Raw genomic sequence first — 72,089 nt, 5'->3', positions numbered from 1 at the left:
GGGGTTAGACTTATAGAAGCTCTTACAATAAGAATAAATAATTCCCCGGAGACTTTGGGTGATGTATGGGGACCCTGGGTCTGCCTAGGTATTTCTTTATGAATTACATACTGAGACCTGGACTTAGTAGTGAGTCACAGCTGGTAGTCACAGCTACTCTCATTAAATTTGGTTCATTTCTTTTTTGTTTTTCTTGTTTTATGTTTTCTAGTTTGTGATTGATGGCAATCTTTTAAGGATGACTTGAAGAGTATATTGTTAAAGAGTTAAACGTGATATTTGAATGAACATTTTCGAAAACAAGTGTCAGTCTAGTAACTTATTTAGGATAAGATTGGAATGCTGTGTTTTTAATGTTGTTTGATGTTAAATTGTATTTTGTCATGATTGTTCAAAATACTGGAACATTTTCAGTACATGCTGTATTACATGCCGTTCATACTTATTCAGTCACTATGGGATTTTTCTTCTGTGTTCTGCAAAAGACTTGGTTGGCCTGCTGTTAACTGTTCCTCGCTGCTTTTCTGTGTCCCCAATGAATCCTGAGATTGTATAGACTAGACGTTGCCACATCTACTGAGCATGCTCCAGTTTCATTTCCCTTCTAGGCTGTTCATTTCCTCCTTTTTCTTATCTGTGCAGCCCATGTGACTATAGAATCCCACATGTGGATGTATACACTTTGGATAAATGACAGCCCACGCCCTCTCTCCTCCTCCATGTCCACTAACCAGCTAAGCACTATGGGGGAGGGAAATACATGTTGATTGATGGATTCTTAACTGTCATGTAATTCTAAGCTCATACAAAAAAATAGACTCAGGCTGGAGGAGATTGAAACAGGCTGGGATTGGCAGAACCTTCCCTAGATAGGAAGATTAGAAATAATAAAGCTTAGAGTTAAAATACATCTTTATATGTTTTAAAACAATTATTTGATATTAATTATGTATTTTCCTTTGTAGTTTGAAGCAGAGGACTAAAAGCTACTTCTGCTGATGTTTCCCTGCAGATGGGCTGAGAAAGAGCTGGGTCATGTGACGGCTGTATATCAAGTATGAAAAAAGGTACTTCAATTTTTTAAATTAAAATAAATACAGTAAATACAGTGCCATTATCCATAAACTTAAAGAGAAGGAATAATGGAAACCAAATATTGTGTGTTTAGTATCACTTTAAAGGTAAACATGCTACAAGTACAAAACAATACATGGTGATCTGTCAGAAATCCAGTGAGCTCCTAACTTTTTGTTTAGGCAACAATGAGACTTTTTCTGCACCAACATCCTAACCAGTGTTGTCAGCTCTGCCTGTGTTCTCTTCCGCCACAGTCAGGCCCGGGGGCAGCAGAAACAGGCCACCTACCTAATGTGTACCCCCGATTGCCCACCTAAAATGTAAAATACAACCAGAAGATGCTGTTCATATGTCTTGTGCTTTGCACTGAGGCCACAGAAAATGTAATGTGGCATGCTAAGTCATTGAAGTCAATGTGGCTGCCCTGCAACTGCGAACAAAACTCTTGGCTTGTGATTGTGGTGCATTCGCTCCATTATAAGGAAGGGAGAGTGAATTATTAATTAGGATCCTAGCTGTGGGTTTGGCATATAGGAGACTCACCCATTTGACAAAAACTGAACTCAGGCCAAATCTGTGGAAGGCAGCCTACAGATATTCCCATTCCACACGATCAAATGCCTTGGCTATTTCAAGTGCTAGCAGGTCTGTGTCCAGGGTTGTCAATTGCGATTTGTATGTTCAGAAAAACTCTTTGGATGTTAAGTGTTGTTGATTTGTTTGCCATAAATCCTGTCTGATAGGGATCTGTAATGAGTGTGGATCAGTTTAGACCGCCTCGATGCCAGTGCTTAGCTAGAATTGTGACATCAGTTGTCAGGAGGGAGATAGGACAGTATGAATCTGGCAGGAGAGGGTTTTTGCATTTCTTTAGATCACTACCCCTGTGGCCTCATAGGAATGCTGTCTGTCCCACGGAATTTGCAATTTGGGAAGCTCATGATGATTGAGTCCAACTCTTCCAAAGTCAAAGCAGTCTAAAAACGATTGGTCTTTCTCTAAAATCTTCATGAGCTGAATATTATGGAGGAATGTTTCTATATTATTGGATCAATGATAAGACTATGAAGTACATGAATGTTGATAGAAGCTTGCAAAGTTATTGAGGATATCACTAGAGTTAATATTATTATTATATTATTATTATTCAGTATTTATATGGCGCCAACAGTTTGCTCAGCGCTGTACATTATAATGGGAGACAGTACAGTAACAATACAATACACGAGTATAAAGCTTTCCAGAGGCATCTGTAATTGCACTTATTATACATATGGTTTAGGCTGTTGAGAACTTGCGATATGAACTAGTAGTTTCCTTAGAAACTACTTAGTTTGTTTCCTTAGTAGATAGGAGAGTATGATTCTGGCAGGAGAGGGTTTTTGCATTTCTTTAGAGCACTACCCCTTTGGCTTCATAGGAATGCTGTCTGTCCCAGGGGATTTGCAATTTGGGAAGCTCATGATGGTTGAGTCCAACTCCTCCAAAGTCAAAGCAGTCTAAGAACGATTGGTCTTTCTCCGAAGTACATGAATGTTGATAGAAGCTTGCAAAGTTATTGAGGCTATCACTAGAGTTAATATAAAGCTTTCCAGAGGCATCTGTAATTGCACTTATTGTACATATGGTTTAGGCTGTTGAGAACTTGCGATATGAACTAGTAGTTTTACTACTTTCTCCACTTCTGGCCAAAAAGCCTGTTTTTGAAAGAAACACTTATTTTGAGCTTTGTGACAAGTGAATTTGTTGAGTGTTTGCTGAGCAGATCTCCACTCTAACTGGTTTTGAGTTAATAGTTATTAACATAGGACGCTTCAGATCAAGATACCTCTCAGTATTTCCTCCTCTGTCAATCTAGTCTTAGATTTAATTTTGCTGTTTTATAAAGAGGCCTCTTAAATAGGTTTCAAGGACATCAGGTGGTAGAAGGGTCAACTAACATGGGTTGAGCTACCAAATTATTTAATGGTTCTGTCCCCTATCTGGAGGGTTACGGTTATAGGGGAGTGGTCAGGTAGCTCTCTGGGACAAATGTCAGTGGAATGGATAAATGGTAGGAAGGTAGACGTGCCCAGTGCTAAGTGTATTCTAGATAAAGAGTTATTGTATGTGATTTAGAAAAACAGATATAATGATGGTCTTATGGGTGTGAACTCTGCTACAGATCAGATAGACCAAGCACAGCCTAGGAAACTGGGGAGTATTAGGAAGACCTTGAACAGATGTTGAAATGGATCCATTACGGGTTTTATACAATTGTTGAAATCTTCCAGAAGCAGAACAGGAATAGGCAATTGGGGGGGATTTAAAATTTTAAACTGGAGAGAGCAAAACCTGGTGCTGCTCTGCATAGAAACCAATCAGCTTCCAAGTTTCTTTGTCAAAGCTTAATTGAACAAGTTGATTGGCTACCATGCATCTAAGTGCTCCAATTTTAGTGAATCTTCCCAAATGTCTGAGACGAATTGCGCTTAAATTTTAAATGCTTCATTGGAATAGGGAGATGGGATGTAGACAGTTGCCATTACACATTTCAGTCCTGACAAAATACAATGTAAGAATACAAATCTGTCCGCATTGTCAGATTGTACCTGTTTGCTGGAAAGTGGTACATCTCTATGAACTTTTTTTTAGATTTATAGGACCTTTATTTTCCATTAAAATACTACTTTTTCCTTTGTAAAAAAAATGGGCATTTGTTTCAGGTGGGTGGTACTTTGGATTTTTCAATTCCTTTAGGGGGGTGTAATAGCTTTTATTTATGATGATAGTGCTGTTTTTTTAAGTCTGGGGTATTCAGAGCTCAGCGTTCACTTTTTACTGATCATCTTATCTGTCTTTTGCTTTCATCATGCCGCTGCTTGGTTTGAAAGAAAACAGAAAATGAAGTGCAAACAGCAGTGTGTACTTAGGGCTGGTTCACCCCACATGCAGTCAAGTGCATTTTTAATCTGGAACAAAAACAAATGCATATTGTTTTCCATGTATTCCAGTGGCCCTAGTTCACACCAGTGCACTGCGGTCCAGTTCAGTCAACAAAAGTAGAACAGGCTGCATTTTTTCTGTATGGAATGCATTTAGATCGCAGCAAAACGCATTAAAACACACAGGAACGCACCTGTTCTGAATTAGGTCCACTATAACCACTTGCCCTCCAGAAGATTTACCCCCCCCCCCATGCAGGCCATTTTTTGATATTCAGCACTGCTCTAATTTAACTGACAGTTGTGCTGTCATGTAACACTGTACACAAATGAAATGTATGGAATTTTTTTTCACACAAACAGAACTTTCTTTTATTGGTATTTGATGATCACTGGGTTTTTTTTATTTTTTTGCACTATAAATGAAAAATACTTAAAATGAAAACCAATATTTTGTACTTTTTGCTATAAAACATATGCAATAAAAAAAAAAATTTTTTTTTATAAGTTTAGGTCAGAATATATTGTGCTACGTGTCTTTGGTAACAAAAAAAAGTCCCAATAAGTGTATATTAATTGGTTTGCGTGAAAGTTACAGCGTCTACAAAAAATGGTATATATACTGGGATTTTTATTTATTTATTTGTTTGTTTGTTTATTTTTTATACTAGTAATGGTGGTGGTCAGTGACTTATTGCGGGACTGTGTTAGTATGGCGGGCTTTCTGACACTAGCTGACACTGACTAACTTCTACTGACATCCCCTGTGGCACTTATACAGTGTCAGTGCTAGTGAAAAGCATTGACACTGTACTAATGACATTGGGCAGGAAGGGGTTAATATCTAGGGCGATCAAAGAGTTAGGTGTGTGTTAAGGAGGCTTATTAGTGTGTACTTTTTTTATGGTGTTTTACTAGAGGATGTGCTGGTTTTTATCTCCTTGCTTTGCAGAGAGATAAAAACCAGTACATCCCCGCTGGCAGGAGAGAGAGATCTGTGTTGTTTACACTCACAGATCTCTCTTCTGTCAGTTGCTCCATCGATCGCCGATTCCTGGCCATGAACCTCTGGCTGGGACCCAGTAATTGACATCTACAGGGGCCTATGACAGCGCGGGTAGGACGGCATGGGCACGCACGCGCGCCCCCTACCCAGAAATGCGGAATCATGTATATATAGGTGATTCTGCACAGAGTGCTGCCCTGTAGCTGTAAAACTGCTATAGAGCAGTCGGCAAGTAGTTAAGCTAATGAATCAGGTTGAGGTGTTTGTGTTGTATGTAATCCAATCTAATTGTAAAAGAAAATATAAATTTTACAGCCTGATTTGCAGTGCCAGTGTACGCTGTCACTGTGGCCATCTGTGCTGTTCCTTAATTAAAGAGCTTTTTAATCTGTGGGCCCAAATAAAAGAAAATGCATTCTGCACTGGGACCCAAGAAGAGAATTACTGCCAATATCAGCAAAGACAAATAACAATGCTCAGACGCTCTTCATTGTTTTTATAACCTTTAATGAAACTAAGGAACTGCATTTTTATTATATTGACTTTTTTTTACATGTTTAACTAATTCCATTAATTATTAATAAAAACTGAATAACTATTGTAATTTCGGTTGTGCATTCAAATGCTATTAAACCCAAAACAAAGCATGTAATATATTGCAACTTACCAATCCTCAGATGTGGTGGCTGCATTAGTTTTCTTTTTTTTTTTAGGCTTTTTTCCCCTCTGTTTTGGCCTGGTGATCTGGCCAGTAACACACTTCCTGTACTAGAGCGCCCCCACTCTGGATAAAGGAGCAACAGAGATACCTTTGGACAACAGCATTGTTGGCCTAGGAGGAGGGGAGTGTTAGATGGACTAGCAGATTTAGATGCACTAACAAATTGAAGCCAAACTCCAGCTCACACTTTAAAATCAGTTGCAGCAACAGTTTTTTTTACATAAACAAATAAAAGTTGATCATTGTAAGCATGCCTGTCAGTGGTAAATATTTTGTCTCAACCCTGTAGGACAGCTTGTTCTGTTGAAAAATAACAGACTTATTGGTCAGATCACCAGGTGAAAATAGAAGACAGAAAGCCTTAAAAAAAACCAATGCAACCACCACATCTAAGAATTGGGAAGCAGCAATATAATACTTTTCCTTTTGGGTTTAATGCCTCTTTAACTGCAGATGCATTCCTTCAAAGACCCTAATATGCTGTAATAGGAAAAAGATACTGTCTGCCTGTGTTCATGTTTAAATATATATAAAGGGAAAAAAGAGGCAGTAAAAAATCTGATTTAACTCCTCTACACACTTCTAAACACCCTTAGACATTTCTAGCAAGCTTTGCATAAAAATGAGTAATTTTAGTTCACATACATTGCAATACATGTTTAAGCTGGCCAACTGCGTCAAAGTAATCCCTTTCTGGCTAGTCCCTACTCTACTCTGAAAAATACAAATGATTTTGCTTACTTTAATGGATATAGTACTAATATGGGGCAAATAAGACACAGTTGCAGGAGAGCTACAGGTTCAGGTCTGGACACTGACCTGCACTGCATTAAAGAGAACATGTGTCTGTGTTCAAATACCAAAAGCTGAACACATTTCTATCAAACTTTATATAAATCAGGGATTTTTGGTTTGAATGCATTGCAATACATATTATATATATAAATATATCCCCTCTGAGGGATGCCGATTACTGGCTCTCCTCTCAAGCTGTCAGCGTGACAGCTTGTGAGGAGAGAAATGCCGATAACCGGCATTTCCGTATTTACATGCGTTCAGCTGTGATTGGACACAGCTCATCACATGACCGAGCCAACATCTTCAGCTCTTTACGTAGATCGGTGATCCGCTGTGTCACATCCGAAGGACAGAGCGCACCGCCGATCGATGCTCTGCGCGCTCCCTGAGCCGCGCATGCGCGGTTAGAGTGGGAGGATGTCATATGACGTCCTCCCAGAACGAGAGAACCGCCTTGTGCCCGTCATTACCTGATATGGCGAGCGGGAGGAGGTTAATTAAGCCACCAGATGCTTAATTAGGTTGAATTGGTGCCACGGGAAACAGATCATATTGTCTCACAGGAAATGATGCATCAAACTGGCAACATAGTGTGTCATATACTGAATACTATGGGCAAATACCCTAAAAACAATGGAGAAATAATACCTCATCGCCATTACCTGCATATTGATCACATGGACATACTCAGATGGTTATTACAAACCATCGTCATGACCATACAATCTAATCTGGAAATCACAACAAATCAATAAACCAATATTGACATAATAATGCAGTTCAGTTGAATTCCTCCTCCTCCTCTGAATTGCATTATTATGTCAATATTGGTTTATTGAATTGACATATAATTTATGTCATTTAATATTTGTGTAAATAAGTTTGCACATAGAGACCATCAAAAGGAATTAGTGTGACACATATATATAATGCGCTGCCAATTATCACTAATATTAGGAGTGGTATTTTTTGGAATAAGTTTTACATCGTAATTTAACCTCTTGCCATCCGGAGGATTTACCCCCCTTCCTTACCAGGCCTTTTTTTTTGCTGTTTGGCACTGCAATACTTCAACTGATAACTGCACAGTCACGCAATGCTGTACCCAAACAAAATTTACGTCCTTTTTTTCACACAAATAGAGCTTTCTTTTGGTGGTATTTAATCACCTGTGCGCTTTTTATTTTTTGCGCTATAAACAAAAAAAGACTGAAAATTTTGAAAATAAACCCAATATTTTCTACTTTCGGCTATGAAAAATATATCGTAAACTCAGAGTTAGTTATAAATTTAGGCCTAAATGTATTCTGCTACATGTTTTTGGTAAAAAAATCCCAATAAGTTATATTGATTGCTTTGTGTGAAAGTTATATCATCTACAAACTATGGTATAGATATTGTAATTTATGCCATTTTTTACTATATAGTGCTGCACTAGTTTAACTGACAATTACGCAGTCATGCAATGCTGTACATAAATGAAATTTATGTCCTTTCTTTCACACAAATAGAGCTTTCTTTTGGTGGAATTTTATCACCTGTGCGCTTTTTATTTTTTGCGCTATAAACAAAAAAAAAAAAAATTTTGATAAAAAACAATATTTTCTCATTTCTGTCATAAAAAATATCTGAAAAACTCAAATTTTGTCATAAATTTAGGCCAAAATGTATTCTGCTACATGTTTTTGGTAAAAATAAATCCCAATAAGTGTATATTGATTGCTTTGTGTGAAAGTTATAGCATCTACAAACTATAGTATAGATCATTTGAAATTTACACAGCTTTTACTTTCTGACTGCCTATCACATTTCTTGAGGGGCTAAAATACCAGGATAATACAAACACTCCCAAATGACCCCTTTTCGGAAAGTAGACACCCTAAGCTATCTGCTGAGAGGCATATTGAGTCCATGGAAGGTTTATTTTTTTCCACACCTTTTTGGAAAATGACAAAAACTTTTTTTTTTACACAAGGTTGTCACTTAAATGATATATTGCTCACAAAAACCATGGGTATATGTGGAATTACACCCCAAAAGACATTCTGCTACTTCTACCGAGTATGGGGATACCACATGTGTGAAACTTTTTGGGAGCCTAGCCACACACAGGAGCCTGAAATCCAATGACCACTTTGAAAGCCTGAAGGTGCGTAACCTTCATTTCACTTCCTATTACAGTTTTAGAGTCCCTGAAATGCCCGGATAGCGCCAAACCCCCCCCCCCCCCAAATGACCCATTTTTGGAAAGTAGACACTCCAAGGATTTTAAAAAAGAGGCATGGTAAGTATTTTGCAGATCTTATTTTTTCTCACAAGGTTTTGAAGTAGAAAAAAAGAAAAGAAAAAATATGTTTTGTTTTCTTTCTTCATTTTCCAAAAACTTGTGGCAACAAACGAGATCTGCAAAATACTAACCATGCTTCTTATCAAATTCCTTGGGGTGTCTACTTTCCAAAAATGGGTCATTTTGGGGGGGGGGGGGGTTTGGTGCTATTCTGGCATTCCAGGGCTTCCGAAACTGTGATAGGTAGTCAGGAAGTGTAATGAGGAAATAAAGCCCTTTAAGAGCCTGACGGTGCTTATTGGATTTTGGGGTCCTATACTTGGCTAGACTGCCAAAATGTCTCTCACATGTGGTACCCCCATATTTGGGAGAAGTAGCAGAATGTATTTTGGGGAGTAATTCCACATATACCCATGGCTTGAGTGATCAATAAATTATTTAAATGACAATTTTGTGTAATTTTTTTTTTCTTTTTTGCCATTTGCCAAAAACTTGCGGTAAAAAAATTCATTTTTCTATTGATTCAACATGCCTTTCAGCAAATAGTTTGGGGTGTCTACTTTCCAAAAAGGGGTCATTTTGGGGGGTGGGGGCATTTTATGCCCAGCATTAGAAGTTTATGCCACACATCACTCACTCTTCTAACCACCTGAAGACCAAGCCTTTTCTGACACTTTTTAAATATCCCCTATAACTTCACTGAGCATTGTCATATATTCTTCTTTTGAGAAATCTGGGGTCTATCATACTCTAGATATCTCCTCTGCCCTTACATTATCTAATCTCACCAAGATCGGTGTGATCAGATGCTTTCCCAATTTACAAATGGCGCTGTTTATATCCTGCGCAACTGAAGTGATGAAATGCTCGTAGCTTCTGATTTCTATAGAGATGATTGGCACCATTCCGGTCTCCAATCAGCTCTATGATCAGCTAGCAGAAACACCAGCTGCATTGTCAGGTTTCCCCGATGGCACGGGACTGCCCGAGAAGGCCGTGGAAGGCAGCGGGGGAGGGGGGGCATTATCTCCTGCTGCTTGTAAAAGCAATTTTGCAGCTAATTAGCCACTAGGATTGCTTTTACATGAAAGCTGATCGCCGGCTGAAAACAACGATACCAGGATGATGCCTGCAGCTGCAGGCATCACTCTGGTATAACCAGTCCAGTGATGTACCAGTACGTCGCTGGTCCTTGTTGGGTGTATATGCTATGTTCTTTTTTTCTTTATGCAGCCTGTGGGCTGAATGGAAAAAAAAGAGAAGAAATCTCTGCCAGAAAAAGTGTGTGGTATGCCCACCATTACTGTAGAATACCTTCATGCTTCCACTCACTTCTAATGGTGGGCACACATGAAATTTGCCAACAGATATAAAATATATATGCCAAAGCATAGGGGCCATCCACCCACTGGCCACCCCAGGCCCCCATGCTTCGGCATATATGCTCTTTTTTAACTGTGGATGAAACATCTCACCCGACAGCACTGCACACACCTACTTATGTATATTCTGAAAGCAAGACCCTATTGCTGTCAGAATAAACAAGTCAGTGCTGCAGTTTGACATTCCTGCAAAGAAATCAACAATGGTTAACAATAAAACAGTAATAAATCTCTTCCTCTCTCTCCTCCCTCCTCATTCCTCTCCTCTCTCCTCCCTCTTCCTCTCTCTCCTCCCCTCTTTCCTCCCTCCTCTCTCCTCCTCTCTCCTCCTCTCTCTCCTCTCTCCTCCTTTCTCTCCTCCCTTCTCTTCTCCCTCCCCTCTCCTCATTTGTCAAAAACTTGTGGTAATAAAATACATTTTTCTATTGATTCAACATGCCTCTCAGCAAATAGTTTTGGTTGTCTACTTTCCAAAAAGGGGTCATTTTGGGGGGTGGGGGCATTTTATGCCCAGCATTAGAAGTTTATGCCACACATCACTCACTCTTCTAACCACCTGAAGACCAAGCCTTTTCTGACACTTTTTAAATATCCCCTATAACTTCACTGAGCATTGTCATATATTCTTCTTTTGAGAAATCTGGGGTCTATCATACTCTAGATATCTCCTCTGCCCTTACATTATCTAATCTCACCAAGATCGGTGTGATCAGATGCTTTCCCAATTTACAAATGGCGCTGTTTATATCCTGCGCAACTGAAGTGATGAAATGCTCGTAGCTTCTGATTTCTATAGAGATGATTGGCACCATTCCGGTCTCCAATCAGCTCTATGATCAGCTAGCAGAAACACCAGCTGCATTCTCAGGTTTCCCCGATGGCACGGGACTGCCCGAGAAGGCCGTGGAAGGCAGCGGGGGAGGGGGGGCATTATCTCCTGCTGCTTGTAAAAGCAATTTTGCAGCTAATTAGCCACTAGGATTGCTTTTACATGAAAGCTGATCGCCGGCTGAAAACGATACCAGGATGATGCCTGCAGCTGCAGGCATCACTCTGGTATAACCAGTCCAGTGATGTACCAGTACGTCGCTGGTCCTTGTTGGGTGTATATGCTATGTTCTTTTTTTCTTTATGCAGCCTGTGGGCTGAATGGAAAAAAAAGAGAAGAAATCTCTGCCAGAAAAAGTGTGTGGTATGCCCACCATTACTGTAGAATACCTTCATGCTTCCACTCACTTCTAATGGTGGGCACACATGAAATTTGCCAACAGATATAAAATATATATGCCAAAGCATAGGGGCCATCCACCCACTGGCCACCCCAGGCCCCCATGCTTCGGCATATATGCTCTTTTTTAACTGTGGATGAAACATCTCACCCGACAGCACTGCACACACCTACTTATGTATATTCTGAAAGCAAGACCCTATTGCTGTCAGAATAAACAAGTCAGTGCTGCAGTTTGACATTCCTGCAAAGAAATCAACAATGGTTAACAATAAAACAGTAATAAATCTCTTCCTCTCACTCCTCCCTCCTCATTCCTCTCCTCTCTCCTCCCTCTTCCTCTCTCTCCTCCCCTCTTTCCTCCCTCCTCTCTCCTCCTCTCTCTCCTCTCTCCTCCTTTCTCTCCTCCCTTCTCTTCTCCCTCCCCTCTCCTCATTTGTCAAAAACTTGTGGTAATAAAATACATTTTTCTATTGATTCAACATGCCTCTCAGCAAATAGTTTTGGTTGTCTACTTTCCAAAAAGGGGTCATTTTGGGGGGTGGGGGCATTTTATGCCCAGCATTAGAAGTTTATGCCACACATCACTCACTCTCCTCATTTGCCAAAAACTTGTGGTAAAAAAATAAATTTTTCTATTGATTCAACATGCCTCTCAGCAAATAGTTTGGGGTGTCTACTTTCCAAAAAGGGGTCATTTTGGGGGGTGGGGGCATTTTATGCCCAGCATTAGAAGTTTATGCCACACATCACTCACTCTTCTAACCACCTGAAGACCAAGCCTTTTCTGACACTTTTTGTTCACATTAAAAAAATCTGTATTTTTGCTAGAAAATTAATTTGAACCCCCAAACATTATATATTTTTTTTAGAGCAGACACCCTAGTGAGTAAAATGGTGGGTGCTGCAATTTTTTATCTCACATAGTACTCACACAGCGATTTTTAGAACGTAATTTTTTTTAAAAATATACACTTTTTTAATTTTAATTCACAAAAATACAATATATTGGCCAATTATTTGTTAAGATATAAAAGATGATGCTATGCTGAGTAAATAGATACCAAACATGACATGCTTTAAAATTGCGCATGCCCCGTGCAATGGCGACAAACGGCATACATTTTTAATATCTATAGGCAACGCTTTAAAAGCCTCAACAAGCTACCATTTTAGATTTACAGAGGAGGTCTGGAGCTATAATTACTGCTATTGATCTGATTTCGTGGCGATAAATCACATGCATGGTGCAACCGCTGTTTCCATACTGGCACAGGGTCAACCCTCACGACCGCAGGTGCACGGGGGGCGAAAGTACTTTTTTTTTTTTTTTTTTTAATTCTGATTTATTTAATTATTTTTACACTTTTAATGCTATCACAGGGAATTCAAATATCCCCTATAACTTCAATGGGCATTGTCATATATTCTTTTTTGAGAAATCGGGGGTCTATCATACTCTAGATATCTCCTCTGCAGCTAATTAGCCACTAAGATTACTTTTACATGAAAGCCAATCGCCGGCTGAAAAGAACGATACCAGGATGATGCCTGCAGCTGCAGGTATCACCCTGGTATAACCATTCAAAGTCCAGTGATGTACCAGTACGTCTCTGGTCCTTTTTGGGTGTATATGCTATGTTCTTTTTTTCTTTATGCAGCCTGTGGGCTGAATGGGAAAAAAAGAGAAGAAATCTCTGCCAGAAAAAGTGTGTGGTATGCCCACCATTACTGTAGAATACCTCCATGCATCCACCCACTTCTAATGGTGGGCACACATGAAATGTGCCAACAAATATAAAATATATATGCCAAAGCATAGGGGCCATCCACCCACTGGCCACCCCAGGCCCCCATGCTTCAGCATATATGCTTTTTTTTAACTGTGGATGAAATATCTCATCCGACAGCACTGCACACACCTACTTATGTATATTCTGAAAGCAAGACCCTATTGCTGTCAGAATAAACAAGTCAGTGCTGCAGTTTGACATTCCTGCAAAGAAATCAACAATGGTTAACAATAAAACAGTAATAAAACTCTTCCTCTCTCTCCTTCCTCCTCATTCCTTTCCTCTCCTCCCTCCCCCTCTCTCTCCTCCCTCCCCCTCTCTCTCCTCCCCTCTTTCCTCCCTCCTCTCTCCTCCTCTCTCTCCTCCCTTCTCCCCTCTCTTCTCCCTCCCCTCTCCTCATTTGCCAAAAACTTGTGTTAAAAAAATAAATTTTTCTATTGATTCAACATGCCTCTCAGCAAATAGTTTGGATTGTCTACTTTCCAAAAAGGGGTCATTTTGGGGGGTGGGGGCATTTTATGCCCAGCATTAGAAGTTTATGCCACACATCACTCACTCTCCTCATTTGCCAAAAACTTGTGGTAAAAAAATAAATTTTTCTATTGATTCAACATGCCTCTCAGCAAATAGTTTGGGGTGTCTACTTTCCAAAAAGGGGTCATTTTGGGGGGTGGGGGCATTTTATGCCCAGCATTAGAAGTTTATGCCACACATCACTCACTCTCCTCTTTTGCCAAAAACTTGTGGTAAAAAAATAAATTTTTCTATTGATTCATTATGCCTCTCAGCAAATAGTTTGGGGTGTCTACTTTCCAAAAAAGGGGTCATTTTGGGGGGTGGGGGCATTTTATGCCCAGATTTGAAGTTTATGCCACACATCACTCACTCTCCTCATTTGCCAAAAACTTGTGGTAAAAAAAATAAATTTTTCTATTGATTCAACATGCCTCTCAGCAAATAGTTTGGGGTGTCTACTTTCCAAAAAGGGGTCATTTTAGGGGGTGGGGGCATTTTATGCCCAGCATTAGAAGTTTATGCCACACATCACTCACTCTCCTCATTTGCCAAAAACTTGTGGTAAAAAAATAAATTTTTCTATTGATTCAACATGCCTCTCAGCAAATAGTTTGGGGTGTCTACTTTCCAAAAAGGGGTTATTTTGGGGGGTGGGGGCATTTTATGCCCAGCATTAGAAGTTTATGCCACACATCACTCACTCTCTTCATTTGCCAAAAACTTGTGGTAAAAAAATAAATTTTTCTATTGATTCAACATGCCTCTCAGCAAATAGTTTGGGGTGTCTACTTTCGAAAAAAGGGTCATTTTGGGGGGTGGGGGCATTTTATGCCCAGATTTGAAGTTTATGCCACACATCACTCACTCTCCTGATTTGCAAAAAACTTGTGGTAAAAAAATACATTTTTCTATTGATTCAACATGCCTCTCAGCAAATAGTTTGGGGTGTCTACTTTCCAAAAAGGGGTTATTTTGGGGGGTGGGGGCATTTTATGCCCAGCATTAGAAGTTTATGCCACACATCACTCACTCTCTTCATTTGCCAAAAACTTGTGGTAAAAAAATAAATTTTTCTATTGATTCAACATGCCTCTCAGCAAATAGTTTGGGGTGTCTACTTTCGAAAAAGGGGTCATTTTGGGGGGTGGGGGCATTTTATGCCCAGATTTGAAGTTTATGCCACACATCACTCACTCTCCTGATTTGCAAAAAACTTGTGGTAAAAAAATACATTTTTCTATTGATTCAACACGCCTCTCAGCAAATAGTTTGGGGTGTCTACTTTCCAAAAAGGGGTCATTTTGGGGGGTGGGGGCATTTTATGCCCAGCATTAGAAGTTTATGCCACACATCACTCACTCTCCTCTTTTGTCAAAAACTTGTGGCAAAAAAATAAATTTTTCTATTGATTCAACATGCCTCTCAGCAAATAGTTTGGATTGTCTACTTTCCAAAAAGGGGTCATTTTGGGGGGTGGGGGCATTTTATGCCCAGCATTAGAAGTTTATGCCACACATCACTCACTCTCCTCATTTGCCAAAAACTTGTGGTAAAAAAATAAAATTTTCTATTGATTCAACATGCCTCTCAGCAAATAGTTTGGGGTGTCTACTTTCCAAAAAGGGGTCATTTTGGGGGGTGGGGGCATTTTATGCCCAGCATTAGAAGTTTATGCCACACATCACTCACTCTCCTCTTTTGCCAAAAACTTGTGGTAAAAAAATAAATTTTTCTATTGATTCATTATGCCTCTCAGCAAATAGTTTGGGGTGTCTACTTTCCAAAAAAGGGGTCATTTTGGGGGGTGGGGGCATTTTATGCCCAGATTTGAAGTTTATGCCACACATCACTCACTCTCCTCATTTGCCAAAAACTTGTGGTAAAAAAATAAATTTTTCTATTGATTCAACATGCCTCTCAGCAAATAGTTTGGGGTGTCTACTTTCCAAAAATGGGTTATTTTGGGGGGTGGGGGCATTTTATGCCCAGCATTAGAAGTTTATGCCACACATCACTCACTCTCTTCATTTGCCAAAAACTTGTGGTAAAAAAATAAATTTTTCTATTGATTCAACATGCCTCTCAGCAAATAGTTTGGGGTGTCTACTTTCGAAAAAAGGGTCATTTTGGGGGGTGGGGGCATTTTATGCCCAGATTTGAAGTTTATGCCACACATCACTCACTCTCCTGATTTGCAAAAAACTTGTGGTAAAAAAATACATTTTTCTATTGATTCAACATGCCTCTCAGCAAATAGTTTGGGGTGTCTACTTTCCAAAAAGGGGTTATTTTGGGGGGTGGGGGCATTTTATGCCCAGCATTAGAAGTTTATGCCACACATCACTCACTCTCTTCATTTGCCAAAAACTTGTGGTAAAAAAATAAATTTTTCTATTGATTCAACATGCCTCTCAGCAAATAGTTTGGGGTGTCTACTTTCGAAAAAGGGGTCATTTTGGGGGGTGGGGGCATTTTATGCCCAGATTTGAAGTTTATGCCACACATCACTCACTCTCCTGATTTGCAAAAAACTTGTGGTAAAAAAATACATTTTTCTATTGATTCAACACGCCTCTCAGCAAATAGTTTGGGGTGTCTACTTTCCAAAAAGGGGTCATTTTGGGGGGTGGGGGCATTTTATGCCCAGCATTAGAAGTTTATGCCACACATCACTCACTCTCTTTTGTCAAAAACTTGTGGTAAAAAAATAAATTTTTCTATTGATTCAACATGCCTCTCAGCAAATAGTTTGGATTGTCTACTTTCCAAAAAGGGGTCATTTTGGGGGGTGGGGGCATTTTATGCCCAGCATTAGAAGTTTATGCCACACATCACTCACTCTCCTCATTTGCCAAAAACTTGTGGTAAAAAAATTAATTTTTCTATTGATTCAACATGCCTCTCAGCAAATAGTTTGGGGTGTCTACTTTCCAAAAAGGGGTCATTTTGGGGGGTGGGGGCATTTTATGCCCAGCATTAGAAGTTTATGCCACACATCACTCACTCTCCTCTTTTGCCAAAAACTTGTGGTAAAAAAATACATTTTTCTATTGATTCATTATGCCTCTCAGCAAATAGTTTGGGGTGTCTACTTTCCAAAAAAGGGGTCATTTTGGGGGGTGGGGGCATTTTATGCCCATATTTGAAGTTTATGCCACACATCACTCACTCTCCTCATTTGCCAAAAACTTGTGGTAAAAAAAATAAATTTTTCTATTGATTCAACATGCCTCTCAGCAAATAGTTTGGGGTGTCTACTTTCCAAAAAGGGGTCATTTTAGGGGGTGGGGGCATTTTATGCCCAGCATTAGAAGTTTATGCCACACATCACTCACTCTCCTCATTTGCCAAAAACTTGTGGTAAAAAAATAAATTTTTCTATTGATTCAACATGCCTCTCAGCAAATAGTTTGGGGTGTCTACTTTCCAAAAAGGGGTTATTTTGGGGGGTGGGGGCATTTTATGCCCAGCATTAGAAGTTTATGCCACACATCACTCACTCTCTTCATTTGCCAAAAACTTGTGGTAAAAAAATTAATTTTTCTATTGATTCAACATGCCTCTCAGCAAATAGTTTGGGGTGTCTACTTTCGAAAAAAGGGTCATTTTGGGGGGTGGGGGCATTTTATGCCCAGATTTGAAGTTTATGCCACACATCACTCACTCTCCTGATTTGCAAAAAACTTGTGGTAAAAAAATACATTTTTCTATTGATTCAACATGCCTCTCAGCAAATAGTTTGGGGTGTCTACTTTCCAAAAAGGGGTTATTTTGGGGGGTGGGGGCATTTTATGCCCAGCATTAGAAGTTTATGCCACACATCACTCACTCTCTTCATTTGCCAAAAACTTGTGGTAAAAAAATAAATTTTTCTATTGATTCAACATGCCTCTCAGCAAATAGTTTGGGGTGTCTACTTTCGAAAAAGGGGTCATTTTGGGGGGTGGGGGCATTTTATGCCCAGATTTGAAGTTTATGCCACACATCACTCACTCTCCTGATTTGCAAAAAACTTGTGGTAAAAAAATACATTTTTCTATTGATTCAACACGCCTCTCAGCAAATAGTTTGGGGTGTCTACTTTCCAAAAAGGGGTCATTTTGGGGGGTGGGGGCATTTTATGCCCAGCATTAGAAGTTTATGCCACACATCACTCACTCTCCTCTTTTGCCAAAAACTTGTGGTAAAAAAATAAATTTTTCTATTGATTCATTATGCCTCTCAGCAAATAGTTTGGGGTGTCTACTTTCCAAAAAAGGGGTCATTTTGGGGGGTGGGGGCATTTTATGCCCAGATTTGAAGTTTATGCCACACATCACTCACTCTCCTCATTTGCCAAAAACTTGTGGTAAAAAAATAAATTTTTCTATTGATTCAACATGCCTCTCAGCAAATAGTTTGGGGTGTCTACTTTCCAAAAAGGGGTTATTTTGGGGGGTGGGGGCATTTTATGCCCAGCATTAGAAGTTTATGCCACACATCACTCACTCTCTTCATTTGCCAAAAACTTGTGGTAAAAAAATAAATTTTTCTATTGATTCAACATGCCTCTCAGCAAATAGTTTGGGGTGTCTACTTTCGAAAAAAGGGTCATTTTGGGGGGTGGGGGCATTTTATGCCCAGATTTGAAGTTTATGCCACACATCACTCACTCTCCTGATTTGCAAAAAACTTGTGGTAAAAAAATACATTTTTCTATTGATTCAACATGCCTCTCAGCAAATAGTTTGGGGTGTCTACTTTCCAAAAAGGGGTTATTTTGGGGGGTGGGGGCATTTTATGCCCAGCATTAGAAGTTTATGCCACACATCACTCACTCTCTTCATTTGCCAAAAACTTGTGGTAAAAAAATAAATTTTTCTATTGATTCAACATGCCTCTCAGCAAATAGTTTGGGGTGTCTACTTTCGAAAAAGGGGTCATTTTGGGGGGTGGGGGCATTTTATGCCCAGATTTGAAGTTTATGCCACACATCACTCACTCTCCTGATTTGCAAAAAACTTGTGGTAAAAAAATACATTTTTCTATTGATTCAACACGCCTCTCAGCAAATAGTTTGGGGTGTCTACTTTCCAAAAAGGGGTCATTTTGGGGGGTGGGGGCATTTTATGCCCAGCATTAGAAGTTTATGCCACACATCACTCACTCTCCTCTTTTGTCAAAAACTTGTGGTAAAAAAATAAATTTTTCTATTGATTCAACATGCCTCTCAGCAAATAGTTTGGATTGTCTACTTTCCAAAAAGGGGTCATTTTGGGGGGTGGGGGCATTTTATGCCCAGCATTAGAAGTTTATGCCACACATCACTCACTCTCCTCATTTGCCAAAAACTTGTGGTAAAAAAATTAATTTTTCTATTGATTCAACATGCCTCTCAGCAAATAGTTTGGGGTGTCTACTTTCCAAAAAGGGGTTATTTTGGGGGGTGGGGGCATTTTATGCCCAGCATTAGAAGTTTATGCCACACATCACTCACTCTCTTCATTTGCCAAAAACTTGTGGTAAAAAAATAAATTTTTCTATTGATTCAACATGCCTCTCAGCAAATAGTTTGGGGTGTCTACTTTCGAAAAAAGGGTCATTTTGGGGGGTGGGGGCATTTTATGCCCAGATTTGAAGTTTATGCCACACATCACTCACTCTCCTGATTTGCAAAAAACTTGTGGTAAAAAAATACATTTTTCTATTGATTCAACATGCCTCTCAGCAAATAGTTTGGGGTGTCTACTTTCCAAAAAGGGGTTATTTTGGGGGGTGGGGGCATTTTATGCCCAGCATTAGAAGTTTATGCCACACATCACTCACTCTCTTCATTTGCCAAAAACTTGTGGTAAAAAAATAAATTTTTCTATTGATTCAACATGCCTCTCAGCAAATAGTTTGGGGTGTCTACTTTCGAAAAAGGGGTCATTTTGGGGGGTGGGGGCATTTTATGCCCAGATTTGAAGTTTATGCCACACATCACTCACTCTCCTGATTTGCAAAAAACTTGTGGTAAAAAAATACATTTTTCTATTGATTCAACACGCCTCTCAGCAAATAGTTTGGGGTGTCTACTTTCCAAAAAGGGGTCATTTTGGGGGGTGGGGGCATTTTATGCCCAGCATTAGAAGTTTATGCCACACATCACTCACTCTCCTCTTTTGTCAAAAACTTGTGGTAAAAAAATAAATTTTTCTATTGATTCAACATGCCTCTCAGCAAATAGTTTGGATTGTCTACTTTCCAAAAAGGGGTCATTTTGGGGGGTGGGGGCATTTTATGCCCAGCATTAGAAGTTTATGCCACACATCACTCACTCTCCTCATTTGCCAAAAACTTGTGGTAAAAAAATTAATTTTTCTATTGATTCAACATGCCTCTCAGCAAATAGTTTGGGGTGTCTACTTTCCAAAAAGGGGTCATTTTGGGGGGTGGGGGCATTTTATGCCCAGCATTAGAAGTTTATGCCACACATCACTCACTCTCCTCTTTTGCCAAAAACTTGTGGTAAAAAAATAAATTTTTCTATTGATTCATTATGCCTCTCAGCAAATAGTTTGGGGTGTCTACTTTCCAAAAAAGGGGTCATTTTGGGGGGTGGGGGCATTTTATGCCCAGATTTGAAGTTTATGCCACACATCACTCACTCTCCTCATTTGCCAAAAACTTGTGGTAAAAAAAATAAATTTTTCTATTGATTCAACATGCCTCTCAGCAAATAGTTTGGGGTGTCTACTTTCCAAAAAGGGGTCATTTTGGGGGTGGGGGCATTTTATGCCCAGCATTAGAAGTTTATGCCACACATCACTCACTCTCCTCATTTGCCAAAAACTTGTGGTAAAAAAATAAATTTTTCTATTGATTCAACATGCCTCTCAGCAAATAGTTTGGGGTGTCTACTTTCCAAAAAGGGGTTATTTTGGGGGGTGGGGGCATTTTATGCCCAGCATTAGAAGTTTATGCCACACATCACTCACTCTCTTCATTTGCCAAAAACTTGTGGTAAAAAAATAAATTTTTCTATTGATTCAACATGCCTCTCAGCAAATAGTTTGGGGTGTCTACTTTCGAAAAAAGGGTCATTTTGGGGGGTGGGGGCATTTTATGCCCAGATTTGAAGTTTATGCCACACATCACTCACTCTCCTGATTTGCAAAAAACTTGTGGTAAAAAAATACATTTTTCTATTGATTCAACATGCCTCTCAGCAAATAGTTTGGGGTGTCTACTTTCCAAAAAGGGGTTATTTTGGGGGGTGGGGGCATTTTATGCCCAGCATTAGAAGTTTATGCCACACATCACTCACTCTCTTCATTTGCCAAAAACTTGTGGTAAAAAAATAAATTTTTCTATTGATTCAACATGCCTCTCAGCAAATAGTTTGGGGTGTCTACTTTCGAAAAAGGGGTCATTTTGGGGGGTGGGGGCATTTTATGCCCAGATTTGAAGTTTATGCCACACATCACTCACTCTCCTGATTTGCAAAAAACTTGTGGTAAAAAAATACATTTTTCTATTGATTCAACATGCCTCTCAGCAAATAGTTTGGGGTGTCTACTTTCCAAAAAGGGGTCATTTTGGGGGGTGGGGGCATTTTATGCCCAGCATTAGAAGTTTATGCCACACATCACTCACTCTCCTCTTTTGTCAAAATCTTGTGGTAAAAAAATAAATTTTTCTATTGATTCAACATGCCTCTCCGCAAATCGTTTAGGGTGTCTACTTTACAAAAAGGGGTCATTTTGGGGGATGGGGGCATTTTATGCCCAGCATTAGAAGTTTATGCCACACATCACTCACTCTCCTCTTTTGCCAAAAACTTGTGGTTAAAAAAATACATTTTTCTATTGATTCAACATGCCTCTAAGCAAATAGTTTGGGGTGTCTACTTTCCAAAAAGGGGTCATTTTGGGGGGTGGGGGCATTTTATGCCCAGCATTAGAAGTTTATTCCACACATCACTCACTCTCCTCTTTTGCCAAAAACTTGTGGTAAAAAAATAAATTTTTCTATTGATTCAACATGTCTCTCAGCAAATAGTTTGGGGTGTCTACTTTTTAAAAAGGGGTCATTTTGGGGGGTGGGGGCATTTTATGCCCAGCATTAGAAGTTTATGCCATACATCACTCACTCTCCTCATTTGCCAAAAACTTGTGGTAAAAAAATAAATTTTTCTATTGATTCAAAATGCCTCTCAGCAAATAGTTTGGGGTGTCTACTTTCCAAAAAGGGGTCATTTCCTCTTCTCTCTCCTCCCTCTTCCTCTTTCTCCTCCCCTCTCTCCTCCCTCCTCCTCTCTCTCCTCTCTCCCCTCTCCTCCCTCCTCCTCTCTCTCCTCTCTCCCCTCTCCTCCCTCCTCCTCTCTCTCCTCCCTTTTTCCCTCTCTCCTCCCTCCTCCCCTCTCTTCTCCCTCTTTTCCTCTCCTCCCTCCTCCCCTCTCTCCTCCCCTTCCTCCTCCCCTCTTCACTCTCACCTCCTTCCTCCCTTCTTCCCTCTCTCTTCCCTCCTCCCCTCTTCACTCTCTCCTCCTTCATCCCTTCTTCCCTCTCTCTTCCCTCCCCTATTCCCTCTCTCCTCCCTCCCCTCTCCTCTCTCTCCTTCCTCTCCTTCCTCCTCCCCCCTGACTCCTCCCTCCCCTTCCTCCTCTCTCTCCTCCCTCTTCCCCCCTGTCTTCTCCCTCCCCCTCCTCTCTCTCCTTCCTCCTCCTCTCTCTCCTCCCTCCTCCTCTCTCTCCTCCCTCCTCCTTCTCTCTCCTCTCTTCTCCTCTCTCTCCTCCCTCTTCCTCTCTCTCCCTCCTCCCCCCTCTCCTCCCTTCTCCTCTCCCTCAATGTTATTACCCAAATATGGCCAGTGTCCATATTAGGATAGTGGTATCGCTGCTATCCCAGCCCCTTGGGTTATGTGGCCGAGGATTCCAAGCCATGTAAGCAATGTACTGGTGACGGCGGCAGTTGCTAAGGACTCAGCAGATTCCAGCATCTGCTGCTTCCTTAGGAATCATTGACACCGGGAAGCTGTCATATATTAAAGTTGTAGAAATGTCCCTGGTTGTAAATCCATTGCCAGTCAATATACCCATTGACCATATTTGAGCAGTGATATCCCTGCTATTGCAGCCCCTACTCTTACGTGGTGTTGTATTCCTAGTGGTGTTGCAGCATTTCTCTCCATCGATCACTGACAAATTCGAATCCATGGAGAATCTCTGGTCTTGTAACAGGTTTGCCACATATGAAAACGTTATTGCAATTAGCCATTAACTTTTCCACATCGATTTCCGATGACTGCTCTACCTCACATCTCTGTAGAAAGAAAAACACATTAGGTACAAGAAATGATGATTTCAGATAATGCCGAATTGTCACTTTATTAAATATTACAATTGGGCAGCTTTTATTATTTGCTATGTGCTGCATGAATATATGAAAGGAAATCCTCTTTAAATGGCCCAGTCACGATTGGACATAATCACCAATATGAATAATCATTATATTGTTAGAACTGTACAGGCATGTTTATAAATGATCTTTAAATACTGCATTGTGTTTAAAATCTCTGCAGGAACCTGTCAGTTAGAAGCATGAAGGTGCCCATGAAATGTTGATAGGTCTTAGGCTTTAGAGATGAATGAATTATAAATGGTCCACTATGGATTGTTTTTCCATCATAAAAGTGCAATTGCTTGAATAGCACTCGTGCAACCCAATAATCAATCCAACTCCTCTTACATGCCAGTAGGGTGCAGAAAAGAGAATGTAAACAACAGCAGACATAGCCCAATTTCAGACATGATCCCATTTCCCAGTCCAATACTTACAGCCTCCATGATGTGTGGTGGACGCATATTTGCAGCTTCCAGTTCATCCCAGTTTATTCCTGTGAAGAATGGGTGTTCTCGCAATTCTTTCCACGTAGGCCTTGGACGGGCTCCAACCTGCATATAATAAAAAGATAGATCATTAACATCACAAAAGCAATAACTAATTTATTTTTGCCAATTTTATAGCACAAATAAACTTTTTCTATCTCTGGCTAGAAGAGCGCATTTACTTACCTTTTCTGCTAAGTCTTCGAAGCGTTCGATTTGGATATCTTCACCCTTGTGCTTACGTGTCATTTCAAAGAGTGCACTCCTCAATCTATAGAAGTCTACCCCAAAATCTTTCCCTGTTCCCTGAAGGAAATAAAAAAAAAATATATTTTTATAGCCCAGAACATAAAATAAATACACAAATACCATACATTTCCTATAATAATTAAAGCGGAATTCAACCCATCACGTTAACAGTTTCCCAAAACAGTTACATTCAATGCACATCGTGACTGATAACTGTCAGAGTTGCTTTTGCTCTCAAGTGAACTGTCAAGCCATAAAATAGCTAGTGTCATAACTGATCACATGTGCAGCACCGTGGCAACAGCAAATCAAACAGAGGCTAAGATGGCAGCTTCTTTGGCTGTAACGGATAGGAGGGTTTAGTTCCCCTTTAATATATATACATCATAACAGTAGTTGACTGTGCCATAATTCTACAAGCGCTAAGTTAAACAAGCTCACCAGTGTTTTTGTTTTAGCAGCAGGTTTCTGGCTTTGCTAAAAGAATGATCCGGTGACTGTAAACCTGCCTGATCACTTTTATTTGCACAACCCAAATTGGGTCTCAAGGTGCACACTACAGAGCAATAATTCTAGGTGCCTCAATTACATTTAACTCTAAACTGATGAGCTGTGAAGACAATGAAAGTGCCTCTGATCATTTTGGGCACCGTGCTTCACAATTTCGGGGGGCGCAAATATAGGTTTGATAACATTTGTGCGAAAAGAGGAAAAGAAATTGCTCTAGAGCGTAAGAGGTTAGGATCTTCTTTGTGGCCTGAAAAACACTACAGCACAGTCAATTAACGAACAGCATGAATCTTACCATCACGGGCGTAGCAGGTTGAGTATCCAGGCATGATGCAATTTTTGTTATCGTTGCCGTCCCAAGATCGATAATCTTGATATGTCCGGTTCCATCCACGAGGATGTTGTTTGTATGTAAGTCCCTGTAAAAAAGAAGAAAAGGAAAAGGGTAAGTCAGCCACTCCAGACCATTATCAGCTACAATAGGAGTCTCAAAACAAAGGGCCAGATTACTGTCTTTCAGATGTTGGGGGGGTGGACTGTGGTCAGTGGGAGTAGAAAATGTTTCGGTGTCAGTGAGAGTATATCGTGTCTCAGGCTTCGTGATCATTGGGAATAATACTATTACAAAGCGCCTGTGGTCAGTAGGAGAAGGAATAATGCCCCATCATTGGTATTAGTGAGAGGAATAGTACCCTATTGATGGTATCAATGGAGAAAATAGTGTCCTTTTGTGGGTGTCAGCGGGATGAATAGTGCCCTATCATAGGTGTCAGTGGGAGGAAATTTGCCCCATGATTGGTGTCAATGGAAGTACCCTATTGTTGGTGTCAGTGGGAGGAATAGTTCCCCATCATTGCTGTCATTGGGAGGAATAGTGATCCATTGTTGGTGTAAGTGAAATGAATAGAGCTCCCCATCAGTTGGTGTCAGTGTAAAGAATAGTGCCCCATCGTTGGTGACAGTGGAAGGAATAGTGTCAGATTGTTGGTGTCAGAGGAAGGAATAGTGCCCCATCGTTGGTGTAATTGGAAGGAACAGCAAGTGTACAATCCAAACACACAAGTTCCTGCATTAAAAATGTGTATATGTGGGTGCTGCAGCGACCGTCGGCTGGAACCGAACAGAATCAGCAAGGGAGAATGTCACCAGCACACCAAGAATCACCAATATGGGTTCAAAAGTTTTAATGAATGATTACAGCAAGGCAATATTTTGTAGTCTCACAGGACCCCTTCATTAGGCATGTGATGGGATCCTGTGAGACTCCGAAACGTTGCCTTTCTGTAACTATGTGATCGTTCATTAAAACCTTTGGACCCATATTGGTGATTTTTGGTGTGCTGGTGACATTTTCCCTTATTGGAAGGAACAGTGCAGATTGTTAGTGTCAGTGGGGGCAATGGTGCCCTATTGTTGGTGTCAGTAGGAGGAATAGTGCCCTGTTATTGGTGTCAGTAGGAGGAATAGTGCCCTATTGTTGGTGTCAGTGGGAGATATAATGTCCAATGATTGGTGTCAGTGGAAGGAATAGTTCCCCATTGTTGGTGTCAGTGGAAGGACTAGTGCCCCATTATTGGTGTCTGTGGGGAGGTATAGTTCCCTACTGTTGCTGTCACTAGAACAAATAGGTCGCTATTGTCGATGTCAGTGGAAGGAATAGTGCCCTATCGTTGGTGTCAGAGGGAGAAATAGTGCCCCAAGGGCTTAAAAAATGTAAGCAAAGGGCCACTTCTGACCTGCAGGCCACAGTTTGGAGACCAATGAGCTATAACAAAAAAATATTATGAATTGATTGCTTACTTATGCGCGATTCCTTTGGAATGGAGAAATTGAAGGCCACACAGGAGCTCCGCCGCAATAAATCTGATGAAAAAAGAAGAAAAGATTTGTTAGTGATAAACTTACAGTAACTAGATCCCTGATTAATATTATCTGATCCTAATGCTAGAAGAAATAGGTATATTTTTGAAGACATCTTGTATATTGTTAAATTTTTTTAGCAAAATATAGCCATAGGGTATTCAAATGTTTTATATGCATATTGCTTTTTTATTTGGCTATAGCAAACCCTTTTGTATTTTCATTATTGAGTTATTTCTGGTTTCCAAGTACTAATGAAACGACTGTTGTCCAGCTAAGAACACAACCAGGAAAGTTTTCATTATACCAATCTCTTATTAGTTAGATCTTCCCGAATCCTATCCAATAGGTAATGTCAGTCTAAAGCTACCCCTGGATGTTACAGTATATTTTTGGAAAGATTGAAGTACGATCTCAGGTGTATGAGTCCCTCCCATGACTTGTTGGCAGACTAATATTGTCAGGGTATGAATCCTGGCCCAGTAACTAACGTTGCTTCCCCCTATAAGAGATATAGGATATGTGTGACATCTCAGCTACCCTCCTTTCTTAAACTTAGCGTTTAAGAGCAGAGCACCCGACAAGTCTACCTGGGGGTGGTTACCTAAAGTAGGCATGTCCCATTATATCTATTAATACGGAGGCCCCATTGCCTACAAGTGATCTGTCTACAATTGACCTTTCTACCACCCTCCCCACTCCTAGTGAGTTCCATTGTTGAAGACTTACCTTGCGGTGTCAGTATCCAGATTCGTGGTTTTGTCTATGTAGTCATTCAGGGTCCCACCATTCACAAACTCCATGACATAGAAAAGGAAATCCTAGAAGATAAAAAAAAGGGAAAACATTATAATGCATTCATTATTCACTATGAGAGTCCATATTCAACCCTTCACCTTTTGTCTTCTCTCCTTTTGGAGACTTTCAGTGAAAAATTTGGCGACATTTCTGTGAAGAGTTATTTTATAGCTAAAAATAGTCGCAATTACTGGGCTTGTTCTGTGATGATGAAGAAGATATTATGCTCCTTTTACAAGCAGCAAGAACCGAAGAACCTGCTTGGATGACCATCATAAACACTTCAATGATTACAGAACCAGCCCAGTTGACTGACATTTAACAATACAAGTGAATAGAGAGCCATAAGGGGTAGGAAAATGTCAGTTCTTATTGATTCTGACTCCTGAAATCCCCCCCTCTCCATATAAGTAAAATATAAAGTTGCTTACCTTTGTCTGAAAAGTAGCAAATAATTGCGGGAAGAACCTGCAACCCTCCGTTGCTACCATGGCGTGACGCTCTGCCAGAAGTTTTTCAGGTGGCCAGGGTGGTTTTTTGGCAATTTTTATTGCCAGCAGCTGCTTGACGGCAGGATGTGATGCTAAAAGTACCTGAAGGAGAAAGAAGAATAAAATATTAGTATTGTCAGTTGAAGGTCAGCTCACTCACAAATGATAGTTCTTTTTGGGGTTAGATGTAAATATGCCAATCACCCGATGGCTCTTTACATCTCACATGGGGGTTGATTTACTAAAAGAAAACAGACTGTGTACTTTCTCAAGTGCAGTTGCTCCAGAGCTCAACCCCAAGGTCTCCGAAGGTGAAATTTATCCCCTGGAGTTTCCATTTCTACCCTCCCAATTTTCTGAGTTTACTTTCTCTGCAAAGTAAATTTTGTCTGGATTCACACTGTTTTAGAGTATTAAATAATAGAACGCAAATGTGCGGCCGCTCGCCATCTAGGCTCAGACGCCGGGAGGCCGCACATTTGTGTGCGGCCGGCGTGAAGAGGTTAAAAATGCTCCCTCCCCCTCCTAACACCTATGCTAGCTAACCTATGTAGAAATGATTTGAATGTTTACCTATTTTGAACCCACTCTGATCCGGTCATGTGATCCGGCTCCCCTATGTCAGCCAGTGGTGGCTGCAGGGGAAAGGAGGGGGGGCATTGACAATGGGTGGGACTTCGATGGGTGACATCACTGCTCCAGGGTTTACCAGCCATTATCAAGCGCTCTCTCCGCTCCCCTGCAGCTGCCGCTGCCTGACATAGGATCACTTGATGGGACCGGAGCGGGCTGCAAATAGTTAAATATATACTTCTTTCTTACACAGCTTAGTCAGCATAGGTGTTAGGAGGGGCGAGGGGACATTATTAAGGGTACTGAGATTTAAGCTGGAATTCTGATTTAATGGCACCCAACACACCTACTAATGCACCTATTATGGTGAATCTTGGAGAATTAGGCTGCCTATTTACATGAATGGGCTGCCTCAACATGATGCACTTTATGGCACAACTATAAGTGGTGGTAAAACACCACAACTATGTGAATCCAGCCTTAAAGCGAGTTATCATGCCTCCCTTCTATACTGGATCCCTGTTACATGAATATAAATAGAAAATCTGTAAATTCAATTACTTACCTGTCCAAACATTCCCGTTCCAAGTATCTTATGATAAGTGAAGCTTGTTGGAGTCAGAGGGGCGGAAACATCTAACGGGATCTGGCAGACTTCTAAAAAGGAAAAAAAATGGGATTAGTTTACCTCCAGCTACGTATGTTTGAATGATTTTTAGGTTCCATGCACACTGGCTTAAAAAACGCCAGTACTCTTGGCTGTAAAAATGCAAAATTTGAGCGTTTTTTTTTGGTCTAGCATTTAGGAGCGTTTAGCATTTTTTTCTGTCAGAAACAGAAGGAGCTTTTGTGCCTCTAAATGCAGAGCTTAAGAAACGCCTCTAGCCTACCCAATGTGCATGGGCACATAGGAGAACATTAGTTGCTTCTACAGGCAAAACACTAAACTTCTCTGAGCAGCATTTTCAGTCAGTGTGCATGGAGCCTTATTGAGTTTTTCTAAGTATAACTAAAGTTAACTGAACAAGTGTATGATGTGAAGTGACTACATTCTGCCCTATTAGTCTTCAGGACGGCGTTTAATATGGGGAGCTGCACTCAAGGGGCCGGGGGGATTTATTAACAGACAAGCCTTTTAAAAGTTACCTTATCCTTTAAGGGCATTTTTTTCTGGTACCAAAGAAACTGTTGCAGCAGAAAATTACATATATTACAAATACAATGATTAAATGAGCAATGACAAAGGGGCGAAAGTGACAAGCCCACACAGGGGTATTATGTCATGCATCTAATCATATGGCAAAACAAATACTTAAACATCATGGAGATCTAGTACAGGAGCATCCAAGGGCCCTCGCAACAGGAAATTTGGGAATGTTTCACTAAGGACCAGTGAAAAGGAGCTCTGAAAACCAGTTAGAAGGGATTGATATTGGGGGACACCAAACACCTTTCAGCAATGCAAGGCTATAGTAGATACTTGAGGCAGACAGTATATTATAAGTCTCCACTGGCAATGAAGGCTATAATTAGGGATATGCTATATTATCTGCTTTTCAGCACCCAGTGGGGGGCTGGGGGGAGGAGCCTCCACCAAAAATTTCCTTTGGGGCCCTGTGTCATCTATTTAGATGTATAATAAGTTCCCACCAATATGAAACATCTCTAAATAATGGATCTTGTTCAGCCAACTTACATTGTTCATTTTGTTCACAATTCTTACCTTTTGAAGAAGTATCTCCTTTCTCTCCTTCCCTCTCTTCTTTCTCTCCTTCCCCCTCTCCTTTCTCTCCTCTCTCTTCTTTCTCTCCTTCCCTCTCTTCTTTCTCTCCTTCTCTCTCTTTTTCCTCTCTTTCTGTCTCTTTATTTTCTTCTATCTCTTCTGTCTTGAAGAAAATATCCCAGACCTTGCTGAGGAATGACTGACCATTGCCCACAGGGGTGGAAGCCTGCTGGGCAGATTGGACAGATTCCTCGCTGGTGGTAGAATTGGAGGTTTTCTCAGTAATATCTATCTGAAAACCACTTGGGCTGCTTGTGATCTCGGGATCTATATTTATTTCCCATTTTAATTTTAGCCAGCCTCCTACAGACACCGTCTCTGTGCAGATTGTCATGTTCGTCCCATCTTTTTTGTTAGCCACAGACTTTACAAGTATGGTTTCAGTCTCAACTGTCGGGGTGTCTTCTGAGTCAGAATGGTTACTTGTAGAAGATGGGATCTCAATGACGGTATCTGGTACATAGCGACTGGCTGAGCTTGGATCCTTCTTTGTGTTGGTTGAGGAGTCATCAGACTCGCTGCTTGTAGAAGAAGGGATCTCAATGATGGTATCTGGGATAGGCACAGTCTCTGTAGGGATGTTGATCTCTCTCCAGTCTTTTAGCCCAGCCACAGTCTGTGGAGCAGAGGTGAAGTCCAGTTCACTTGCTGGAACACAGGTACTGTCTGAGCTAGGATCACTCCTTGTTGTGGAGTCATCAGACTCGCTGCTTGTAGAAGAAGGGAGCTCAATGGCGGTATCTGGTACATAGATACTGTCTGATCTAGGATCACTCGTTGTTGTGGAGTCATCAGGCTCGTTGCTTCTAGAAGCAGGGTCGTTGCTTGTAAAAGCAGGGATCTTGATCCCGCTTTCAGGTGTAAACTCAATCTCTTTAGAGAGGCTGGTTTCTAGCCCATCCATTGGTGCAGCCACAGTCTCTGCAGATGGGTTGAACACCAGCTCCTCTGCGGTTTGTCGGTGGGCACTGGTTGTGCCTCTGGTAGTCATCGTCTCAGTTTCTGAGACGGTCGGGTTGTCAACGGTGATAGCAGGAGGGATCGCATTGATTTCTGTAGAAAAAAGAAACAAATAGATTAGCTTCCATTCATGTATTTATTTATGTAGACTATCAACTAGTACAGAACTAACCAAATAAATCCCAAGACTGGCTGAGCAGAATTAAATCGCAAATGTACACTTGCCTTTTTATAGATCAATTTCTTTTGTTTTTATGTTAGTGAAGTGCATGTATAGCCTAAAAATAGAGTAGGAAAGGGCTAAAATCCCTATCAGGTTATGTTTTGCCATTTGTGAAATTCCACTTTTTCCTGTCCTGGCGATGCAACAGGAAGTGAGAGGAAATCCCTCCAAAGTGAGTAGAAATTCCCCTCTTGAGTTGTTACTGGAACAGGTGTCACCACTGAAAGACCTACTGTGATCCCTAGTTCTGGTGACAAATCCAAAATTTAGGATCACACCTGACTTCCTGTTTCGGTGACAACTGTCATTAGGAGAAATATATGAGTGAAATCCCCAGCAATAATAATGTGACAGGGTGTAAGCCCATCACCACTCTTTCCTAATCCAAAAAAAATTTTTTGGCTCTAAATAAGTCTAATCCTGCCCAATCCAACAATCCTACATGTAATATGACGCTGTCAGAGCTTCAAATACGAAAGGCAGCAGCTGGGACGCTGTCAACCATCCCTTCTGTGCCACCTTTCCCTCGTTCAAACAGTCAGTGTGGACATCCTTGCCAGAAGCCTGATTTGAAATTTCAGCCGACGTGCAGAGGATGCTGTGAATTGAATGTAAAGAAGTGCTGCAGCAGCTTACAGTATACAGATTTTGGATTGTTTTCTAATAATGTGAATGCAAAACAAACTACTTGAAAGGTAAATGTGCTTCCTATTGTCACTTCCCCGGTGCAGGTTGTAAATGTATAGGAAGGCTGTGATTGGTTGCTGCTGGAAGGTGTGGTCTCAGCTCTGGCACCTGCACCCCTCCCCCCTTATGGAACAGAGTAGTTCTAACACTTCTACTACTTTGGATGACACCCCACTTTCTATATCTGGGGTAATGGCCACCAGGATAAATACAGGGGTCGGGCAATAAAGATATGACAGGGCTTCTAAACCCTCAACATGCTATTTTAACCCAAAAAAATAATTTGGGCTTTAAATGCACTTTAATCACTCAAATATGAGCCGGTAAGACTCCTTCATTCTATTTGACTGACAATTACTCCGCCATGCAGCACTGTGCACAAGTCATTTTATATCATGACATGAGACAGATATGCCTCGTTTACACCGTGTGCAGGGGGATTGGTAAAAATAGGCAATTGAGCCGTGGGACCTCAATCCCCCCCACCCCAGCCATCAGGCTGTAAGTTAACATGGCCGTCTGGCAGGAATACTGTATTCAATGAGTTGCTTTTGGCAGATGGTGGCATTGCCAGACACAGCCCATTAAATGGCACCAGGTGGGGGAGGTCAGATAGAAGAGATCACCAGCCCTGGACTGATGGGTTATAGGGTGTCTGATACTTGTGGTGCCCTGGAGAAGATGGGAGCGCTGGGGAGTTGGGTACAATGCCTCGGCCCCATAAACTCCTGCCTTTGTCTCTGATAAAGAGAAGTACAGTCAGTGACCAGTGATTGGGTGTAATATATGCCACTGGCCACCAATAGGAATAGGGTGCTAGATTTAAGGGTGTGGTCTGTAGGCTTCTCTTCACCAATGAAAAGATGCCATGGGGGCTTAGTTACTAAAACTGGAAAGTGAAAAATCTGCTGCAGATCTGCATAGAAAACAATCAGCTTCCAGGTTTTATTGCCAAAGATTAATTGAACAAGCTGAAGCTAGAAGCTGATTGGCTCCCATGTACAGCTGCACCAGATTCTGAGTGTTGTACATTCAGTCTGCTGTGTACTATGGAAATGACTTGTGTTGTTGCTAGGAGCTGGGAGCGGTTGCTATGGGCTCTCCAGGGTGGGTTTCCTGGTGTACAACATACAGTATATACCCCATAACCCCAATATACATCATATATAGGAAACCTAGTAATGGGTTGGGATCTCTGTGACTATATATGATGTACATTGGGGTTTTGGGGTATATACTGTATGTTGTACACCGGGGGCCAGGCGGGCGCCATGTTTATGGGGGGCTCTGCTGATGTAGAGGTTGGGGCCTCACTGACAGGACTCCTGAACAGAGGACTTGGTTTTGTCCTCCCTCCAGCCAGCAGGGGGAGACAGAGAGCCTGTGCTGTGAAGTGAGGGCAGACGCCCTTCTTCCTGTCTCCCCTTGTCATGTGACCTGTCACTGCCTGACTGGATAGAGACAGCAGAAGCTGCCTGCACAGGACAGGGGTGTACAAGGGGAAAGTGGGGAGAACTCAGCTCCCCCAGACCCCTCCCCCCCAAGATTCCCGCTCCCCTTAAGACCTCCCCAGACCTCCTCTCTCCTCCACAGCCCCCCATCTCTCTTCTTCAATCCCCCCAGATCACCCCTCTCCTCCTCAGAACCCCCGAATTGGAAAGTGAAAAATCTGGTGCAGCTGTGCATATAAACCAATCAGCTTCCAGGTCTTATTGCCAAAGCTTCATTGAACAAGATGAAGCTAGAAGCTGATTGGCTCCCATGTACAGCTGCACCAGATTCTGAATGCACCAGTTTTAGTAAATCTCTCCTATTGTAACACCTCTTAATAAAATGGATCTTGTACAGCTGTTGTACAGATCGTAAATCTTACCTTCTGGATCCCTAACTGCTCTCTTCTTCTTATGGCGGAACAGACGGCGGAAAAAAGTCCCAACCCGGCCAATAAATGGCCGACGCTTGCGCTCAGTGGTGGTATTCTGATGGGCAGGCTGGGCAGAATCTCTGCTGGGGTCGGGCTTCATTTCCATATCCTGTCTGTTCAATGTTGGTTCCTCTCTGATGGTAAATGGAGGAACAAATGTATTCTTTCTAATCATGCGGGTCATTCTCCGAAATATGAAGTTCTCTCTGGACACACAAGACGCACAACCTCCTCCTTCCTCCGTAGTCTATAGACTGACTGACCAGTTCAATCACTTGTTTACTCCCCTGTGCACTGTGATGTCATCACCTTTCTGGGCATGCTCAGTAGATTTACACTGTGATGTCATCACCTGGCCAGGCTGGCTAGCCGCACACGTTTCCGCAGCATGGATTTGAATTTCCTAGGAGAGTGCTGATTGGCTGATCGGTTGCTCTGGCTCGATTGCTCAGGTCTGCCAACTGCCTGTGATCCCTGATGGACAGGAGAAAGCCTCACACTGAACTGACATCTGCCTATTGATTTGGTCATCATTTTGGTATTATAAGTCCTCACACACACGGGATGTTGTGATAATGCTGGGAACGTAAGCTGTGTAAAGTCACTTTAAAAACATTTTTCAGCTTTTTCTAGTTTTTCAGCTTTTTTCAGCTTTTTTTTTTTCCAGCTTTTTTCAGCTTTTTTTTTAAGTGTTTTTGCATTAGCTTTTAGTGACGTTTTCCCAAGCCTTTCTGTGTTTGTTTTTTCTCTCAATTTTTTTTAATTAAAAAAAAATTTTTTTTTATAAAAAAAAAATTTTTTTTATAAAAAAAAATAATTTTTTTTTTAATAACAAAATTTTTTTTTAGTAAAAAAATGTCCAAAAATGCCAGTTTGCCGCATTGTTAATGTGACTTTATTAGCTTTTTTTAGTGGTATAGCGTTAGCTGTTAGCGGCGTTTTCCCACTTTTTTTTTTTTTAGCGTTTTTTTTTTACTTAAAAGAATGTTTTGGGTCCAAAAAAGTCCCAAAACTGCATTTTGCCGCATTTTTTTGCATTTGAGCGTTTTTACTGCTGAAAAACTCCTCTTGAAACCCACTAGTTTTTTTTTTTCCAGTCAAAACACATCCCAGCCCATAAACGTTGATTCCAGTCTATGTGTGTATGGACACATAGGATAACATGCTGGGGGGTTTACTGGCTGTAGAAAAAAAACATCAAATGCCAATAACAGCCGCTGTAAAAACATCCCGTGTGCATGAGGGCTATAAGATAAAAGGATTTCTTGCGGTGATATTGTTTTTGTTTTTATATTTACACAATCTATAGACAAAAATAAAAAACAAAATCCTATAATGATTGATAATTCTGTATTTATTTATTTTTATAAACATCACATTCCCCACAAAGAAGGGGATTTGGATGTCATTCTGTCTATGGATGTCTCTGTGGGGGATATGATTCTCCTATATATGTATTGTACATTCAGTCTGCTGTGTACTATGGGAATGACTTGTGTTGTTGCTAGGAGCTGGGAGCGGTTGCTATGGGCTCTCCATGGTGGGTTTCTAGTATTGGGTCGGTGTCTCTGTAACTTCATATATATTCAGCACCGGGCCAATGTTCTCCATATGTGTGTGTATACTTCTGTATGATACAGGATTGGATTCACACTGGATCTAAGGACTGTCAATGGTTGCTATGGGGTGTGCATTGTTATTATGGGATGTGTAGAGGTGGCTTTCTAGTAATGGGTTGATGTCTATGTAACTGTATATATTGTACAAAAACAACTCAGCACTGTTACTATGCACTTAGCAGTGTTACTATGTATATATATATATATATACTGTGTGTGTTTTTTATATTCAATACTAGGGCAATGTTCGTGTGTGTATACATAATCTGTACATAATATATATTCTACACGGTGTCTGTGGTCTTATATATACAATATATTCATCACTGGGGCATTGTTGTTCATATGTGTGTATATAGACTGTGTATATGTATATATATATATTACACTGTGTACTGCACCCTGTTGCTATGGATAATGAGCGGTTGCTATGGGCTCTCCATGGAAGTGTAAAAGTAGGTTTTCTAGTTTAGGGTTGGGATCTCTGTGACTATATATGTCACAACCTGTTGCTATGGACATTTCATGGTTGCTATGGGCTATCCATGAACACCTAGAGGTAGTTTTTCTAGTAATAGGTTGGTCTCTCCGTAACTACATACGTGGTACCCTGTTGCTATGCACATTGCACTTTTGCTGTGGACTCTGAATGGTTGCTATGGGCTGTGCGTTGCTATTATGGGTTGTCCATTGATGTCTAGAGGTGGTTTTCTAGTAATGGGTTGGGATCTCTGTGACTATATATGATGTACATTGGGGTTATGGGGTATATACTGTATGTTGTACACCAGGGGCTAGGCGGGCGCCATGTTTATGGGGGGCTCTGCTGATGTAGAGGTTGGGGCCTCCTCACTGACAGGACTGATTACAGCTGAACAGAAGATTTGGCGTTGTCATCCCTCCAGCCAGCAGGGGGAGATAGAGAGTCTGTGCTGTGGAGTGAGGGCAGATGCCCTTCTTCCTGTCTCCCTTTGTCTTGTGACCTGTCATGTGATTGGAGAGAGAGAGAGCAGAAGCTACCTGCATAGGACAGGGCTGTTATCTGTGAGTAAATGGGGGAAGGTGGGGACAACTCAGCCCCCAGAGCTCCCCTTTACTACACAGACCCTCATCTCTCTTCTTCTCCTCCTCCCAGATCTCCCCTCTCCTCCTCAGACCTCTCTCTCTCCTCCTCTTTCTGCCCTAGGTAGAGATTTGTGGGTTTCAGGATTGTGCACAAATCACATGCGTTCCTACAACGCACAGCTCTTTTGCCGGTGTGCGGTGATGTCATTAATTCCTCATGGCCCCTCCCCCACACACATTGCTTTTGCACTCATTTGCCGGCACTAAAATGCATGGTAACACAGCGCGGTGCGTTTTGGTGCAGCACAATTTGTAAAAAGGTCCTTTTGTGCGTTTTTTACAGGAATAACTGCACATTGAAACAAATGGGCTGCACAAAAACACACGCTCTGTCAGAACTGCAAGGGTGTAAATGAAGACTTGGGGTTACTACCCTAACAGTAGCGATTTGCATCGGATCACTTTTCAAAGAGCATTTGACAGGCAGTGAGGGCGCATTATGTCTCTTCCTCACCTCCTGTGTTAACCCTCTAAAATTCTGCACCACCGCGCCCCAAAAAAAACATTTGGATGATATGGCCATTATACCTGCACTGTAGAGTAATGTGTCTTCTTTGTGGTGGAGTTGGTGGGGAGGGGGGGGGGGGCTCTGGGAAGGGGAAGTTGGGATGGTGGTCAGAGGTAAGTATACAAGAAGGTAACCTGATCCACGCTGGTCATTAATGAAGTCATCAAATACAACACTGAGATACTGTCTTGGTTTGTACAAGCTTTATTCACAAATTTACATTTAAACGCTCATACATTTTATACTACTACCAGTATTGGGATTGAGATTTTAGTTTTGGGTGGAGTCCAGTGTGTCAAAGGTGTCATTTGTAAAGGTGTTCCCCAAAGTTGACTATTGACCTTCCCCATCGGTCCAAGGACAGAATTGTCACTTACAGTAAAGCTGAGAAAGCCCAAAAATACAAATAGACACCTTGATATGAACTATGACAAAAGAACAAAAAGAATCACGAAAGATAAAAATAATAATAATAAACCAATTAACCACTTGCCGTCCGGAGGATTTACCCCCCTTAATGACCAGGCCTCTTTTTGCTACTCGGCGCTGCACTAATTCAACTGATAATTGCGCGGTCATGCAATGCTGCAGCCAAACAAAATTTATGTCCTTTTTTCACACAAATAGAGCTTTCTTTCGGTGTAATTTGATCACCTGTGCGCTTTTTATTTTTCGCGCTATAAACAAAAAATGACTGAACATTTTTAAGAAAAATAATATTTTTTACTTTCGGCTATAAAAAATATATAGTAAACTCAAAGTTAATTATAAATTTAGACCAAAATGTATTCTGCTCCATGTTTTTGGTAAAAAAAATCCCAATAAGTGTATATTGATTTCTTTGTGTGAAAGTTATAGCGTCTACAAACTATGGTATAAATACTGCAATTTATGCTATTTTTTGCTATACAGCGCTGCTTTCGTTTAACTGATAATTGCGCGGTCATGCAATACGGTACATAAATGAAATTTATGTCCTTTTTTCACACAAATAGAGCTTTATTTTGGTGGTATTTTATCACCTGTGTGCTTTTTAATTTTGGCGCTCTAAACAAATAAAGTTTTGAGAATTTTTTATTTTTTTTTTAAAAACAATATTTTCTCATTTCTGTCATAAAAAATATCCAAAAAAACTAAAATTTCATCATAAATTTAGGCCAAAATGTATTCTGCCACATGTTTTTGGTTAAATAAATCCCAGTAAGTGTATATTGATTGCTTTGTGTGAAAGTTATAGCGTCTACAAACTATGGTATAGATAATAGAATTTACACAGCTTTTCCTTTCTGACTTCTCTTGGAGAGCTGGACAGGACCGTAGAAGGTCCTTAACCCATCAGCAGGACCGGTATCTGCTCCTTTGTGCAAGGAGGAACAGGATGAGCCCTGCCAGAGCCCAACAAAATGACCTCCAGCAGTCCACTGGTGGGAATGTCTCTGACCAAACAATCAGAAACAGACTTCATGAGAGTGGCCTGAGGGCCCAATGTCCTCTAGTGGGCGCTGTACTCACTGCCCGGCATCATAGAGCTGGATTGGCATTTGCCATTGAACACCAGAATTGGCAGGTCGACCACTGACACCCTGTGCTTTTCACAGATGAGAACAGGTTCACCCTGAGCACATGTGACAGATGTGAAAGGGTCTGGAGATGCCGTGGAGAACGTTCTGCTGCCTGTAACATGGTTCAGCATGACCGTTTTGGTGTTGGGTCAGTGATGGTCTGGGGAGGCATATCCATGGAGGGACACACAGACCTCTACAGGCTAGACAATGGCACCCTGACTGCCATTAGGTATCGGGATGAAATCCTTGGACCCATTGTCAGACCCTACGCTGGTGCAGTGGGTCCTGGGTTCATCCTGGTGCATGACAATGCCTGGCCTCATGTGGGGAGAGTATGCAGGCTGTTCCTGGAGAATGAAGGAATTGATACCATTGAATGGCCCTCATTCTCCCCTGACTTAAATCCAATAGAACACCTCTGGGATATCATGTTTCTTTCCATCTGACACCGCCAGGTTTCACCTCAGACTGTCCATGAGCTCAGTGATGCCCTGGGCCAAATCTGGGAAGAAATCCCCCAGGACACCATCCGTCATCTCATTAGGAGCATGCCCCGATGTTGTCAGGCATGCATACAAGCACGTGGGGGCCTTACAAACTACTGAGGACCAGTCTGAGTTTCTGCAATGAAATTTCACCAAAATGGACTCGCCTGCTGCATCATTTTTCCACTTTGATTTTTTGGATGTCTTTGAATTCAGTCCTCTGTAGGTCGATCATTTCCACTTCCATCAAACGATGGGGCGTCCTTACATTCCTAACACGTTACCCCGTCCATATCAGTATAGAGATCCAGCATTATATTTTTCCCCATTTATCTGATGTGTTTTCAAAGTGTTCCTTTAATTTTTTTGAGCCGTGTATATTGAATTTTTCAAATGCAAACCAGGCACCCTGTGGGTCTTAATTTTGACTCATTTTTATGAGTGACACTGGCTTATTCATTGTAATAGTGTTTCCTCCTCTGGTCAGCATTTGATTTTTCTGCAAGCTTTGTTTAATATCTATGGATGGAAATAGAAACTTACTCCCTGATTGTATAGAGGACGTGTTTTTGTTGTATTTTTTTTTATTCTGTTTCAGATTGCTGTGTTTGATTTTACCTGATGATGTGAGGTTTAGCCTATGGGGTTGAATTACTAAAACTGAAGAGTAAAATCTGGTGCAGGTGTGCATGGTAGCCAATCATCCTTTATCTTCAGCTTGTCCAATGAAGCTTTGACAAAAAACCTGGAGGCTGATTGATTTCTGTGCAGAGCTGCACCAGATTTTGCACTCTCCATGTTTACTAATGCCTGTGCAGCTGTCAGTAGCATGGAATGAGCAGATATCTTGTATGCAGGGGCAGACTGATAACTCATGGGGCCCCCGAGCAATAGGGGATCATGGGGCCCCTGTGTCCTCGTCCACACTCAAACACACCCAAAAATTCCTATGAAATGTACCAGGGGCATCTCATGGGGCCCCCTACTGACCCCGGGCCCTCGGGCAGTGCCCGAGAGCCTGAATGGTCAGTCCACCCCTGCTTGTATGCACACTTTTCATTCCATGTACAATAATATTCTTTCTGCCCATGACACATCTTACAAGGGAACATTTACCTACAGAGCAAACAAGCAATGGTGTTAAATAAAGTTCTATGAAGGACTAGAGGAGATATTTTAAACTTTTTTTGTTTTGTTTATGACAAAGAGTCAGTTTGTCATACTTGCCACCATTTGTGAACACCAATATATAAAAACTATATATTAGACCTGAAATAATAGCAGAGAGCAGCAGAGACCACCCGCTAGTCATTGATGAGGGACCCTCCACAGAAGTGGTAGCCAGAGTTCAAGGACACCTGGTAGGGGACGGAGTTGGCTGGGCAAGTGTAGCCTCCTACAATCTTGTTATCATCGTAGTGGAAATTGGCTGAAAAAATATTGTTTTATATTTAATCATAATAGGCCAGGTTGGGTTTTGCAAAGCAAACTAATCGCATACTTAGTTTTATGGCTAAAAAAACTATAGAGGGATTGTAATAGATTGCTAAGAGAAACATTTTTTTTCCTTACAATAGTTCCAGACTGAGCTATAGGATGAATTAACTTTTTAATGTAGACAGGTTAAGGCATTTTTCTCAACCTCTTTACCTTGGAGCAACCCTTGACTTCATTTTCAGATCTTGGGGAACACCAGCTAAAGCCAGTTCATTGGTGTTCAGTATGAAAAATGCCTCTTACATTGGTGGTCAGTGGGAAGAAGGCAGTGGTGGTCAGAATGCCACCCTTACAGATAGCTAAAAAAAAATACTTGGTGTTATTGCATTGACTTTGCCAAGTGGCGTTGGCCCTGGAACTATGCAGACAACATCAAATGGGAGGTCAATTAGCCACAGCTCAGAGAACCCCTAGCAACCTCTGAAGGAACCCTAGGGTTCCACAGAGTCCTGGTTGAGAATGGCTGGGTTAAAGGATCCGTCCACCAAAGTCTTTATATTTTAGTGTTTGATAGATGCTGGAACCTAGAAAATGTTTTTGCTATCTCATGGGGATGCTATGATGGATGCTATCTCACACTAGGTTCTTGGGTCAAGCACTGACCACGTATAGCACAGGTTACAACAGTGAACTTCTCCATTCCCAGTGGCCCTCCAGATGTGAGATATGAAGAACTAGATATAACCAGGCTGGGCCAAAGTGAAAAAGATTCCTGGGGTTCAGCTTTAAAGCAAATAATTGAACCCATTTTTGGTGCAATATCCAACTTCAACTCAGACATTTCCCCTGCTTTTTTCTGCCTCTGGATGCTCTTAGTCTGATGGTCAGCATCATTCATCCCACTTCCTCTGAGCCCAGGTTGTCTTGTACCCACCCCGAGCCTGTCACTGGACAGTGAAAGGAGAAACAGCACAGTGATAAGTTCATCTCTCTGTCACTCTGCTCTCTCCTCTTATAAGCATGCATCTTGTCAACACATGAATTGACTGGACCCTTGTACTATTTCTTCCTCCCACACTCTGGCTGTTCTCGACAGGGGCTGCAAGAGGCTGATATCAGGTCAATTCAAGTACTACAGGAACACTACTAGCCTCAAAAAATACAATTAACAATGTATTAGTCATTACAGAGCTGCATCAATCTGTGTCTTTTATACCTGCCTAGAGAAAAAGGCCTCCTGTTTAATAAATAAGGCTTCACCATTTACAAGATATGACATTTATATTGTTATTACTAAGTGATTCAATGGAAAGGTTTTGTTTGAGAACCTTCCACAAAGGCCAAGGACTGAGAGGAGGAGAAGACACTTCATGGTGAGACAATGGGAGTTTCTGAGGTCCACAGGAGACTTTTATACCTCAAATATCCATTATCATGTGGTGACATCTTGAGGTTCCCATGTCACCATGCCAACTGAATGGAGGAAAATATAGCAGATGTTTGGCATTGACTCTCGGTGGACATTATCACTAACCTTGTTTCACCTCCAGCCTCTCCTGATGCATGTTGAAGGTCAATGATTTGCAAAGTAGTAAAGAATGGATAAAGATAACAGACCCCTAGCCAGCAGAACAATTAAAGAGGGTCATAATATAAAACAATGAAATGATGGGCTACTTCTTGCCCCAGAATTTTCATTCTGTAAAAGTTTAAATTTCTGTGCTGACTTTTTGATTTCTAGGCAGGGGACTTAGAGTCTGCAGTGGCATCAATTCACAGTGTCTTTGCTTCAGTGAAATCAGCCTGGTGGACTATATAACTGCTCCCTGCTATTTATGTGTTTAGAGCGTGGAAGGAAACCAGAGTACCTGGAGGAAACCCACATAGGCACAGGGAAAACATGTAAACTCTAGGCAGGTAGTGTAGTGGGATTTGAACCAATAACCGTAATGCTGCTCGGCGGAAGTGCTAACCACATAGCCACTGTGCTGCCCATAGCCCCATATGCTATGTTATGGAATGCCCTGAGCTAGCAAAGCAAGGAGAGGGGGGTATGATTTAAGTTGGCTGGAGATGGGAAATAGAGGATTTAATTTAATGACTACTCCAGTGATCTCCACTAGCTTCCAGGTCCTGTGCCAAGTGTTGCATTGTGACCACAGAAGCTCACCCATTTGGCACTGGCACCATTCAGAGAATGCCTTGAATTTTCTTGATGAAAGCAAAACATTTTGTGATTGGATGAGGTAGAGATCATAATGTCACTGTCCCGCCTCTCCACCAGTATACAGCAAAATGTATAGGCCGCAATATTTACCCTTTTGCAAATGGATCCATCAATGTACCTATTGGGTCTTCCCCCAAGGAAAGTGCCTGTGGCATCAAGAAGGTTGTATTTTCATATGCTTACTGCCGCCAAATGTCTAAATGTGTCTTACTGGAGGTAGACTTATGGACCCACAATTCTCGATTTATACTCTTGTATATGAGGGGTTAGACTTATAGAAGCTCTTACAATAAGAATAAATAATTCCCCGGAGACTTTGGGTGATGTATGGGGACCCTGGGTCTGCCTAGGTATTTCTTTATGAATTACATACTGAGACCTGGACTTAGTAGTGAGTCACAGCTGGTAGTCACAGCTACTCTCATTAAATTTGGTTCATTTCTTTTTTGTTTTTCTTGTTTTATGTTTTCTAGTTTGTGATTGATGGCAATCTTTTAAGGATGACTTGAAGAGTATATTGTTAAAGAGTTAAACGTGATATTTGAATGAACATTTTCGAAAACAAGTGTCAGTCTAGTAACTTATTTAGGATAAGATTGGAATGCTGTGTTTTTAATGTTGTTTGATGTTAAATTGTATTTTGTCATGATTGTTCAAAATACTGGAACATTTTCAGTACATGCTGTATTACATGCCGTTCATACTTATTCAGTCACTATGGGATTTTTCTTCTGTGTTCTGCAAAAGACTTGGTTGGCCTGCTGTTAACTGTTCCTCGCTGCTTTTCTGTGTCCCCAATGAATCCTGAGATTGTATAGACTAGACGTTGCCACATCTACTGAGCATGCTCCAGTTTCATTTCCCTTCTAGGCTGTTCATTTCCTCCTTTTTCTTATCTGTGCAGCCCATGTGACTATAGAATCCCACATGTGGATGTATACACTTTGGATAAATGACAGCCCACGCCCTCTCTCCTCCTCCATGTCCACTAACCAGCTAAGCACTATGGGGGAGGGAAATACATGTTGATTGATGGATTCTTAACTGTCATGTAATTCTAAGCTCATACAAAAAAATAGACTCAGGCTGGAGGAGATTGAAACAGGCTGGGATTGGCAGAACCTTCCCTAGATAGGAAGATTAGAAATAATAAAGCTTAGAGTTAAAATACATCTTTATATGTTTTAAAACAATTATTTGATATTAATTATGTATTTTCCTTTGTAGTTTGAAGCAGAGGACTAAAAGCTACTTCTGCTGATGTTTCCCTGCAGATGGGCTGAGAAAGAGCTGGGTCATGTGACGGCTGTATATCAAGTATGAAAAAAGGTACTTCAATTTTTTAAATTAAAATAAATACAGTAAATACAGTGCCATTATCCATAAACTTAAAGAGAAGGAATAATGGAAACCAAATATTGTGTGTTTAGTATCACTTTAAAGGTAAACATGCTACAAGTACAAAACAATACATGGTGATCTGTCAGAAATCCAGTGAGCTCCTAACTTTTTGTTTAGGCAACAATGAGACTTTTTCTGCACCAACATCCTAACCAGTGTTGTCAGCTCTGCCTGTGTTCTCTTCCGCCACAGTCAGGCCCGGGGGCAGCAGAAACAGGCCACCTACCTAATGTGTACCCCCGATTGCCCACCTAAAATGTAAAATACAACCAGAAGATGCTGTTCATATGTCTTGTGCTTTGCACTGAGGCCACAGAAAATGTAATGTGGCATGCTAAGTCATTGAAGTCAATGTGGCTGCCCTGCAACTGCGAACAAAACTCTTGGCTTGTGATTGTGGTGCATTCGCTCCATTATAAGGAAGGGAGAGTGAATTATTAATTAGGATCCTAGCTGTGGGTTTGGCATATAGGAGACTCACCCATTTGACAAAAACTGAACTCAGGCCAAATCTGTGGAAGGCAGCCTACAGATATTCCCATTCCACACGATCAAATGCCTTGGCTATTTCAAGTGCTAGCAGGTCTGTGTCCAGGGTTGTCAATTGCGATTTGTATGTTCAGAAAAACTCTTTGGATGTTAAGTGTTGTTGATTTGTTTGCCATAAATCCTGTCTGATAGGGATCTGTAATGAGTGTGGATCAGTTTAGACCGCCTCGATGCCAGTGCTTAGCTAGAATTGTGACATCAGTTGTCAGGAGGGAGATAGGACAGTATGAATCTGGCAGGAGAGGGTTTTTGCATTTCTTTAGATCACTACCCCTGTGGCCTCATAGGAATGCTGTCTGTCCCACGGAATTTGCAATTTGGGAAGCTCATGATGATTGAGTCCAACTCTTCCAAAGTCAAAGCAGTCTAAAAACGATTGGTCTTTCTCTAAAATCTTCATGAGCTGAATATTATGGAGGAATGTTTCTATATTATTGGATCAATGATAAGACTATGAAGTACATGAATGTTGATAGAAGCTTGCAAAGTTATTGAGGATATCACTAGAGTTAATATTATTATTATATTATTATTATTCAGTATTTATATGGCGCCAACAGTTTGCTCAGCGCTGTACATTATAATCGGAGACAGTACAGTAACAATACAATACACGAGTATAAAGCTTTCCAGAGGCATCTGTAATTGCACTTATTGTACATATGGTTTAGGCTGTTGAGAACTTGCGATATGAACTAGTAGTTTCCTTAGAAACTACTTAGTTTGTTTCCTTAGTAGATAGGAGAGTATGATTCTGGCAGGAGAGGGTTTTTGCATTTCTTTAGAGCACTACCCCTTTGGCTTCATAGGAATGCTGTCTGTCCCAGGGGATTTGCAATTTGGGAAGCTCATGATGGTTGAGTCCAACTCCTCCAAAGTCAAAGCAGTCTAAGAACGATTGGTCTTTCTCCGAAGTACATGAATGTTGATAGAAGCTTGCAAAGTTATTGAGGCTATCACTAGAGTTAATATAAAGCTTTCCAGAGGCATCTGTAATTGCACTTATTGTACATATGGTTTAGGCTGTTGAGAACTTGCGATATGAACTAGTAGTTTTACTACTTTCTCCACTTCTGGCCAAAAAGCCTGTTTTTGAAAGAAACACTTATTTTGAGCTTTGTGACAAGTGAATTTGTTGAGTGTTTGCTGAGCAGATCTCCACTCTAACTGGTTTTGAGTTAATAGTTATTAACATAGGACGCTTCAGATCAAGATACCTCTCAGTATTTCCTCCTCTGTCAATCTAGTCTTAGATTTAATTTTGCTGTTTTATAAAGAGGCCTCTTAAATAGGTTTCAAGGACATCAGGTGGTAGAAGGGTCAACTAACATGGGTTGAGCTACCAAATTATTTAATGGTTCTGTCCCCTATCTGGAGGGTTACGGTTATAGGGGAGTGGTCAGGTAGCTCTCTGGGACAAATGTCAGTGGAATGGATAAATGGTAGGAAGGTAGACGTGCCCAGTGCTAAGTGTATTCTAGATAAAGAGTTATTGTATGTGATTTAGAAAAACAGATATAATGATGGTCTTATGGGTGTGAACTCTGCTACAGATCAGATAGACCAAGCACAGCCTAGGAAACTGGGGAGTATTAGGAAGACCTTGAACAGATGTTGAAATGGATCCATTACGGGTTTTATACAATTGTTGAAATCTTCCAGAAGCAGAACAGGAATAGGCAATTGGGGGGGATTTAAAATTTTAAACTGGAGAGAGCAAAACCTGGTGCTGCTCTGCATAGAAACCAATCAGCTTCCAAGTTTCTTTGTCAAAGCTTAATTGAACAAGTTGATTGGCTACCATGCATCTAAGTGCTCCAATTTTAGTGAATCTTCCCAAATGTCTGAGACGAATTGCGCTTAAATTTTAAATGCTTCATTGGAATAGGGAGATGGGATGTAGACAGTTGCCATTACACATTTCAGTCCTGACAAAATACAATGTAAGAATACAAATCTGTCCGCATTGTCAGATTGTACCTGTTTGCTGGAAAGTGGTACATCTCTATGAACTTTTTTTTAGATTTATAGGACCTTTATTTTCCATTAAAATACTACTTTTTCCTTTGTAAAAAAAATGGGCATTTGTTTCAGGTGGGTGGTACTTTGGATTTTTCAATTCCTTTAGGGGGGTGTAATAGCTTTTATTTATGATGATAGTGCTGTTTTTTTAAGTCTGGGGTATTCAGAGCTCAGCGTTCACTTTTTACTGATCATCTTATCTGTCTTTTGCTTTCATCATGCCGCTGCTTGGTTTGAAAGAAAACAGAAAATGAAGTGCAAACAGCAGTGTGTACTTAGGGCTGGTTCACCCCACATGCAGTCAAGTGCATTTTTAATCTGGAACAAAAACAAATGCATATTGTTTTCCATGTATTCCAGTGGCCCTAGTTCACACCAGTGCACTGCGGTCCAGTTCAGTCAACAAAAGTAGAACAGGCTGCATTTTTTCTGTATGGAATGCATTTAGATCGCAGCAAAACGCATTAAAACACACAGGAACGCACCTGTTCTGAATTAGGTCCACTATAACCACTTGCCCTCCAGAAGATTTACCCCCCATGCAGGCCATTTTTTGATATTCAGCACTGCTCTAATTTAACTGACAGTTGTGCTGTCATGTAACACTGTACACAAATGAAATGTATGGAATTTTTTTTCACACAAACAGAACTTTCTTTTATTGGTATTTGATGATCACTGGGTTTTTTTTATTTTTTTGCACTATAAATGAAAAATACTTAAAATGAAAACCAATATTTTGTACTTTTTGCTATAAAACATATGCAATAAAAAAAAAATTTTTTTTTTATAAGTTTAGGTCAGAATATATTGTGCTACGTGTCTTTGGTAACAAAAAAAAGTCCCAATAAGTGTATATTAATTGGTTTGCGTGAAAGTTACAGCGTCTACAAAAAATGGTATATATACTGGGATTTTTATTTATTTATTTGTTTGTTTGTTTATTTTTTATACTAGTAATGGTGGTGGTCAGTGACTTATTGCGGGACTGTGTTAGTATGGCGGGCTTTCTGACACTAGCTGACACTGACTAACTTCTACTGACATCCCCTGTGGCACTTATACAGTGTCAGTGCTAGTGAAAAGCATTGACACTGTACTAATGACATTGGGCAGGAAGGGGTTAATATCTAGGGCGATCAAAGAGTTAGGTGTGTGTTAAGGAGGCTTATTAGTGTGTACTTTTTTTATGGTGTTTTACTAGAGGATGTGCTGGTTTTTATCTCCTTGCTTTGCAGAGAGATAAAAACCAGTACATCCCCGCTGGCAGGAGAGAGAGATCTGTGTTGTTTACACTCACAGATCTCTCTTCTGTCAGTTGCTCCATCGATCGCCGATTCCTGGCCATGAACCTCTGGCTGGGACCCAGTAATTGACATCTACAGGGGCCTATGACAGCGCGGGTAGGACGGCATGGGCACGCACGCGCGCCCCCTACCCAGAAATGCGGAATCATGTATATATAGGTGATTCTGCACAGAGTGCTGCCCTGTAGCTGTAAAACTGCTATAGAGCAGTCGGCAAGTAGTTAAGCTAATGAATCAGGTTGAGGTGTTTGTGTTGTATGTAATCCAATCTAATTGTAAAAGAAAATATAAATTTTACAGCCTGATTTGCAGTGCCAGTGTACGCTGTCACTGTGGCCATCTGTGCTGTTCCTTAATTAAAGAGCTTTTTAATCTGTGGGCCCAAATAAAAGAAAATGCATTCTGCACTGGGACCCAAGAAGAGAATTACTGCCAATATCAGCAAAGACAAATAACAATGTGCAGACGCTCTTCATTGTTTTTATAACCTTTAATGAAACTAAGGAACTGCATTTTTATTATATTGACTTTTTTTTACATGTTTAACTAATTCCATTAATTATTAATAAAAACTGAATAACTATTGTAATTTCGGTTGTGCATTCAAATGCTATTAAACCCAAAACAAAGCATGTAATATATTGCAACTTACCAATCCTCAGATGTGGTGGCTGCATTAGTTTTCTTTTTTTTTTTAGGCTTTTTTCCCCTCTGTTTTGGCCTGGTGATCTGGCCAGTAACACACTTCCTGTACTAGAGCGCCCCCACTCTGGATAAAGGAGCAACAGAGATACCTTTGGACAACAGCATTGTTGGCCTAGGAGGAGGGGAGTGTTAGATGGACTAGCAGATTTAGATGCACTAACAAATTGAAGCCAAACTCCAGCTCACACTTTAAAATCAGTTGCAGCAACAGTTTTTTTTACATAAACAAATAAAAGTTGATCATTGTAAGCATGCCTGTCAGTGGTAAATATTTTGTCTCAACCCTGTAGGACAGCTTGTTCTGTTGAAAAATAACAGACTTATTGGTCAGATCACCAGGTGAAAATAGAAGACAGAAAGCCTTAAAAAAAACCAATGCAACCACCACATCTAAGAATTGGGAAGCAGCAATATAATACTTTTCCTTTTGGGTTTAATGCCTCTTTAACTGCAGATGCATTCCTTCAAAGACCCTAATATGCTGTAATAGGAAAAAGATACTGTCTGCCTGTGTTCATGTTTAAATATATATAAAGGGAAAAAAGAGGCAGTAAAAAATCTGATTTAACTCCTCTACACACTTCTAAACACCCTTAGACATTTCTAGCAAGCTTTGCATAAAAATGAGTAATTTTAGTTCACATACATTGCAATACATGTTTAAGCTGGCCAACTGCGTCAAAGTAATCCCTTTCTGGCCAGTCCCTACTCTACTCTGAAAAATACAAATGATTTTGCTTACTTTAATGGATATAGTACTAATATGGGGCAAATAAGACACAGTTGCAGGAGAGCTACAGGTTCAGGTCTGGACACTGACCTGCACTGCATTAAAGAGAACATGTGTCTGTGTTCAAATACCAAAAGCTGAACACATTTCTATCAAACTTTATATAAATCAGGGATTTTTGGTTTGAATGCATTGCAATACATATTATATATATAAATATATCCCCTCTGAGGGATGCCGATTACTGGCTCTCCTCTCAAGCTGTCAGCGTGACAGCTTGTGAGGAGAGAAATGCCGATAACCGGCATTTCCGTATTTACATGCGTTCAGCTGTGATTGGACACAGCTCATCACATGACCGAGCCAACATCTTCAGCTCTTTACGTAGATCGGTGATCCGCTGTGTCACATCCGAAGGACAGAGCGCACCGCCGATCGATGCTCTGCGCGCTCCCTGAGCCGCGCATGCGCGGTTAGAGTGGGAGGATGTCATATGACGTCCTCCCAGAACGAGAGAACCGCCTTGTGCCCGTCATTACCTGATATGGCGAGCGGGAGGAGGTTAATTAAGCCACCAGATGCTTAATTAGGTTGAATTGGTGCCACGGGAAACAGATCATATTGTCTCACAGGAAATGATGCATCAAACTGGCAACATAGTGTGTCATATACTGAATACTATGGGCAAATACCCTAAAAACAATGGAGAAATAATACCTCATCGCCATTACCTGCATATTGATCACATGGACATACTCAGATGGTTATTACAAACCATCGTCATGACCATACAATCTAATCTGGAAATCACAACAAATCAATAAACCAATATTGACATAATAATGCAGTTCAGTTGAATTCCTCCTCCTCCTCTGAATTGGATTATTATGTCAATATTGGTTTATTGAATTGACATATAATTTATGTCATTTAATATTTGTGTAAATAAGTTTGCACATAGAGACCATCAAAAGGAATTAGTGTGACACATATATATAATGCGCTGCCAATTATCACTAATATTAGGAGTGGTATTTTTTGGAATAAGTTTTACATCGTAATTTAACCTCTTGCCATCCGGAGGATTTACCCCCCTTCCTTACCAGGCCTTTTTTTTTGCTGTTTGGCACTGCAATACTTCAACTGATAACTGCACAGTCACGCAATGCTGTACCCAAACAAAATTTACGTCCTTTTTTTCACACAAATAGAGCTTTCTTTTGGTGGTATTTAATCACCTGTGCGCTTTTTATTTTTTGCGCTATAAACAAAAAAAGACTGAAAATTTTGAAAATAAACCCAATATTTTCTACTTTCGGCTATGAAAAATATATCGTAAACTCAGAGTTAGTTATAAATTTAGGCCTAAATGTATTCTGCTACATGTTTTTGGTAAAAAAATCCCAATAAGTTATATTGATTGCTTTGTGTGAAAGTTATATCATCTACAAACTATGGTATAGATATTGTAATTTATGCCATTTTTTACTATATAGTGCTGCACTAGTTTAACTGACAATTACGCAGTCATGCAATGCTGTACATAAATGAAATTTATGTCCTTTCTTTCACACAAATAGAGCTTTCTTTTGGTGGAATTTTATCACCTGTGCGCTTTTTATTTTTTGCGCTATAAACAAAAAAAAAAAAAATTTTGATAAAAAACAATATTTTCTCATTTCTGTCATAAAAAATATCTGAAAAACTCAAATTTTGTCATAAATTTAGGCCAAAATGTATTCTGCTACATGTTTTTGGTAAAAATAAATCCCAATAAGTGTATATTGATTGCTTTGTGTGAAAGTTATAGCATCTACAAACTATAGTATAGATCATTTGAAATTTACACAGCTTTTACTTTCTGACTGCCTATCACATTTCTTGAGGGGCTAAAATACCAGGATAATACAAACACTCCCAAATGACCCCTTTTCGGAAAGTAGACACCCTAAGCTATCTGCTGAGAGGCATATTGAGTCCATGGAAGGTTTATTTTTTTCCACACCTTTTTGGAAAATGACAAAAACTTTTTTTTTTACACAAGGTTGTCACTTAAATGATATATTGCTCACAAAAACCATGGGTATATGTGGAATTACACCCCAAAAGACATTCTGCTACTTCTACCGAGTATGGGGATACCACATGTGTGAAACTTTTTGGGAGCCTAGCCACACACAGGAGCCTGAAATCCAATGACCACTTTGAAAGCCTGAAGGTGCGTAACCTTCATTTCACTTCCTATTACAGTTTTAGAGTCCCTGAAATGCCCGGATAGCGCCAAACCCCCCCCCCCCCAAATGACCCATTTTTGGAAAGTAGACACTCCAAGGATTTTAAAAAAGAGGCATGGTAAGTATTTTGCAGATCTTATTTTTTCTCACAAGGTTTTGAAGTAGAAAAAAAGAAAAGAAAAAATATGTTTTGTTTTCTTTCTTCATTTTCCAAAAACTTGTGGCAACAAACGAGATCTGCAAAATACTAACCATGCTTCTTATCAAATTCCTTGGGGTGTCTACTTTCCAAAAATGGGTCATTTTGGGGGGGGGGGGGTTTGGTGCTATTCTGGCATTCCAGGGCTTCCGAAACTGTGATAGGTAGTCAGGAAGTGTAATGAGGAAATAAAGCCCTTTAAGAGCCTGACGGTGCTTATTGGATTTTGGGGTCCTATACTTGGCTAGACTGCCAAAATGTCTCTCACATGTGGTACCCCCATATTTGGGAGAAGTAGCAGAATGTATTTTGGGGAGTAATTCCACATATACCCATGGCTTGAGTGATCAATAAATTATTTAAATGACAATTTTGTGTAATTTTTTTTTTCTTTTTTGCCATTTGCCAAAAACTTGCGGTAAAAAAATTCATTTTTCTATTGATTCAACATGCCTTTCAGCAAATAGTTTGGGGTGTCTACTTTCCAAAAAGGGGTCATTTTGGGGGGTGGGGGCATTTTATGCCCAGCATTAGAAGTTTATGCCACACATCACTCACTCTTCTAACCACCTGAAGACCAAGCCTTTTCTGACACTTTTTAAATATCCCCTATAACTTCACTGAGCATTGTCATATATTCTTCTTTTGAGAAATCTGGGGTCTATCATACTCTAGATATCTCCTCTGCCCTTACATTATCTAATCTCACCAAGATCGGTGTGATCAGATGCTTTCCCAATTTACAAATGGCGCTGTTTATATCCTGCGCAACTGAAGTGATGAAATGCTCGTAGCTTCTGATTTCTATAGAGATGATTGGCACCATTCCGGTCTCCAATCAGCTCTATGATCAGCTAGCAGAAACACCAGCTGCATTGTCAGGTTTCCCCGATGGCACGGGACTGCCCGAGAAGGCCGTGGAAGGCAGCGGGGGAGGGGGGGCATTATCTCCTGCTGCTTGTAAAAGCAATTTTGCAGCTAATTAGCCACTAGGATTGCTTTTACATGAAAGCTGATCGCCGGCTGAAAACAACGATACCAGGATGATGCCTGCAGCTGCAGGCATCACTCTGGTATAACCAGTCCAGTGATGTACCAGTACGTCGCTGGTCCTTGTTGGGTGTATATGCTATGTTCTTTTTTTCTTTATGCAGCCTGTGGGCTGAATGGAAAAAAAAGAGAAGAAATCTCTGCCAGAAAAAGTGTGTGGTATGCCCACCATTACTGTAGAATACCTCCATGCTTCCACTCACTTCTAATGGTGGGCACACATGAAATTTGCCAACAGATATAAAATATATATGCCAAAGCATAGGGGCCATCCACCCACTGGCCACCCCAGGCCCCCATGCTTCGGCATATATGCTCTTTTTTAACTGTGGATGAAACATCTCACCCGACAGCACTGCACACACCTACTTATGTATATTCTGAAAGCAAGACCCTATTGCTGTCAGAATAAACAAGTCAGTGCTGCAGTTTGACATTCCTGCAAAGAAATCAACAATGGTTAACAATAAAACAGTAATAAATCTCTTCCTCTCTCTCCTCCCTCCTCATTCCTCTCCTCTCTCCTCCCTCTTCCTCTCTCTCCTCCCCTCTTTCCTCCCTCCTCTCTCCTCCTCTCTCTTCCTCTCTCTCCTCTCTCCTCCTTTCTCTCCTCCCTTCTCTTCTCCCTCCCCTCTCCTCATTTGTCAAAAACTTGTGGTAATAAAATACATTTTTCTATTGATTCAACATGCCTCTCAGCAAATAGTTTTGGTTGTCTACTTTCCAAAAAGGGGTCATTTTGGGGGGTGGGGGCATTTTATGCCCAGCATTAGAAGTTTATGCCACACATCACTCACTCTCCTCATTTGCCAAAAACTTGTGGTAAAAAAATAAATTTTTCTATTGATTCAACATGCCTCTCAGCAAATAGTTTGGGGTGTCTACTTTCCAAAAAGGGGTCATTTTGGGGGGTGGGGGCATTTTATGCCCAGCATTAGAAGTTTATGCCACACATCACTCACTCTTCTAACCACCTGAAGACCAAGCCTTTTCTGACACTTTTTGTTCACATTAAAAAAATCTGTATTTTTGCTAGAAAATTAATTTGAACCCCCAAACATTATATATTTTTTTTAGAGCAGACACCCTAGTGAGTAAAATGGTGGGTGCTGCAATTTTTTATCTCACATAGTACTCACACAGCGATTTTTAGAACGTAATTTTTTTTAAAAATATACACTTTTTTAATTTTAATTCACAAAAATACAATATATTGGCCAATTATTTGTTAAGATATAAAAGATGATGCTATGCTGAGTAAATAGATACCAAACATGACATGCTTTAAAATTGCGCATGCCCCGTGCAATGGCGACAAACGGCATACATTTTTAATATCTATAGGCAACGCTTTAAAAGCCTCAACAAGCTACCATTTTAGATTTACAGAGGAGGTCTGGAGCTATAATTACTGCTATTGATCTGATTTCGTGGCGATAAATCACATGCATGGTGCAACCGCTGTTTCCATACTGGCACAGGGTCAACCCTCACGACCGCAGGTGCACGGGGGGCGAAAGTACTTTTTTTTTTTTTTTAAATTCTGATTTATTTAATTATTTTTACACTTTTAATGCTATCACAGGGAATTCAAATATCCCCTATAACTTCAATGGGCATTGTCATATATTCTTTTTTGAGAAATCGGGGGTCTATCATACTCTAGATATCTCCTCTGCAGCTAATTAGCCACTAAGATTACTTTTACATGAAAGCCAATCGCCGGCTGAAAAGAACGATACCAGGATGATGCCTGCAGCTGCAGGTATCACCCTGGTATAACCATTCAAAGTCCAGTGATGTACCAGTACGTCGCTGGTCCTTGTTGGGTGTATATGCTATGTTCTTTTTTTCTTTATGCAGCCTGTGGGCTGAATGGGAAAAAAAGAGAAGAAATCTCTGCCAGAAAAAGTGTGTGGTATGCCCACCATTACTGTAGAATACCTCCATGCATCCACCCACTTCTAATGGTGGGCACACATGAAATGTGCCAACAAATATAAAATATATATGCCAAAGCATAGGGGCCATCCACCCACTGGCCACCCCAGGCCCCCATGCTTCAGCATATATGCTTTTTTTTAACTGTGGATGAAATATCTCATCCGACAGCACTGCACACACCTACTTATGTATATTCTGAAAGCAAGACCCTATTGCTGTCAGAATAAACAAGTCAGTGCTGCAGTTTGACATTCCTGCAAAGAAATCAACAATGGTTAACAATAAAACAGTAATAAAACTCTTCCTCTCTCTCCTTCCTCCTCATTCCTTTCCTCTCCTCCCTCCCCCTCTCTCTCCTCCCTCCCCCTCTCTCTCCTCCCCTCTTTCCTCCCTCCTCTCTCCTCCTCTCTCTCCTCCCTTCTCCCCTCTCTTCTCCCTCCCCTCTCCTCATTTGCCAAAAACTTGTGTTAAAAAAATAAATTTTTCTATTGATTCAACATGCCTCTCAGCAAATAGTTTGGATTGTCTACTTTCCAAAAAGGGGTCATTTTGGGGGGTGGGGGCATTTTATGCCCAGCATTAGAAGTTTATGCCACACATCACTCACTCTCCTCATTTGCCAAAAACTTGTGGTAAAAAAATAAATTTTTCTATTGATTCAACATGCCTCTCAGCAAATAGTTTGGGGTGTCTACTTTCCAAAAAGGGGTCATTTTGGGGGGTGGGGGCATTTTATGCCCAGCATTAGAAGTTTATGCCACACATCACTCACTCTCCTCTTTTGCCAAAAACTTGTGGTAAAAAAATAAATTTTTCTATTGATTCATTATGCCTCTCAGCAAATAGTTTGGGGTGTCTACTTTCCAAAAAAGGGGTCATTTTGGGGGGTGGGGGCATTTTATGCCCAGATTTGAAGTTTATGCCACACATCACTCACTCTCCTCATTTGCCAAAAACTTGTGGTAAAAAAAATAAATTTTTCTATTGATTCAACATGCCTCTCAGCAAATAGTTTGGGGTGTCTACTTTCCAAAAAGGGGTCATTTTAGGGGGTGGGGGCATTTTATGCCCAGCATTAGAAGTTTATGCCACACATCACTCACTCTCCTCATTTGCCAAAAACTTGTGGTAAAAAAATAAATTTTTCTATTGATTCAACATGCCTCTCAGCAAATAGTTTGGGGTGTCTACTTTCCAAAAAGGGGTTATTTTGGGGGGTGGGGGCATTTTATGCCCAGCATTAGAAGTTTATGCCACACATCACTCACTCTCTTCATTTGCCAAAAACTTGTGGTAAAAAAATAAATTTTTCTATTGATTCAACATGCCTCTCAGCAAATAGTTTGGGGTGTCTACTTTCGAAAAAAGGGTCATTTTGGGGGGTGGGGGCATTTTATGCCCAGATTTGAAGTTTATGCCACACATCACTCACTCTCCTGATTTGCAAAAAACTTGTGGTAAAAAAATACATTTTTCTATTGATTCAACATGCCTCTCAGCAAATAGTTTGGGGTGTCTACTTTCCAAAAAGGGGTTATTTTGGGGGGTGGGGGCATTTTATGCCCAGCATTAGAAGTTTATGCCACACATCACTCACTCTCTTCATTTGCCAAAAACTTGTGGTAAAAAAATAAATTTTTCTATTGATTCAACATGCCTCTCAGCAAATAGTTTGGGGTGTCTACTTTCGAAAAAGGGGTCATTTTGGGGGGTGGGGGCATTTTATGCCCAGATTTGAAGTTTATGCCACACATCACTCACTCTCCTGATTTGCAAAAAACTTGTGGTAAAAAAATACATTTTTCTATTGATTCAACACGCCTCTCAGCAAATAGTTTGGGGTGTCTACTTTCCAAAAAGGGGTCATTTTGGGGGGTGGGGGCATTTTATGCCCAGCATTAGAAGTTTATGCCACACATCACTCACTCTCCTCTTTTGTCAAAAACTTGTGGCAAAAAAATAAATTTTTCTATTGATTCAACATGCCTCTCAGCAAATAGTTTGGATTGTCTACTTTCCAAAAAGGGGTCATTTTGGGGGGTGGGGGCATTTTATGCCCAGCATTAGAAGTTTATGCCACACATCACTCACTCTCCTCATTTGCCAAAAACTTGTGGTAAAAAAATAAATTTTTCTATTGATTCAACATGCCTCTCAGCAAATAGTTTGGGGTGTCTACTTTCCAAAAAGGGGTCATTTTGGGGGGTGGGGGCATTTTATGCCCAGCATTAGAAGTTTATGCCACACATCACTCACTCTCCTCTTTTGCCAAAAACTTGTGGTAAAAAAATAAATTTTTCTATTGATTCATTATGCCTCTCAGCAAATAGTTTGGGGTGTCTACTTTCCAAAAAAGGGGTCATTTTGGGGGGTGGGGGCATTTTATGCCCAGATTTGAAGTTTATGCCACACATCACTCACTCTCCTCATTTGCCAAAAACTTGTGGTAAAAAAATAAATTTTTCTATTGATTCAACATGCCTCTCAGCAAATAGTTTGGGGTGTCTACTTTCCAAAAAGGGGTTATTTTGGGGGGTGGGGGCATTTTATGCCCAGCATTAGAAGTTTATGCCACACATCACTCACTCTCTTCATTTGCCAAAAACTTGTGGTAAAAAAATAAATTTTTCTATTGATTCAACATGCCTCTCAGCAAATAGTTTGGGGTGTCTACTTTCGAAAAAGGGGTCATTTTGGGGGGTGGGGGCATTTTATGCCCAGATTTGAAGTTTATGCCACACATCACTCACTCTCCTGATTTGCAAAAAACTTGTGGTAAAAAAATACATTTTTCTATTGATTCAACACGCCTCTCAGCAAATAGTTTGGGGTGTCTACTTTCCAAAAAGTGGTCATTTTGGGGGGTGGGGGCATTTTATGCCCAGCATTAGAAGTTTATGCCACACATCACTCACTCTCCTCTTTTGTCAAAAACTTGTGGTAAAAAAATAAATTTTTCTATTGATTCAACATGCCTCTCAGCAAATAGTTTGGATTGTCTACTTTCCAAAAAGGGGTCATTTTGGGGGGTGGGGGCATTTTATGCCAGCATTAGAAGTTTATGCCACACATCACTCACTCTCCTCATTTGCCAAAAACTTGTGGTAAAAAAATAAATTTTTCTATTGATTCAACATGCCTCTCAGCAAATAGTTTGGGGTGTCTACTTTCCAAAAAGGGGTCATTTTGGGGGGTGGGGGCATTTTATGCCCAGCATTAGAAGTTTATGCCACACATCACTCACTCTCCTCTTTTGCCAAAAACTTGTGGTAAAAAAATAAATTTTTCTATTGATTCATTATGCCTCTCAGCAAATAGTTTGGGGTGTCTACTTTCCAAAAAAGGGGTCATTTTGGGGGGTGGGGGCATTTTATGCCCAGATTTGAAGTTTATGCCACACATCACTCACTCTCCTCATTTGCCAAAAACTTGTGGTAAAAAAAATAAATTTTTCTATTGATTCAACATGCCTCTCAGCAAATAGTTTGGGGTGTCTACTTTCCAAAAAGGGGTCATTTTAGGGGGTGGGGGCATTTTATGCCCAGCATTAGAAGTTTATGCCACACATCACTCACTCTCCTCATTTGCCAAAAACTTGTGGTAAAAAAATAAATTTTTCTATTGATTCAACATGCCTCTCAGCAAATAGTTTGGGGTGTCTACTTTCCAAAAAGGGGTTATTTTGGGGGGTGGGGGCATTTTATGCCCAGCATTAGAAGTTTATGCCACACATCACTCACTCTCTTCATTTGCCAATAACTTGTGGTAAAAAAATAAATTTTTCTATTGATTCAACATGCCTCTCAGCAAATAGTTTGGGGTGTCTACTTTCGAAAAAAGGGTCATTTTGGGGGGTGGGGGCATTTTATGCCCAGATTTGAAGTTTATGCCACACATCACTCACTCTCCTGATTTGCAAAAAACTTGTGGTAAAAAAATACATTTTTCTATTGATTCAACATGCCTCTCAGCAAATAGTTTGGGGTGTCTACTTTCCAAAAAGGGGTTATTTTGGGGGGTGGGGGCATTTTATGCCCAGCATTAGAAGTTTATGCCACACATCACTCACTCTCTTCATTTGCCAAAAACTTGTGGTAAAAAAATAAATTTTTCTATTGATTCAACATGCCTCTCAGCAAATAGTTTGGATTGTCTACTTTCCAAAAAGGGGTCATTTTGGGGGGTGGGGGCATTTTATGCCCAGCATTAGAAGTTTATGCCACACATCACTCACTCTCCTCATTTGCCAAAAACTTGTGGTAAAAAAATAAATTTTTCTATTGATTCAACATGCCTCTCAGCAAATAGTTTGGGGTGTCTACTTTCCAAAAAGGGGTCATTTTGGGGGGTGGGGGCATTTTATGCCCAGCATTAGAAGTTTATGCCACACATCACTCACTCTCCTCTTTTGCCAAAAACTTGTGGTAAAAAAATAATTTTTTCTATTGATTCATTATGCCTCTCAGCAAATAGTTTGGGGTGTCTACTTTCCAAAAAAGGGGTCATTTTGGGGGGTGGGGGCATTTTATGCCCAGATTTGAAGTTTATGCCACACATCACTCACTCTCCTCATTTGCCAAAAACTTGTGGTAAAAAAATAAATTTTTCTATTGATTCAACATGCCTCTCAGCAAATAGTTTGGGGTGTCTACTTTCCAAAAAGGGGTTATTTTGGGGGGTGGGGGCATTTATGCCCAGCATTAGAAGTTTATGCCACACATCACTCACTCTCCTCATTTGCCAAAAACTTGTGGTAAAAAAATAAATTTTTCTATTGATTCAACATGCCTCTCAGCAAATAGTTTGGGGTGTCTACTTTCCAAAAAGGGGTCATTTTGGGGGGTGGGGGCATTTTATGCCCAGCATTAGAAGTTTATGCCACACATCACTCACTCTCCTCTTTTGCCAAAAACTTGTGGTAAAAAAATAAATTTTTCTATTGATTCATTATGCCTCTCAGCAAATAGTTTGGGGTGTCTACTTTCCAAAAAAGGGGTCATTTTGGGGGGTGGGGGCATTTTATGCCCAGATTTGAAGTTCATGCCACACATCACTCACTCTCCTCATTTGCCAAAAACTTGTGGTAAAAAAATAAATTTTTCTATTGATTCAACATGCCTCTCAGCAAATAGTTTGGGGTGTCTACTTTCCAAAAAGGGGTTATTTTGGGGGGTGGGGGCATTTTATGCCCAGCATTAGAAGTTTATGCCACACATCACTCACTCTCTTCATTTGCCAAAAACTTGTGGTAAAAAAATAAATTTTTCTATTGATTCAACATGCCTCTCAGCAAATAGTTTGGGGTGTCTACTTTCGAAAAAAGGGTCATTTTGGGGGGTGGGGGCATTTTATGCCCAGATTTGAAGTTTATGCCACACATCACTCACTCTCCTGATTTGCAAAACACTTGTGGTAAAAAAATACATTTTTCTATTGATTCAACATGCCTCTCAGCAAATAGTTTGGGGTGTCTACTTTCCAAAAAGGGGTTATTTTGGGGGGTGGGGGCATTTTATGCCCAGCATTAGAAGTTTATGCCACACATCACTCACTCTCCTCTTTTGTCAAAAACTTGTGGTAAAAAAATAAATTTTTCTATTGATTCAACATGCCTCTCAGCAAATAGTTTGGATTGTCTACTTTCCAAAAAGGGGTCATTTTGGGGGGTGGGGGCATTTTATGCCCAGATTTGAAGTTTATGCCACACATCACTCACTCTCCTGATTTGCAAAAAACTTGTGGTAAAAAAATACATTTTTCTATTGATTCAACATGCCTCTCAGCAAATAGTTTGGGGTGTCTACTTTCCAAAAAGGGGTTATTTTGGGGGGTGGGGGCATTTTATGCCCAGCATTAGAAGTTTATGCCACACATCACTCACTCTCTTCATTTGCCAAAAACTTGTGGTAAAAAAATAAATTTTTCTATTGATTCAACATGCCTCTCAGCAAATAGTTTGGGGTGTCTACTTTCGAAAAAGGGGTCATTTTGGGGGGTGGGGGCATTTTATGCCCAGATTTGAAGTTTATGCCACACATCACTCACTCTCCTCATTTGCAAAAAACTTGTGGTAAAAAAATACATTTTTCTATTGATTCAACACGCCTCTCAGCAAATAGTTTGGGGTGTCTACTTTCCAAAAAGGGGTCATTTTGGGGGGTGGGGGCATTTTATGCCCAGCATTAGAAGTTTATGCCACACATCACTCACTCTCCTCTTTTGTCAAAAACTTGTGGTAAAAAAATAAATTTTTCTATTGATTCAACATGCCTCTCAGCAAATAGTTTGGATTGTCTACTTTCCAAAAAGGGGTCATTTTGGGGGGTGGGGGCATTTTATGCCCAGCATTAGAAGTTTATGCCACACATCACTCACTCTCCTCATTTGCCAAAAACTTGTGGTAAAAAAATTAATTTTTCTATTGATTCAACATGCCTCTCAGCAAATAGTTTGGGGTGTCTACTTTCCAAAAAGGGGTCATTTTGGGGGGTGGGGGCATTTTATGCCCAGCATTAGAAGTTTATGCCACACATCACTCACTCTCCTCATTTGCCAAAAACTTGTGGTAAAAAAATAAATTTTTCTATTGATTCAACATGCCTCTCAGCAAATAGTTTGGGGTGTCTACTTTCCAAAAAAGGGGTCATTTTGGGGGGTGGGAGCATTTTATGCCCAGATTTGAAGTTTATGCCACACATCACTCACTCTCCTCATTTGCCAAAAACTTGTGGTAAAAAAAATAAATTTTTCTATTGATTCAACATGCCTCTCAGCAAATAGTTTGGGGTGTCTACTTTCCAAAAAGGGGTTATTTTGGGGGGTGGGGGCATTTTATGCCCAGCATTAGAAGTTTATGCCACACATCACTCACTCTCTTCATTTGCCAAAAACTTGTGGTAAAAAAATAAATTTTTCTATTGATTCAACATGCCTCTCAGCAAATAGTTTGGGGTGTCTACTTTCGAAAAAAGGGTCATTTTGGGGGGTGGGGGCATTTTATGCCCAGATTTGAAGTTTATGCCACACATCACTCACTCTCCTGATTTGCAAAAAACTTGTGGTAAAAAAATACATTTTTCTATTGATTCAACATGCCTCTCAGCAAATAGTTTGGGGTGTCTACTTTCCAAAAAGGGGTTATTTTGGGGGGTGGGGGCATTTTATGCCCAGCATTAGAAGTTTATGCCACACATCACTCACTCTCTTCATTTGCCAAAAACTTGTGGTAAAAAAATAAATTTTTCTATTGATTCAACATGCCTCTCAGCAAATAGTTTGGGGTGTCTACTTTCGAAAAAGGGGTCATTTTGGGGGGTGGGGGCATTTTATGCCCAGATTTGAAGTTTATGCCACACATCACTCACTCTCCTGATTTGCAAAAAACTTGTGGTAAAAAAATACATTTTTCTATTGATTCAACACGCCTCTCAGCAAATAGTTTGGGGTGTCTACTTTCCAAAAAGGGGTCATTTTGGGGGGTGGGGGCATTTTATGCCCAGCATTAGAAGTTTATGCCACACATCACTCACTCTCCTCATTTGCCAAAAACTTGTGGTAAAAAAATAAATTTTTCTATTGATTCAACATGCCTCTCAGCAAATAGTTTGGGGTGTCTACTTTCCAAAAAGGGGTCATTTTGGGGGGTGGGGGCATTTTATGCCCAGCATTAGAAGTTTATGCCACACATCACTCACTCTCCTCTTTTGCCAAAAACTTGTGGTAAAAAAATAAATTTTTCTATTGATTCATTATGCCTCTCAGCAAATAGTTTGGGGTGTCTACTTTCCAAAAAAGGGGTCATTTTGGGGGGTGGGGGCATTTTATGCCCAGATTTGAAGTTTATGCCACACATCACTCACTCTCCTCATTTGCCAAAAACTTGTGGTAAAAAAAATACATTTTTCTATTGATTCAACATGCCTCTCAGCAAATAGTTTGGGGTGTCTACTTTCCAAAAAGGGGTTATTTTGGGGGGTGGGGGCATTTTATGCCCAGCATTAGAAGTTTATGCCACACATCACTCACTCTCTTCATTTGCCAAAAACTTGTGGTAAAAAAATAAATTTTTCTATTGATTCAACATGCCTCTCAGCAAATAGTTTGGGGTGTCTACTTTCGAAAAAGGGGTCATTTTGGGGGGTGGGGGCATTTTATGCCCAGATTTGAAGTTTATGCCACACATCACTCACTCTCCTGATTTGCAAAAAACTTGTGGTAAAAAAATACATTTTTCTATTGATTCAACACGCCTCTTAGCAAATAGTTTGGGGTGTCTACTTTCCAAAAAGGGGTCATTTTGGGGGGTGGGGGCATTTTATGCCCAGCATTAGAAGTTTATGCCACACATCACTCACTCTCCTCTTTTGTCAAAAACTTGTGGTAAAAAAATAAATTTTTCTATTGATTCAACATGCCTCTCAGCAAATAGTTTGGATTGTCTACTTTCCAAAAAGGGGTCATTTTGGGGGGTGGGGGCATTTTATGCCCAGCATTAGAAGTTTATGCCACACATCACTCACTCTCCTCATTTGCCAAAAACTTGTGGTAAAAAAATTAATTTTTCTATTGATTCAACATGCCTCTCAGCAAATAGTTTGGGGTGTCTACTTTCCAAAAAGGGGTCATTTTGGGGGGTGGGGGCATTTTATGCCCAGCATTAGAAGTTTATGCCACACATCACTCACTCTCCTCTTTTGCCAAAAACTTGTGGTAAAAAAATAAATTTTTCTATTGATTCATTATGCCTCTCAGCAAATAGTTTGGGGTGTCTACTTTCCAAAAAAGGGGTCATTTTGGGGGGTGGGGGCATTTTATGCCCAGATTTGAAGTTTATGCCACACATCACTCACTCTCCTCATTTGCCAAAAACTTGTGGTAAAAAAAATAAATTTTTCTATTGATTCAACATGCCTCTCAGCAAATAGTTTGGGGTGTCTACTTTCCAAAAAGGGGTCATTTTAGGGGGTGGGGGCATTTTATGCCCAGCATTAGAAGTTTATGCCACACATCACTCACTCTCCTCATTTGCCAAAAACTTGTGGTAAAAAAATAAATTTTTCTATTGATTCAACATGCCTCTCAGCAAATAGTTTGGGGTGTCTACTTTCCAAAAAGGGGTTATTTTGGGGGGTGGGGGCATTTTATGCCCAGCATTAGAAGTTTATGCCACACATCACTCACTCTCTTCATTTGCCAAAAACTTGTGGTAAAAAAATAAATTTTTCTATTGATTTAACATGCCTCTCAGCAAATAGTTTGGGGTGTCTACTTTCGAAAAAAGGGTCATTTTGGGGGGTGGGGGCATTTTATGCCCAGATTTGAAGTTTATGCCACACACCACTCACTCTCCTGATTTGCAAAAAACTTGTGGTAAAAAAATACATTTTTCTATTGATTCAACATGCCTCTCAGCAAATAGTTTGGGGTGTCTACTTTCCAAAAAGGGGTCATTTTGGGGGGTGGGGGCATTTTATGCCCAGCATTAGAAGTTTATGCCACACATCACTCACTCTCCTCTTTTGCCAAAAACTTGTGGTTAAAAAAATACATTTTTCTATTGATTCAACATGCCTCTAAGCAAATAGTTTGGGGTGTCTACTTTCCAAAAAGGGGTCATTTTGGGGGGTGGGGGCATTTTATGCCCAGCATTAGAAGTTTATTCCACACATCACTCACTCTCCTCTTTTGCCAAAAACTTGTGGTAAAAAAATAAATTTTTCTATTGATTCAACATGTCTCTCAGCAAATAGTTTGGGGTGTCTACTTTTTAAAAAGGGGTCATTTTGGGGGGTGGGGGCATTTTATGCCCAGCATTAGAAGTTTATGCCATACATCACTCACTCTCCTCATTTGCCAAAAACTTGTGGTAAAAAAATAAATTTTTCTATTGATTCAAAATGCCTCTCAGCAAATAGTTTGGGGTGTCTACTTTTTAAAAAGGGGTCATTTTGGGGGGTGGGGGCATTTTATTCCCAGCATTAGAAGTTTATGCCACACATCACTCACTCTTCTAACCACCTGAAGACCAAGCCTGAAATGTGCCAACAAATATAAAATATATATGCCAAAGCATAGGGGCCATCCACCCACTGGCCACCCCAGGCCCCCATGCTTCAGCATATATGCTCTTTTTTAACTGTGGATGAAACATCGCATCCGACAGCACTGCACACACCTACTTATGTATATTCTGAAAGCAAGACCCTATTGCTGTCAGAATAAACAAGTCAGTGCTGCAGTTTGACATTCCTGCAAAGAAATCAACAATGGTTAACAATAAAACAGTAATAAAACTTTTCCTCTCTCTCCTCCCTCCTCCTTCCTCTTCTCTCTCCTCCCTCTTCCTCTCTCTCCTCCCCTCTTTCCTCCCTCCTGTCTCCTCCTCTCTCTCCTCCCTCCTCCCCTCTCTTCTCCCTCCCTTCTCCTCATTTGCCAAAAACTTGTGGTAAAAAATAATTTTTTCTTTTGATTCAACATGCCTCTCAGCAAATAGTTTGGGGTGTCTACTTTCCAAAAAGGAGTCATTTCCTCTTCTCTCTCCTCCCTCTTCCTCTTTCTCCTCCCCTCTCTCCTCCCTCCTCCTCTCTCTCCTCTCTCCCCTCTCCTCCCTCCTCCTCTCTCTCCTCCCTTTTTCCCTCTCTCCTCCCTCCTCCCCTCTCTTCTCCCTCTTTTCCTCTCCTCCCTCCTCCCCTCTCTCCTCCCCTTCCTCCTCCCCTATTCACTCTCACCTCCTTCCTCCCTTCTTCCCTCTCTCTTCCCTCCTCCCCTCTTCACTCTCTCCTCCTTCATCCCTTCTTCCCTCTCTCTTCCCTCCCCTATTCCCTCTCTCCTCCCTCCCCTCTCCTCTCTCTCCTTCCTCTCCTTCCTCCTCCCCCCTGACTCCTCCCTCCCCTTCCTCCTCTCTCTCCTCCCTCTTCCCCCCTGTCTTCTCCCTCCCCCTCCTCTCTCTCCTTCCTCCTCCTCTCTCTCCTCCCTCCTCCTCTCTCTCCTCCCTCCTCCTTCTCTCTCCTCTCTTCTCCTCTCTCTCCTCCCTCTTCCTCTCTCTCCCTCCTCCCCCCTCTCCTCCCTTCTCCTCTCCCTCAATGTTATTACCCAAATATGGCCAGTGTCCATATTAGGGTAGTGGTATCGCTGCTATCCCAGCCCCTTGGGTTATGTGGCCGAGGATTCCAAGCCATGTAAGCAATGTACTGGTGACGGCGGCAGTTGCTAAGGACTCAGCAGATTCCAGCATCTGCTGCTTCCTTAGGAATCATTGACACCGGGAAGCTGTCATATATTAAAGTTGTAGAAATGTCCCTGGTTGTAAATCCATTGCCAGTCAATATACCCATTGACCATATTTGAGCAGTGATATCCCTGCTATTGCAGCCCCTACTCTTACGTGGTGTTGTATTCCTAGTGGTGTTGCAGCATTTCTCTCCATCGAACACTGACAAATTCGAATCCATGGAGAATCTCTGGTCTTGTAACAGGTTTGCCACATATGAAAACGTTATTGCAATTAGCCATTAACTTTTCCACATCGATTTCCGATGACTGCTCTACCTCACATCTCTGTAGAAAGAAAAACACATTAGGTACAAGAAATGATGATTTCAGATAATGCCGAATTGTCACTTTATTAAATATTACAATTGGGCAGCTTTTATTATTTGCTATGTGCTGCATGAATATATGAAAGGAAATCCTCTTTAAATGGCCCAGTCACGATTGGACATAATCACCAATATGAATAATCATTATATTGTTAGAACTGTACAGGCATGTTTATAAATGATCTTTAAATACTGCATTGTGTTTAAAATCTCTGCAGGAACCTGTCAGTTAGAAGCATGAAGGTGCCCATGAAATGTTGATAGGTCTTAGGCTTTAGAGATGAATGAATTATAAATGGTCCACTATGGATTGTTTTTCCATCATAAAAGTGCAATTGCTTGAATAGCACTCGTGCAACCCAATAATCAATCCAACTCCTCTTACATGCCAGTAGGGTGCAGAAAAGAGAATGTAAACAACAGCAGACATAGCCCAATTTCAGACATGATCCCATTTCCCAGTCCAATACTTACAGCCTCCATGATGTGTGGTGGACGCATATTTGCAGCTTCCAGTTCATCCCAGTTTATTCCTGTGAAGAATGGGTGTTCTCGCAATTCTTTCCACGTAGGCCTTGGACGGGCTCCAACCTGCATATAATAAAAAGATAGATCATTAACATCACAAAAGCAATAACTAATTTATTTTTGCCAATTTTATAGCACAAATAAACTTTTTCTATCTCTGGCTAGAAGAGCGCATTTACTTACCTTTTCTGCTAAGTCTTCGAAGCGTTCGATTTGGATATCTTCACCCTTGTGCTTACGTGTCATTTCAAAGAGTGCACTCCTCAATCTATAGAAGTCTACCCCAAAATCTTTCCCTGTTCCCTGAAGGAAATAAAAAAAAAATATATTTTTATAGCCCAGAACATAAAATAAATACACAAATACCATACATTTCCTATAATAATTAAAGCGGAATTCAACCCATCACGTTAACAGTTTCCCAAAACAGTTACATTCAATGCACATCGTGACTGATAACTGTCAGAGTTGCTTTTGCTCTCAAGTGAACTGTCAAGCCATAAAATAGCTGGTGTCATAACTGATCACATGTGCAGCACCGTGGCAACAGCAAATCAAACAGAGGCTAAGATGGCAGCTTCTTTGGCTGTAACGGATAGGAGGGTTTAGTTCCCCTTTAATATATATACATCATAACAGTAGTTGACTGTGCCATAATTCTACAAGCGCTAAGTTAAACAAGCTCACCAGTGTTTTTGTTTTTAGCAGCAGGTTTCTGGCTTTGCTAAAAGAATGATCCGTTGACTGTAAACCTGCCTGATCACTTTTATTTGCACAACCCAAATTGGGTCTCAAGGTGCACACTACAGAGCAATAATTCTAGGTGCCTCAATTACATTTAACTCTAAACTGATGAGCTGTGAAGACAATGAAAGTGCCTCTGATCATTTTGGGCACCGTGCTTCACAATTTCGGGGGGCGCAAATATAGGTTTGATAACATTTGTGCGAAAAAAGGAAAAGAAATTGCTCTAGAGCGTAAGAGGTTAGGATCTTCTTTGTGGCCTGAAAAACACTACAGCACAGTCAATAAACGAACAGCATGAATCTTACCATCACGGGCGTAGCAGGTTGAGTATCCAGGCATGATGCAATTTTTGTTATCGTTGCCGTCCCAAGATCGATAATCTTGATATGTCCGGTTCCATCCACGAGGATGTTGTTTGTATGTAAGTCCCTGTAAAAAAGAAGAAAAGGAAAAGGGTAAGTCAGCCACTCCAGACCATTATCAGCTACAATAGGAGTCTCAAAACAAAGGGCCAGATTACTGTCTTTCAGATGTTGGGGGGGGTGGACTGTGGTCAGTGGGAGTAGAAAATGTTTCGGTGTCAGTGAGAGTATATCGTGTCTCAGGCTTCGTGATCATTGGGAATAATACTATTACAAAGCGCCTGTGGTCAGTAGGAGAAGGAATAATGCCCCATCATTGGTATTAGTGAGAGGAATAGTACCCTATTGATGGTATCAATGGAGAAAATAGTGTCCTTTTGTGGGTGTCAGCGGGATGAATAGTGCCCTATCATAGGTGTCAGTGGGAGGAAATTTGCCCCATGATTGGTGTCAATGGAAGTACCCTATTGTTGGTGTCAGTGGGAGGAATAGTTCCCCATCATTGCTGTCATTGGGAGGAATAGTGATCCATTGTTGGTGTAAGTGAAATGAATAGAGCTCCCCATCAGTTGGTGTCAGTGTAAAGAATAGTGCCCCATCGTTGGTGACAGTGGAAGGAATAGTGTCAGATTGTTGGTGTCAGAGGAAGGAATAGTGCCCCATCGTTGGTGTAATTGGAAGGAACAGCAAGTGTACAATCCAAACACACAAGTTCCTGCATTAAAAATGTGTATATGTGGGTGCTGCAGCGACCGTCGGCTGGAACCGAACAGAATCAGCAAGGGAGAATGTCACCAGCACACCAAGAATCACCAATATGGGTTCAAAAGTTTTAATGAATGATTACAGCAAGGCAATATTTTGTAGTCTCACAGGACCCCTTCATTAGGCATGTGATGGGATCCTGTGAGACTCCGAAACGTTGCCTTTCTGTAACTATGTGATCGTTCATTAAAACCTTTGGACCCATATTGGTGATTTTTGGTGTGCTGGTGACATTTTCCCTTATTGGAAGGAACAGTGCAGATTGTTAGTGTCAGTGGGGGCAATGGTGCCCTATTGTTGGTGTCAGTAGGAGGAATAGTGCCCTGTTATTGGTGTCAGTAGGAGGAATAGTGCCCTATTGTTGGTGTCAGTGGGAGATATAATGTCCAATGATTGGTGTCAGTGGAAGGAATAGTTCCCCATTGTTGGTGTCAGTGGAAGGACTAGTGCCCCATTATTGGTGTCTGTGGGGAGGTATAGTTCCCTACTGTTGCTGTCACTAGAACAAATAGGTCGCTATTGTCGATGTCAGTGGAAGGAATAGTGCCCTATCGTTGGTGTCAGAGGGAGAAATAGTGCCCCAAGGGCTTAAAAAATGTAAGCAAAGGGCCACTTCTGACCTGCAGGCCACAGTTTGGAGACCAATGAGCTATAACAAAAAAATATTATGAATTGATTGCTTACTTATGCGCGATTCCTTTGGAATGGAGAAATTGAAGGCCACACAGGAGCTCCGCCGCAATAAATCTGATGAAAAAAGAAGAAAAGATTTGTTAGTGATAAACTTACAGTAACTAGATCCCTGATTAATATTATCTGATCCTAATGCTAGAAGAAATAGGTATATTTTTGAAGACATCTTGTATATTGTTAAATTTTTTTAGCAAAATATAGCCATAGGGTATTCAAATGTTTTATATGCATATTGCTTTTTTATTTGGCTATAGCAAACCCTTTTGTATTTTCATTATTGAGTTATTTCTGGTTTCCAAGTACTAATGAAACGACTGTTGTCCAGCTAAGAACACAACCAGGAAAGTCTTCATTATACCAATCTCTTATTAGTTAGATCTTCCCGAATCCTATCCAATAGGTAATGTCAGTCTAAAGCTACCCCTGGATGTTACAGTATATTTTTGGAAAGATTGAAGTACGATCTCAGGTGTATGAGTCCCTCCCATGACTTGTTGGCAGACTAATATTGTCAGGGTATGAATCCTGGCCCAGTAACTAACGTTGCTTCCCCCTATAAGAGATATAGGATATGTGTGACATCTCAGCTACCCTCCTTTCTTAAACTTAGCGTTTAAGAGCAGAGCACCCGACAAGTCTACCTGGGGGTGGTTACCTAAAGTAGGCATGTCCCATTATATCTATTAATACGGAGGCCCCATTGCCTAAAAGTGATCTGTCTACAATTGACCTTTCTTCCACCCTCCCCACTCCTAGTGAGTTCCATTGTTGAAGACTTACCTTGCGGTGTCAGTATCCAGATTCGTGGTTTTGTCTATGTAGTCATTCAGGGTCCCACCATTCACAAACTCCATGACATAGAAAAGGAAATCCTAGAAGATAAAAAAAAGGGAAAACATTATAATGCATTCATTATTCACTATGAGAGTCCATATTCAACCCTTCACCTTTTGTCTTCTCTCCTTTTGGAGACTTTCAGTGAAAAATTTGGCGACATTTCTGTGAAGAGTTATTTTATAGCTAAAAATAGTCGCAATTACTGGGCTTGTTCTGTGATGATGAAGAAGATATTATGCTCCTTTTACAAGCAGCAAGAACCGAAGAACCTGCTTGGATGACCATCATAAACACTTCAATGATTACAGAACCAGCCCAGTTGACTGACATTTAACAATACAAGTGAATAGAGAGCCATAAGGGGTAGGAAAATGTCAGTTCTTATTGATTCTGACTCCTGAAACCCCCCCTCTCCATATAAGTAAAATATAAAGTTGCTTACCTTTGTCTGAAAAGTAGCAAATAATTGCGGGAAGAACCTGCAACCCTCCGTTGCTACCATGGCGTGACGCTCTGCCAGAAGTTTTTCAGGTGGCCAGGGTGGTTTTTTGGCAATTTTTATTGCCAGCAGCTGCTTGACGGCAGGATGTGATGCTAAAAGTACCTGAAGGAGAAAGAAGAATAAAATATTAGTATTGTCAGTTGAAGGTCAGCTCACTCACAAATGATAGTTCTTTTTGGGGTTAGATGTAAATATGCCAATCACCCGATGGCTCTTTACATCTCACATGGGGGTTGATTTACTAAAAGAAAACAGACTGTGTACTTTCTCAAGTGCAGTTGCTCCAGAGCTCAACCCCAAGGTCTCCGAAGGTGAAATTTATCCCCTGGAGTTTCCATTTCTACCCTCCCAATTTTCTGAGTTTACTTTCTCTGCAAAGTAAATTTTGTCTGGATTCACACTGTTTTAGAGTATTAAATAATAGAACGCAAATGTGCGGCCGCTCGCCATCTAGGCTCAGACGCCGGGAGGCCGCACATTTGTGTGCGGCCGGCGTGAAGAGGTTAAAAATGCTCCCTCCCCCTCCTAACACCTATGCTAGCTAACCTATGTAGAAATGATTTGAATGTTTACCTATTTTGAACCCACTCTGATCCGGTCATGTGATCCGGCTCCCCTATGTCAGCCAGTGGTGGCTGCAGGGGAAAGGAGGGGGGGCATTGACAATGGGTGGGACTTCGATGGGTGACATCACTGCTCCAGGGTTTACCAGCCATTATCAAGCGCTCTCTCCGCTCCCCTGCAGCTGCCGCTGCCTGACATAGGATCACTTGATGGGACCGGAGCGGGCTGCAAATAGTTAAATATATACTTCTTTCTTACACAGCTTAGTCAGCATAGGTGTTAGGAGGGGCGAGGGGACATATTTAAAACTACTGAGATTTAAGCTGGAATTCTGATTTAATGGCACCCAACACACCTACTAATGCACCTATTATGGGGAATCTTGGAGAATTAGGCTGCCTATTTACATGAATGGGCTGCCTCAACATGATGCACTTTATGGCACAACTATAAGTGGTGGTAAAACACCACAACTGCGTGAATCCAGCCTTAAAGCGAGTTATCATGCCTCCCTTCTATACTGGATCCCTGTTACATGAATATAAATAGAAAATCTGTAACTTCAATTACTTACCTGTCCAAACATTCCCGTTCCAAGTATCTTATGATAAGTGAAGCTTGTTGGAGTCAGAGGGGCGGAAACATCCAACGGGATCTGGCAGACTTCTAAAAAGGAAAAAAAATGGGATTAGTTTACCTCCAGCTACGTTTCAATGATTTTTAGGTTCCATGCACACTGGCTTAAAA

The sequence above is a fragment of the Staurois parvus genome, unplaced genomic scaffold, assembly GCF_062004578.1.
Source record: "Staurois parvus isolate SC_StPar_1 unplaced genomic scaffold, SC_StPar_1.0 ptg001695l, whole genome shotgun sequence".
Lineage (NCBI taxonomy): Eukaryota > Metazoa > Chordata > Amphibia > Anura > Ranidae > Staurois > Staurois parvus.
This window is presented reverse-complemented; position numbering follows the sequence as displayed.